Raw genomic sequence first — 72,089 nt, forward strand, 5'->3', positions numbered from 1 at the left:
ACCCCACACTTTTTTTTATAAAAAAGCATTTTTATTGTGTGATAGCAGCAACACCTAAAAACACTATATAAATCTGGCATCTCTGTAATCGCACCGACCCGAAGAATAAATCCGCCTCATCACTTAGGGTATGTGCAAACATTGCGGATTTGCTGCGGATCCGCAGCGTTTTTGAGGTGCAGAAACGCTGCAGATCCGCAATTGATTTACAGTACAATGTACCGTATTTTCCGGCGTATAAGACGACTGGGCGTATAAGACGACCCCCCAACTTTACCAGTTAAAATATAAAATCTTCTTAAAAGTCGGGGGTCTTCTTATACACCCTATGTCGTCTTATAGGGCCGGTGAATATGTGCCTTTTGGGGGGGGGGGGGGGAGTGATCCTGATGACGAGGGGGCGTCTCACAGGAAAGTGAGTATCCCCCATTACCTTATCGTAGCGGTGCAGCGTGGGGGTCTCAGTGCTGGGAGTGGCGGCGGCGGCTGCTGTGCTCTGGTGCGGCGGCTGCTGTGCTCTGGTGCGGCGGCTGCTGTGCTCTGGTGCGGCGGCTCCTCTTCTGTGTGGGGCCTCTGTGCTGTGCGGTGGCGGTGGCGGTGGCGGCGGCATATCTTTATCCAGTTGGGGCTCCTCCGGCATCTCCTTAGCCCTGGAGGCCCCGCCGCAACTCCATGAGTGCAATGCAGCGGCCATTTTCCCGGAGGCAGCTCAATAGGTGCGATGCGGTGGCCTCCGGGAAAATGGCCGCTGCTCAGATTCAGATCTCGTCCCGAAATCTCGGGACACGAGATCTGAATCTGAGCAGCGGCCATTTTCCCGGAGGCCACCACATTGCACCGATGGAGTTGCGGCGGGGCCTCCAGGGCTAAGGAGATGCCGGAGGAGCCCCAACTGGATAAAGATACGCCGCTGCCGCCGCCACCTCACAGCACAGAGGCCCCACACAGAAGAGGAGCCGCCGCACCAGAACACAGCAGCCGCCGCCGCTCCCAGCACTGACACCCCCACGCTGCACCGCTAGGATAAGGTAATGGGGATTACTCACTTTCCTGTGAGACGCCCCCTCGTCATCAGGATCACTCCCCCTCCCCACCCACCATATACACCGGCGTACAAGTCGATTCCCGGCGTATAAGACGACCCCCGACTTTTAAGAAGATTTTCGGGGGTTAAAAAGTCGTCTTATACGCCAGAAAATACGGTAAATCAATGAGAAAAAAAAAAATGCTGTGCACACTTTGCGGAAAATCCGCTGCGGAAACGCTGCGGTTTAAAAGAAGTAGCATGTCACTTCTTGTTTGTGAATCTGCAGTGTTTTTGTACCCATTCCATTATAGAAAACCGCAGGGGTAAAAACCGCAGCAAATCCGCAAGAAAACCGCGGAGAGGCAGAATCCACACCAGAAATTCCTAAGCCTAATCCGCAACGTGTGCACATAGCCTTATACTTCAAGGTAAATAGTGCAAAAATAAGAACTATTCTTGTACTGCTGTCTGTTTATTCTACCTCCCAAAAATCAGAATAAGCCTCAGCTCATATGTATCCTGCACTCTCCTCTGATTGCTTACGTTGGGGTTTCCGTGTATGTTCCCCAAAACTGCGATTCAGACAAAACCTCGTACAGAACCACTCATTTATGAGGCAGATGGAGTCACTTTGGACTGGTCTCTGTTCCAGCAACCAAATAATATTATGTACCCCAAAATGTTACTAATAAAACCCCTAATTTAGCCCGCACAAATCCAGCCCCCACTCAGGTCCGTCATCTGTCACTGGAACTATAGGGGGTTCCCACGTTACAGGTAGAACAAAGACTCTGGAAACACGACATGGTTCCCGCCCCCTCAAATAAAATTCAGTGAATTCTGTGCCCCCAAATCCAAATTCTCCCAATTGCTCCACTCCACCTGAGCCCTCCTGTTCCTAAAGCACAGTAAGCAGCCACATGTTTGGCATTATTGTAATGGAGAGAAGGCACTTAATTTACAGGTGCATATCGCCAGAAGCACAAGCTGGGCACAATGTGGCACTACACTGTATGGGGGCACATTGTTGATTACTAGACTGGCAGATTTGCAATTCTCCAGACTATAGCATGGCGTTGATGTTACAAAATTGTCATTGCAGCCATAGATGAATTCATTGAGCGGTACAGTTTCTACAATGGGATTTCTTTTTGGGGGGTTTTCTGCTGCAAATACAAAAATTACATTTTTACCACTAAAATCTCATATTTCCACATCTCAATGTCATAAAATTTTGTGAGGCACCCATAGGTTCAAAATACTCATTAAACCCCCAAAATTAAATCCTTGAGGGGTCTAGTTTCCCAAATGGGGTCACTTTTGGGTGGTTTCTGCTCTTTTCACATGTCAGGGGCTCTTCAAATGTGACATAGAATAGGGGTATAGTCACATTCTGGACAAATTGCTCCACAAATTATGGGGTCCATTTTTTCTCCTTTCATCCATTATGAAAATTACAAATTTGGGGCTAAAACAACATTTTCGTGAAAAAAATTAATATTTTTTCAATATGACTTCCTAATATTATCAAATTCTGTGTAGTATCTGTAGGTTCAAAATGCTCACTGTACCAATGGATAAGATCCTTGAGGGGTGTAGTTTCCAAAATGGGGTCACTTGTGTTTTTTTTTTTTTACTGTTTAGGCACATCAGGGTCTCTCCAAATGCAACATGATGCCCATGACGCCCACAGTCTGCGTTCCAAAACATCACCTCTTCCAGTGGTTTTTCTACACATATGGGGTATTGAAGTACTCAGAAGAAATGTCACAACAACTTTTTTGGCCCAATTTCTCTTGTTTTCTCTTGTGAAAATACAAAATTTTGGGCTGAAAATATATTTTTGTGGGTAAAATGTGATTTTTTTATTTTTTATTTTTACAGCTGTATGTTATAAACGTTGGTGAAGCACCTGGGGGTTCCAGGTGCTCATGATACATCTAGATAAGTTCGCTACGGGGATTTTCCAAAATGTGGTCATTTGTGGGGGGTTTCCACTGTTTAGGCACATCAGGGACTCTCCAAACGCGACATGGCATCCGCTCTCGATTCCAGCCATTTTTCAGTTCAAAAGTAAAATGGTGCTCCTTCCCTTCCGAGCCCTGCCGTGCGCCCAGTTGATTTCCCCCACATATGGGTTATCTGCATACTCAAGGGAAATTGCACCACAAATTTTACGGTCCATTTTCTCCTGTTACTCTTGTGCAAATAACAATTTTGGAGCTAAAGTAAAAATTTTGTGAAAAAAACTTAAATGTTCATTTTTTTTCTTCCACACTGCTTTAACTCCTGTGAAGCACCGGAAGGGTTAATAAACTTCTTGAATGTTATTCTGAGTGCCTTGTGGGTGCAGTTTGTAGAATAGTGTCACTTTGGGGTATTTTCTGTCATATAGGCCCCCCAAAGTAACTTTAAATATGACGTGGTCCCTAAAAATTTAGAATGTAAGTCCGCAGAATGTAAGTCCGCAAGGACAGGGTCCTCTCCCCCCTCTGTATCAGTCTGTCATCGTAAATTTGTTTACTGTAAATGATATTTACAACCCTGTACGTAACCCCTTTCTCATGTACAGCACCATGGAATTAATGGTGCTATATAAATAATAATAATAATAAAAATTTGTTTTGAAAATTTTGTTGTAAAAATGAGAAATCACTGGTCAAATTTTAACCCTTATAACTGCCAAACAAAAAAATTATGTTTAAAAAAAAAAAAACGCAACTATCCGGATTGGTCATTGAGGAGAGGTAGTGAAATAGCCGTCACTAAAAATAGGGATAATTTCATAGAGCCTAAACAAGATGTAAAAAAGAATAGAGATACATTTGCATGCCTACAATATAGCAGACAATTTAAATAAATTAAATTAAAAATATCATTTACAAATGTATACCTTTACTGTATGAAGATGATACTCTAGCTAAAATTTTAGAATCAGGAGTCAATATTGTGTCTAGGCGGGTTCCAAATATTGGTATTAAAATATCTACTGGAGCTTTCATATCCAAATCACCAATGCAGAATTGGCTAAACTTCAAAGGCTTTTATAAATGCGGTAAAAATACATGCAAAATGTGTAAATTTGCTCAGCCCACAAGAACATTCAATAACTCAAATGATACACTTGTACATAACATCAACCAGTTTATTAATTGCAATTCGAACAATGTCATATACAAAATAGAATGCATCACATGTCATTTAATTTACATAGGCTGCACTACGAGGAAGCTTAAAACGCACTTTGGAGAACATCTCAGAGATATTAATTAAAATAATAGTACTAGTCGCAGTATTTCTATGGCTTCCACACACTTCATCTCCCAGGATAATTGTAACACCTCATCACTAGTGGTATCAGGAATAGAACAGTTAAAAAGTTGTAAGCGAGGTGGGGATACCAAAAGACGCCTTCTAACACAGGAGGCATTTATAACTTAGAGACTAGACATCCTGCAGGTCTTAATAAAAGAAACGGAATTATGTTCCATTATTAATGACCAGAGTACTGATGATGTTATTTTAAGTAAATATGTGGTAACATTTTTAATGTTAGAAAATGTTATTCTTGCAGCATATCGATATAATTAACAGACAGTGAATGTTTTTCATCTACAAGGACCTTTCGTTAACATCACATGACATGGGATACTCACATGATTGGTCTGCTTATCGTATTAAATGTATGCTGTTGTAAACAAAGATCCATATCAGGATCGAAACGCGTCGCTTGGCCGCCTGTGCCTGTCCATATACAGAGGATTCTGCTGTTTGCTATGTTTTATGACTTGGAAAAAGAATGGAATCGTTTTAAGGAGCTGGAACGTCCATTTTCATATATTGCAATTTCACGTCGGATCCATACGGAGTTTCATGCACCTGGGGCAGTCGGTAAGCCCAAACTTTCTCTTTTTTAGACTGTTGTAAAATAGTCGTGGGAAATATTATTTATTAACTATTTTGTGTGACATAACTCTCTGATTTAAGGGCATACGAATTCAAAGTTTGAAAATTGCTAAATTTTTTGTCAAATTTCTGATATTTTCACAAAAAAACGCAAGTCATACTGAAAATTTTTTGATACTGTCATGAAGTACAATAAGTAATGAAAAAACATTCTCAGAATCAGTGGGATCCGTTGAAGCGTTTCAGAGTTATAGCCACATAAAATGACACTGGTCAGAATTCAATAATTTGGCTTGGTCATTAAGGTTAAAATTGACTCGGTCAATAAGGGGTTAACTTGCCTGGGTCACTGTCTTAATAAATTCATTGGTGGAAATGCCGCTGCCGCATATATGGTGGAGAACACGGGAAGTGTAAATTGAGACATACCCCAAAGAAAACTGCATGTCGGTGATCAGGCCAGCTGACAAGATGGAGGAAATACTAAAACAGTTGTTCCTCTCCCAGGCACATCAGAAGACGTTGCGGGAGTTTCAGCAGCTACAGCAGCAGCATCAGACCAACAACCTAATTCTGTAACAGATGGCGGCCCTGTGAGAGACACCCCCACTGCCAACCCTGGTTCGTCCTCAGGTCCAGGACAAAGTCAGGTCAGCGCTAATGAAAAGGAGTTCTGAGGATGACATGAAAGCTTTCATCACGGTGTTTGAAAGCACAGCAGAGTGGGAGAGCTTGCCAACTTCCCAGTGGATTGAAGTGATGGCCTCATTCCTGATGGGAGACGCTCAAAAGGCATACTTTGACCTCAGCTGGAAGGATGCCAAGAAGTATGGGAAAATCAAAGGTGATATATTTTCCCAACTTGGGGTTAACACATATGCATGGGTTAATCATTTGCACCACTGGTCTTTTGTGGAGGCCTGCCCTGCTAGGTCTCATGCGTTTGACTTGTTGTCACTAATAAAAAAAAGGTTCCTGCCTGAATCTTTGAGCCCAGCCCTGATGGTACAAATGGTAGTACTCGACCGGTTGGGGTGAACTCTGCCAGTAGCCATACAGCGCTGGATGGAGCAAGTAGATCCGGGCAACTTAGATCAGCTGGTTAGCTAGATGAAGTGACATGTGGCCAAGTATAACACCGGGCTGTTACAATCTGTTTAGTTTATGACTATCCGCCATTTTCTTGTGGAGTTCTGGTGGCTGGTCTTATTCCTCTGATGCTGGGTTTGTCTTGGGTCAGGTGTTTGTTTCACGCTTTATTAACCAGCACCTGCCTCCCAGTCCTTGCTGGACAATAATGTTTATCTGTTTGTGCTCTAGCTTGGTGCTTTGCTTTATCTTCTGTGTGTGTTATTTGTGCAGTGCTGGTTCTGCTAGGCTTAGATTGTTTTCTATTGGTTTCTGCAGCCTTCTCTTTGTTTTCTATTAGGAGGTGACCCATTTTTGTACCCAGTCCTTAGTTCTTTTAGGGAACCCCTTCCCCTTATCTATAGGTCTTCGCTTGAGATTAACCTAGGATCGTCGGTGGGTCTATTCGCAAGGAATGGGTCACCCACTTCATCGTAGGGTTTCAGCCTAGTCATAGTGCAGTGTCAGTTTTCCCCCTTCTACCTTAGTCCTGTGTTGCAGATCCGTAACACGAGCCCTACAAACCCAAGAGCCTAGGAAAGAGATACGGCCCTCTGGTGGGGTTAGCTGTGCTACAACTGAGGGGAGGAGCCCAATATCCCCTAAACCACTTGCAGACCAGAGTAGACACCCCTACTGGATGTTGGCGGTGCCAAGGGCCAGGAAATGTTGCTGCAAACTGCCCCCTGATGACTGAGCCTATGGACTGTGAGTTTATTTGATGGGTATCTATGTATGCCCAGACTGCTTGCACCACAGATACAGATGCCATAAGAATTGAACCCCATTTGTGCCAGGTACACGTCAACGGCTACCAGACAGAGGCTCTCTTGGACTCAGGAAGTCTAGTGACACTTATCCATGGGTTCATTGATTGCCGGGAAAAACCCCAGTGGTCAGAAAATTGGGGTCATTTGCATACACAGGGACCTCCGGGAGTGTCCGTAGGCAGTTACACCGCATTATGCCGCGGTGTAATGTAGTCCGTCTAACGGATGCCAATAACGCAGTGTGAACCCAGCCTTAAACATACAGTGGGAGTGGTAAAGAACCTTCCATATGGAACTGTTTTGGGAAGAAACCTGCCCATTTTCTGATCCTTATGGGAGGTCAAAACTAACCCTCCGAAGGTAAATGGCACTGAACCAGAAGATCCCGAGTCAGAAATACCTGTTGTAGGGGTCACCATAATAGGGACAGAGTGTAATCCTGATAGGTTTCCCCTCGAGGTCTTGGCAGGAGATGTCGAGGAGACCACATCCATTCTCGAGCTGGAGGTATCTCTGGGTATTTTTGGGACAGTTCAGCTCTAGGATCCTACACTAGCCCGGGCACGGGAATGGGTGATATTGATAAATGGGGTGGCAAATCAACCTGATGCAGAGGCGGTGTTTCCTTGTATGGCAGTCAAGAGTAGGGTTGAGCGACTTTCATTTTTTTAAGATCGAGTCGGGTTTTGTGAAACCCGACTTTGTCCAGAGTCGAGTCGAGTGCAGTCGGCCGATTATCGCTAAAAGTCGGGGATCGACCGAAACACGAAACCCAATGCAAGTCAATGGGGAAGCATAGTCGGCAGTGAGTGGAGGCCAGGAAAACACCTACAGTGCCCATTTTAATGCCAAAAACATCCATTCTTGTTTCTGAAGCTTGTCAATCTTAATTAACTTTATAATAATAGTTGTTCAATGGAACTTGGGGGTCATTTGGCAAATTTGTGGGGGGTAGGGCTGGTTCAAGGTTTTAGTGGGCCCAGGAATCGTGGACTACGTCACGGCGGTGGAGCAGGGAGAGGAAAGTATTTCAACGTTGCAAGTGCTGTGATCCTGAGCAAGCAGGGGGGCACACTTGTTCGCATTGGCACTGGCACAGGGCCCCTCAAAGTACAGCGGTGTGTTTGCACGGCGGGGGCGCCTCCCACCAGCAGCGACACTTTTGCGTACTCTGAGGGGCCCTGTGCCAGTGACGTCGCCAACGAGTATGCCCCCCCCACCTGATGAAGGAACCTGCACTTTCATCTGCACCTTCCTCTTTGTCCCTGTGTAAGGTGGTATAACATGCGGGAAGGGGAAACTTACTTTCAGCAGGGTCAGATTCTGGCTGTGTAGAGTGCAAGGGGAATGTAGTGGTCTAGGTCAATGTACCAGCAGACTCATCTAGCAGTGGCTGGGCAATGGGCAGGATGACGAGGAAACAGATATAGGGCCAAAGAATAAAGTAGGCTAAATGCAGTTCAAAATTGGTAACAGGACAGGACTAAACAGGCGGCATTGCTTTGTTCAGTGGAGTAGCAAACCCAGGAGCAGCAGACACTGTTTTAAGGGCCCAACCACACTAGTAGGCCAAATGCAGTTTAATATCTGATACTATAGGCCGAAAGCCAGAAGGTTGAAGCTCAGCTTTATTCAGTTGAGGAAAAACACCAGGGAGGGGCAGACACCGTTAGTAGGCCCTAACCACCAATTTTTAAAATAACAGCACTTAATGAGAGCCAGAAGGTTGAAGCTCAGCTTTATTCAGTTGAGGAAAAACACCAGGGAGGGGCAGACACCGTTAGTAGGCCCTAACCACCAATTTTTAAAATAACAGCACTTAATGAGAGCCAGAAGGTTGAAGCTCAGCTTTATTCAGTTGAGGAAAAACACCAGGGAGGGGCAGACACCGTTAGTAGGCCCTAACCACCAATTTTTAAAATAACAGCACTTAATGAGAGCCAGAAGGTTGAAGCTCAGCTTTATTCAGTTGAGGAAAAACACCAGGGAGGGGCAGACACCGTTAGTAGGCCCTAACCACCAATTTTTAAAATAACAGCACTTAATGAGAGCCAGAAGGTTGAAGCTCAGCTTTATTCAGTTGAGGGCAAACACCAGGGAGGGGCAGACACCGTTAGTAGGCCGTAACCAAAGTTGAAGGCCAAATGCAGTTTCATATCTGATACTATAGGCCGAAAGCCAGAAGGTTGAAGCTCAGCTTTATTCAGTTGAGGAAAAACACCAGGGAGGGGCAGACACCGTTAGTAGGCCCTAACCACCAATTTTTAAAATAACAGCACTTAATGAGAGCCAGAAGGTTGAAGCTCAGCTTTATTCAGTTGAGGGCAAACACCAGGGAGGGGCAGACACCGTTAGTAGGCCGTAACCAAAGTTGAAGGCCAAATGCAGTTTCATATCTGATACTATAGGCCGAAAGCCAGAAGGTTGAAGCTCAGCTTTATTTAGTTGAGGAAAAACACCAGGGAGGGGCAGACACCGTTAGTAGGCCCTAACCACCAATTTTTAAAATAACAGCACTTAATGAGAGCCAGAAGGTTGAAGCTCAGCTTTATTCAGTTGAGGGCAAACACCAGGGAGGGGCAGACACCGTTAGTAGGCCGTAACCAAAGTTGAAGGCCAAATGCAGTTTCATATCTGATACTATAGGCCGAAAGCCAGAAGGTTGAAGCTCAGCTTTATTCAGTTGAGGAAAAACACCAGGGAGGGGCAGACACCGTTAGTAGGCCCTAACCACCAATTTTTAAAATAACAGCACTTAATGAGAGCCAGAAAGTTGAAGCTCAGCTTTATTCAGTTGAGGGCAAACACCAGGCAGGGGCAGACACCATTAGTAGGCCGTAACCAAAGTTGAAGGCCAAATGCAGTTTCATATCTGATACTATAGGCCGAAAGCCAGAAGGTGGAAGCTCCGATTTAGACAGTGGAGGACAATTTGAATTAGGGACTGCAGACAGACTTAGTAGGCTGTCCCCTGTGGACCATGCATCCAACACATTAACCCATTGCGCCGTAATGGACACGTAATCTTCCGTGGCCATGCCTACAGGTCCATGCGTCTGTTGTCAGGTGCACCTTTGTACTCACAGATTGCCAGAGTGCATGGTCAATGCGGTCTTCTACATGCTGGTGGAGGGTTGGGATGGCTTTTCTCGCAAAAGAAGTGTCGACTGGTTAGCTTGTAGCGTGGTACAGCGTAGTCCATCATGGCCTTATTAATAGTAAATAAAATATATAACTAGGCTCTATGAACTTTTAAATAGGTTCCAGGGGTACACGGGCAGCATTGGTTTGGTCAGTGGAGGAGTATTGCAAGTAGGGGCCGCAGACAGGCTCACAAAGGCCTAAAATAACAAACAATAGGCTCATGGCAGTTTTATATCGGTTACATGGATACACGGGCAGGCAGCATTGTGGTCAGTGGAGGAGTATTGCAAGTAGGGGCCGCAGACAGGCTCACAAAGGCCTAAAATAACAAACAGTAGGCAGTCATGGCAGTTTTACATCGGTTACATGGATACACAGGCAGGCACTGCAGGCAGCATTGTGGTCAGTGGAGGAGTATTGCAAGTAGGGGCCGCAGACAGGCTCACAAAGGCCTAAAATAACAAACAGTAGGTAGTCATGGCAGTTTTACATCGGTTACAAGGATACACAGGCAGGCACTCCAGGCAGCATTGTGGTCAGTGGAGGAGTATTGCAAGTAGGGGCCGCAGACAGGCTCACAAAGGCCAAAAATAACAAACAATAGGCTCATGGCAGTTTTATATCGGTTACATGGATACACGGGCAGGCAGCATTGTGGTCAGTGGAGGAGTATTGCAAGTAGGGGCCGCAGACAGGCTCACAAAGGCCTAAAATAACAAACAGTAGGCAGTCATGGCAGTTTTACATCGGTTACATGGATACACAGGCAGGCACTCCAGGCAGCATTGTGGTCAGTGGAGGAGTATTGCAAGTAGGGGCCGCAGACAGGCTCACAAAGGCCTAAAATAACAAACAGTAGGCAGTCATGGCAGTTTTACATTGGTTACATGGATACACAGGCAGGCACTCCAGGCAGCATTGTGGTCAGTGGAGGAGTATTGCAAGTAGGGGCCGCAGACAGGCTCACAAAGGCCTAAAATAACAAACAGTAGGCAGTCATGGCAGTTTTACATCGGTTACATGGATACACGGGCAGGCACTCCAGGCAGCATTGTGGTCAGTGGAGGAGTATTGCAAGTAGGGGCCGCAGACAGGCTCACAAAGGCCTAAAATAACAAACAATAGGCTCATGGCAGTTTTATATCGGTTACATGGATACACGGGCAGGTAGCATTGTGGTCAGTGGAGGAGTATTGCAAGTAGGGGCCGCAGACAGGCTCACAAAGGCCTAAAATAACAAACAGTAGGCAGTCATGGCAGTTTTACATCGGTTACATGGATACACAGGCAGGCACTCCAGGCAGCATTGTGGTCAGTGGAGGAGTATTGCAAGTAGGGGCCGCAGACAGGCTCACAAAGGCCTAAAATAACAAACAGTAGGCAGTCATGGCAGTTTTACATCGGTTACATGGATACACAGGCAGGCACTCCAGGCAGCATTGTGGTCAGTGGAGGAGTATTGCAAGTAGGGGCCACAGACAGGCTCACAAAGGCCTAAAATAACAAACAGTAGGCAGTCATGGCAGTTTTACATCGGTTACATGGATACACAGGCAGGCACTGCAGGCAGCATTGTGGTCAGTGGAGGAATATTGCAAGTAGGGGCCGCAGACAGGCTCACAAAGGCCTAAAATAACAAACAGTAGGCAGTCATGGCAGTTTTACATCGGTTACATGGATACACAGGCAGGCACTGCAGGCAGCATTGTGGTCAGTGGAGGAATATTGCAAGTAGGGGCCGCAGACAGGCTCACAAAGGCCTAAAATAACAAACAATAGGCTCATGGCAGTTTTATATCGGTTACATGGATACACGGGCAGGCAGCATTGTGGTCAGTGGAGGAGTATTGCAAGGAGTGTCTGACACAGTTAGTACTCCAAAAAAACAAATAGATGTTAATGTCTCACAAAACAACTATAAGTAAAAAAGGGTGGCATGCTTAGGTACAGGGGTGGGCTCATCTGCAGAGTTTATGACAAAGTAATTTGGCAGTAAATTAGTATTTACTGGTGTCAATATAGGACACTGACCCAGACTACTTTAACTAGCATCATAGATGCAAACAAATTGGTATTTTTTGTCAGTGCCAGGCATTGAATGATGTCAGTGCATAGACTACACATTGGTGGAGCTGTGCGAGATAATTTTGCACGTGGTACAGCACAGTTTGAGTTGGGGGGGGAACTCTCTTGTGGCCGGCGGTACCGCCCCAGGGCCCCTCATGTTACAACGGCATGTCTGACGTTGGGTGCGCACCACCACCGCCAGAGACACTACATTGTACTATGAGGGACCCAGTGGCAATGTCGTCGACCAAAAGCGGGCACACCCGCCTCTTCAGACAATCAGCACTGTAACGGGTGCTTGCGCCAAGTGGCGAGACAACGGCCCCGTGGGGGTATTTTTCCCATTGGGGGAGGTGTAAACATGTCGTATGCTGGACAAACAGCTGCTGCAAATTAACAGATTGGAACACTCAGTAAGACCAGTCCACAAGCAAGACCTTTTTATAGGAAAGCTAGGTGTCAGCCGGGAAAGGTGGGGCAAAATAATTTGAAATCCAGGAGTGGTTCATTTTAATGAAGGTGAGATCATCCACATTTTGGGTAGCCAGACGAGTCCTTTTTTCGGTTAATATTGAACCAGCAGCACTGAATACTCTTTCTGATAGCACACTAGCTGCTGGGCAAGCAAGCTCCTGCAACGCATATTCTGCCAATTCAGGCCAGGTGTCTAATTTTGATGCCCAGTAATCAAATGGGAATGACGGTTGAGGGAGAACATCGATAAGGGAAGAAAAATAGTTAGTAACCATACTGGACAAATGTAGTCTCCTGTCACTTTGAATAGATGTTGCAGTACCTGTCCTGTCTGCGGTCATTGCGAAATCACTCCACAACCTGGTCAGAAAACCCCTCTGTCCAACGCCACTTCTGATCTGTGCACCCCTAACACCTCTGCCATGTAGCCCCCTGCAGCTTGTGTGAGAACCATCACCGGCGCTGTGTTCTGGGAATGCCTGAATCAAACGGTCTACAAGAGTAGCTTGTTTGGTTGCTAAGATTTGTTCGAGGTTCTCATGTGGCATAATATTTTGCAATTTGCCTTTATAGCGAGGGTCAAGGATGCAGGCCAACCAGTAATCGTCATCGCTCATCATTTTAATAATGCGTGGGTCCTTTTTGAGGATACATAAGGCATAATCCGCCATGTGGGCCAAAGTTCCTGTTGGCAAATCTGCGGTTGTGCTGGTTTGAGGGGCAGTTACAGGCAAATCTACGTCACTTGTCTCCCTTAAAAAAACAGAACCCGGCCTTGCAACGCCACTAATTTCTGTTGGCCCAGGAGAAGCTTCCTCATTAAAAAAGTACTCATCCCCATCATCCTCCTCGTCCTCCTCCTCCTCTTTGCCCGCTACCGCGTCCTCTACACGGCCCTGACCAGACAATGGCTGACTGTCATCAAGGCTTTCCTCTTCCAAGGTTGCAGACGCCTGCTCCTTTATGTGCGTCAAACTTTGCATCAGCAGACGCATTAGGGGGATGCTCATGCTTATTATGGCGTTGTCTGCACTAACCAGCCGTGTGCATTCCTCAAAACACTGAAGGACTTGGCACAGGTCTTGTAGCTTCGACCACTGCACACCTGACAACTCCATGTCTGCCATCCAACTGCCTGCCTGTGTATGTGTATCCTCCCACAAAAACATAACAGCACGCCTCTGTTCGCACAGTCTCTGAAGCATGTGCAGTGTGGAGTTCCACCTTGTTGAAATGTCGATGATTAGGCGATGCTGGGGAAGGTTCAAAGACCGCTGATAATTCTGCATACGGCTGGAGTGTACGGGCGAACGGCGGATATGCGAGCAAAGTCTGCGCACTTTGAGGAGCAGGTCGGGTAACCCCGGATAACTTTTCAGGAAGCACTGCACCACCAGGTTTAAGGTGTGAGCCAGGCAAGGAATGTGTTTCAGTTGGGAAAGGGCTATGGCAGCCATGAAATTCCTTCCGTTATCACTCACAACCTTGCCTGCCTCAAGATGTACAGTGCCCAGCCATGACTGAGTTTCATTCTGCAAGAACTCGGACAGAACTTCCGCGGTGTGTCTGTTGTCGCCCAAACACTTCATTGCCAATACAGCCTGCTGACGCTTGCCACTAGCTGTCCCATAATGGCACACTTGGTGTGCAACAGTGGCAGCTGCGGATGGAGTGGATGTGCGACTGGGGTGTGTGGACGAGCTCTCGCTTTTGCATGAGGAAGAGGAGGAGGGGGGGCGAACGCCTACAGCCAACTCTTTCCTTGCCCGTGGACTAGGCAAAACTGTCCCAATATTGCTGTCCCCTGTGGACCCTGCATCCACCACATTCACCCAGTGTGCCGTGATGGACACGTAACGTCCCTGGCCATGCCTACTGGTCCATGCATCTGTTGTCAGGTGCACCTTTGTAGTCACAGACTGCCTGAGTGCATGGACGATGCGGTCTTTAACATGCTGTTGAAGGGCTGGGATGGCTTTTCTAGAAAAGAAGTGCCGACTGGGTAGCTCGTAGCGTGGTACAGCGTAGTCCATCAGCGCTTTGAAAGCTTCGCTTTCAACTAACCGGTAGGGCATCATCTCTAATGAGATTAGTCTAGCAATGTGGGCGTTCAAACCCTGTGTACGCGGATGCGAGGATGAGTACTTCCTTTTCCTAACAAGAGTCTCATGTAGGGTGAGCTGGACTGGAGAGCTGGAGATCGTGGAACTAGCGGTGGTGCCGGTGGACATGGGTGACTGAGAGAGGGTTGGAGATGGTATTCTTGCCGGGGCCCTACATGCAGTGTTTCCTACTACTAACCTGGTGATTCCCTGACTGCTTTGGCCTGGCGACGAAAGCTGCACAGATACTGCAGGTGGTGTGGGAAATGGTCGGCTTACAGGGAGGGAAGGGATGTAGCGTTGCTGACTAGCTTCATTGGGCAAGGGTGCTGCAACCTTTAGGGACGTTTGGTAGTTAGTCCAGGCTTGCAAATGCATGGTGGATAAATGTCTATGCATGCAACTTGTATTTAGACTTTTAAGATTCTGACCTCTGCTTAAGGTTGTTGAACATTTTTGACAGATGACTTTGCGCTGATCATTTGGATGTTGTTTAAAAAAATGCCAGACTGCACTCTTTCTACTATCGGATACCTTTTCAGGCATTGCAGACTGAGCTTCTTTAACCGGATGGCCATGCTGTCCTCCAACTGGTTTTGGTTTTGCCACGCATGTTTGGCCAGATACGGGCCCGGTAGATGGAACCTGTTGTGATGTTGATGCCTGCTGCGGCTCCTCCTCCTCCGCTTCAGAACTACTGCCGCCTGCACCCTGTTCCCCCAATGGCTGCCAATCGGGGTCCACAACTGGGTCATCTATGACCTCCTCTTCTATGTCGTTTGCGATTTCGTCTGTGTCACCGTGTAAGCCGGTGGTATAGCGTCCGTGACGGGGCACCATAGTCTCCGCTGGGTTTGATTCTGCCTCAGTACACTGCGAGGGCACTGTTCTGGTCTGAGTCAAAGGAACAGCATAGTAATCTGGCTGTGGCTGTGCATCTGTGCACTCCATGTCCGATTCAACTTCTAATGGACATGGCCTGTTAACTGTTTCACTGTCTAACCCAGGAACGGTATGTGTAAAGAGCTCCATGGAGTAACCCGTTGTGTCTCCTGACGCATCCTTCTCTGTTGTTCTGGGTGAAGAAGACAAGGAAGCGACTTGTCCCTGACCGGGAGCATCCACTGACGATGCACTGCTCTGACATTTGGCACTTTCCGAGGAGGAGGCGAAAGAGCTAGAGGCAGAGTCAGCAATGAAAGCCAATACTTGTTCCTGCTGCTCCGGCTTCAAAAGTGGTTTTCCTACTCCCAGAAAAGAGAGCGTTCAAGGCCTTGTGTAGCCAGACAAGGAACCTGGCTCAACAACTCGAGACTTAGGTGCTGTACTGCTTTTTCCACGACCACCTGATGCTCCACCACCACTACCATCATTACCAGCTGACAATGACCGCCCACGGCCACGACCTCTTCCACTAGACTTCCTCATTGCTTGCAAAACGTAACCAAAGTAACACTATTTGTTACTGTAAAACAACTTATAAGGTGAACTCAAACTTCTGTAGGATTTATATATACCTTTATAGGTGCCTGACACTCAAAGGAAAATCAGGCCCAATGTTACACACTAGGTTTTCTGTGGCTCAATAATTTGAGACAGATGGCACACACAGGCCCAGCACTCAAGCAGAAATGCCAATCTTAATCTCCCACTATTTTTTTTTTTTTTTTCTGGGAGAATTTACCCCCCCCAAAAAAAGGCCAAGTATTACACAGTGTTTTCGGTGCCACACAATGAGAGAGAGATGCCACACACAGCAATGGCACGGAGTCAGACTTGACAATATTTATCTCCCACTAATTTTTTTTTGGAAAAGGGAGAATTTAGGAAAAAAAAAAAAAAGGGCCAAGTATTACACAGTGTTTTCGGTGCCACACAATGAGAGAGAGATGCCACACACAGCAATGGCACGGAGGCAGACTTGACAATATTTATCTCCCACTAATTTTTTTTTTGGAAAAGGGAGAATTTAGAAAAAAAAAAAAGGCCAAGTATTACACAGTGTTTTCGGTGCCACACAATGAGAGAGAGATGCCACACACAGCAATGGCACGGAGGCACACTTGACAATATTTAGCTCCCACTAATTTTTTTTTGGAAAAGGGAGAATTTAGAAAAAAAAAAAAAAAAAAGGATAAGTATTACACAGTGTTTTCGGTGCCACACAATGAGAGAGAGATGCCACACACAGCAATGGCACGGAGGCACACTTGACAATATTTATCTCCCACTAATTTTTTTTTGGAAAAGGTAGAATTTAGAAAAAAAAAAAAAAAAAGGACAAGTATTACACAGTGTTTTCGGTGCCACACAATGAGAGAGAGATGCCACACACAGCAATGGCACGGAGTCAGACTTGACAATATTTATCTCCCACTAATTTTTTTTTTGGAAAAGGGAGAATTTAGGAAAAAAAAAAAAAGGACAAGTATTACACAGTGTTTTCGGTGCCACACAATGAGAGAGAGATGCCACACACAGCAATGGCACGGAGTCAGACTTGACAATATTTATCTCCCACTAATTTTTTTTTTGGAAAAGGGAGAATTTAGGAAAAAAAAAAAAAAGGACAAGTATTACACAGTGTTTTCAGTGCCACACAATGAGAGAGAGATGCCACACACAGCAATGGCACAGAGGCAGACTTGACAATATTTATCTCCCACTAATTTTTTTTTTGGAAAAGGGAGAATTTAGGAAAAAAAAAAAAAAGGAAAGTATTACACAGTGTTTTCAGTGCCACACAATGAGAGAGAGATGCCACACACAGCAATGGCACGGAGTCAGACTTGACAATATTTATCTCCCACTAATTTTTTTTTTTGGAAAAGGGAGAATTTAGAAAAAAAAAAAAAAAAAAAGGCCAAGTATTACACAGTGTTTTCAGTGCCACACAATGAGAGAGAGATGCCACACACAGCAATGGCACGGAGGCAGACTTGACAATATTTATCTCCCACTAATTTTTTTTTTTGGAAAAGGGAGAATTTAGAAAAAAAAAAAAAAAAAGGACAAGTATTACACAGTCTTTTCGGTGCCACACAATGAGAGAGAGATGCCACACACAGCAATGGCACGGAGTCAGACTTGACAATATTTATCTCCCTGCAGTTATCTCAGAAAAGTATGGCAGGCAGCTGAAAAGGACTGCTGCACACAAAAGTGTGGACAAACACACAAGATAGCTGTGCAGAAAGGAAGGAAAAACAGGATTTGTGCTTTAAAAAAAGCAGTTGGTTTACACAGCGGCGTACACACAAAGCAACGCAGCTATCAGGGAGCCTTCTAGGGCAGCCCAATGAGCTACAGCGCTGAGGAAAAAAAAATGTAGCTTCCACTGTCCTGCAAACAAAAGGTGGTATTGGACAGTGGAAATCGCTACAGCACAAGTGGTTTGTGGCTTTATGTACCCTGCCTATCACTATCCCTGCTTCCGAAGAAGCTGCAGCAACCTCTCCCTACACTCAGATCAGCAGCAGTAAGATGGCGGTCGGCGGGAATGCCCCTTTATAGCCCCTGTGACGCCGCAGAAAGCAAACCAATCACTGCAATGCCCTTCTCTAAGATGGTGGGGACTGAGATCTATGTCATCACGCTGCCCACACTCTGCGTCCACCTTGATTGGCTGAGAAATGGCGCTTTTAGCGTCATTGAAACGAGACTTTGGCGCGAAAGTCGCGTACCGCATGGCAGACCCCACACAGGGATCGGCTCGGTTTCGTGAGACGCCGACTTTGCCAAAAGTCGGCGACTTATGAAAATGAACGATCCGTTTCGCTCAACCCTAGTCAAGAGTTGTTATGCCAGCTTCACAAAATCCATGATGAAATAATAGAACAGCTGATAGTGCCCCAATCATACTGCCAGGAGGTGCTTGAGATTGCCTACAAACACATACAGGGAGGTCATCTGGGAGCTAAGAAAGAAGGCAGGGTGTATTCTGCAGTGGTTCTTTTGGCCCAGGATTTATACTGAGGTTGAGGTTTTGTGAGACGGGCCCGGAATGTCAGCTGACCGCACCCACAGTAAACTTCCCTCTACCTGTTCTAGAGGTACCTTTTGAGCGGATTGCTATGGATTTGTTAGGGCCAATAGTGAAATCAGCCCGAGGCCGTCAACACATTTTGGTTGTAGTGGATTATGCAATTCGTTACCCGGGAGCGTTTCCTTTTCAACGTAGGTTTTGGCTAAATGCATTTCCCAGGAGCTGTTTGCCATGATCTGCCACCTTGGGCTGCCACAGGAGATCCTTATGGACTTAGGGATACCTTTTATGTCCAAGGTGACTTAAGAATTGTGTAAGCTGCTCTAGATCAAACAGTTGCACACGTCACTCTACCACCCACAGACCGATGGTCTAGTAGAAAGATTTAATAGATGGAAGTGACTGGGATATGTTGTTGCCTTATCTAATATTCACCATAAGGGAGGTGCCACAGTCTTCCATGGGATTCTCTCTGCTCAAACTTTTATATAGTAGACATCCCAGGGGCCTGCTGCATATTACCAAAGAGACATAGGAACAGGAGCCCACCCCGCAAGTGTTATATAGCACATTGTGGGTGTGCAGGACAGGATTACGTCCATAATACCTATCACAAATGAACATCTCCTAAATGCCAAGGCAGCTCAGAGCCGAGAATAAAATATAAAGGGACTTGGATGTTTCACCCCCCCAGCAGTTCGCCCCCAGCAGTTCATCCCCAGCATTTGGCCCCCAGAATGTTTCACCCCCGCAAAAATTTCTCCCCCAGCAGTTCACCTTCAGCAGTTCACCCCTGGGTACATTTTGCCTCCCCACATTTCATCCCCAGCATTTGGCCCCTGGATATTTTGCCCCAGGCAGTTCGCCCCTGGATGTTTCACACCCGGCAGTTCACCCCCGGATGTTTGTACCCTTGTTGTTCATGAATTCCCGTCCATCATCAATGCTTCCCCAACATTTGGCCCCCGGATGTTTCGCCCCTGGCAGTTCGCCCCTGGATGTTTGTACCCTGTTTTGCTTCCAAAATTTTATGTTTGGACTTTTCGCCAGTTTGTCCTTGTGGTTCCGTCAATCCACATGCCACAAAAGTACTGTACAGAGTGCTGCACTTTTGTGACATGATAAATCAACTTTCCATCTGTAAACCTCACAACTGATTGCATTATAGTGTCAGAGCATTTTGCCTGCAAGACATTTTCCAAAATTTTTCCAAAACGTTTTTGTGTTACAAAAACATAACTCGAAAAAATTAAGTGGATTAAAAAAATGTAGTGTGAATGAGGCCTGATTTAGGTGGGGAATGTAAACCACTCTAAAATCAAAACATTTTGTGAACTTTTATCTGACCCAGCACTGACCTGCTTGTTTGCAAGTTTTGTTGCAGATGTAACAATTTTCATGTCAGGTGTCCTGCAAGTTACATTAGACTAGCTCTTATTCCATCTTTACATCAGAATATAGCAGTGTCTAAAATCTTTGCAAAGAGAGAGGTGTAGTAGCACAAAAAAATCAGTCAGCTTCCACAGCACTTCACAAGTATGAATTCAGTTCTATCCAAACATGAGAAGAAGTTGGTCTAAGAGAATCGCATTTACGTATTTTCCAAACGAACGGCTGACAATATCCATTCCATCTGGGTGTGTGAAAAACGGTCGACTTGCAAGGGATGTGTTTGGACCAATGAAGCATCTGGTGAAGTGGTAAAAGTAACCAATCCCCACAACCACGCAGCACAAGCAGCAAGACCTGAAGCAATCCGACTTGTCAATGAGGCGGTCACCAGGGCAAGGACAACACAGGAGACGCCACAACAGATTCTCACAGAAGTCATTTCAGGAGCCCATTCTAATGTTTTAGCACTTCTCCAAAAGAAGGCATCATTGAAGAGAGCAATAAGATTATCAAGGCAACTTGGCAATATTCCAAGGTTGCCCCAAACCCTTGATCAACTTGTTATTCCTCAGGAGCTCAAGGGGATCTATATTGATGGCATCCAGCAGCAGTTCCATCTGCATGACTCTGGTAAGCATTTAACATTTCCATTATGCAGAATTATTGCAAAGTTTATGTTGCACAAATGTGAAAAATTATATATTACAAAGTGCTGATATAGAATACTATGTGATTTTTTTGCCTTAAAGGGAAACTTTGAGGATAGTATAATGTAGGATGAGGCCTACTGATTCCAACTATGCCTCACTTGTTTGGTTGCAGTCTAATTCTCTGCTCAGCTTCAAAGTAGAAGTCCTGCCTTTAAGATGCAGTGTTCTGCCATGTTCATAAGCAGAGAGGTAACCTTGCCCACCAACCATGATTTGCAGGTATCCAGCTATTGTCAATCACAGCCAGAGGACAAGGTTGTCGCATCAAACCCGCATCACTAGATGTTAATTTTAGTGTAGAATTTTCTGCTATAAATTAGCTGCAGATTGTCTGCTGCGACTACTTAGTGAATGTGAATGGACCTTAAGGATTCTACTCCTCTTTGGTCAGATCTCATCTGGAATATTGTGTGCAGTTTTGGGCATCACATTTTAAAAAAGACATCAACAAACTGAAGCAAGTTCAGAGAAGAGCGACCAGAATGGTGACTGGTCTGCAAACCATGTCCTATGAGGAACGTTTACAGGATTTAGGAATGTTTAGCTTGCAAAAAATAAGACTGAGAGGAGACTTAATAGCTGTCAACAGATATCTCAAGGGATGTCATATTGTATAAGGATCATCTTTATTCTCATTTGCACAAGGAAAGACTAGAAGCAATGGGATGAAACTGAATGGGAGGAGACACAGATTAGATATTAGAAAAAACTTTTTGACAGTAAGGGTGATCAATGAGTGGAACAGGCTGCCACAAGAGGTGGTGAATTCTCCTTCAATTGAAGTCTTCAGAGGCTGGACAGTCATCTGTCTGGGATGATTTAGTGAATCCTGCATTGAGCAGGGGGTTGGACCAGATGACCCAGGAGGTCCCTTCCAACTCTAATTTTCTATGATTCATTAACATGTCTCCTAACCTCTGTGGATTGTTCACAACTGTAGATCTACAGCTATTCTGGTGTAGATAATTCTACACCAAAATCTCTATTTAGCTCTATGAATTTACCGTATTTTTCGGACTATAAGACGCACCGTACTATAAGACGCACCCCAAATTTGGGGTGAAAATTGCAGAAAAAAAGATTTTTTCTAAGATGGGGGTCCGTCTTATTGTCCGAATTTAAGATCTCTTACCTGAGGGCAGGCAGCGGCAGAGCAGGGTCACAGGAGGCATGGTGGTGGCAGAGGTGAGGTGATGCTGAGGTGCGGTGGGCGGAACGGCGTGCACCTGAGCAGGGTCCCATCCTGCTTAGGTGGGCGACGCCATGGCCTGGTGTCCATGGGGAGGTTGCTGTGGCGGCGGCAGATGTGCGGTCACTTCCTCAGGTGGCGGCGGCCAGGGTCCCTTCCACATTTGAGGTGACGCCACAGCAGTAGTGAAGGAGAGCAGCAGAGCTGGGTGACTCACGGTTTTCCTGGTGGCGGCAGGCTTACCGGCATTGTGGCGGCGACAGAGGTGCGGGGATGATGTGGCGTGGTGAGCTGTATGGCGTGAGCAGGGTCCCGTCCATATTTGAGGTGAATCCGCGGCCCGGTATTGATGGAGAGCAGCAGAGCTGGGTGAGTTAAGGATTTTTCCGGTGGCGGCGGCCATCTTGCTGAGGCCGCGGGTGCGCAGATTCACTACTCTGCGTCCCAGGGCTTCAGGAAAATGGCCGCGGGAGGCCGCGCGTGCGCAGATGGAGATCGCGGCGGCCATTTTCCTGAAGCCGAGATCTCAATCTGCGAACTCGGCTTCAGGAAAATGGCCGCCGCGATCTCCATCTGCGCACGCGCGGCCTCCCGCGGCCATTTTCCTGAAGCCCTGGGACGCAGAGTAGTGAATCTGCGCACGCGCGGCCTCAGCAAGATGGCCGCCGCCACCGGAAAATACCGTAACTCACCCTGCTCTGCTGCTCTCCATCAATACCGGGCCGCGGATTCACCTCAAATGTGGACGGGACCCTGCTCACGCCATACAGCTCACCGCGCCACATCATCCCCGCACCTCTGTCGCCGCCACAATACCGGTAAATCTGCATTCCAAATATAAGACGCACCCCCCATTTTCCTCACAATTTTTTTGGGGAAAAAGTGCGTCTTATAGTCGGAAAAATTCGGTAGGTGCAGGTTTTAGTGCAGGATTTTAGCCCCTTGTCTGAAAGGCTGGAATCTTCTTTGCATAATGGCAGCATACATTCACATGCAGGGACAAAAGTAGCTTGGCCCTGGCCCCATAGCAAAGTTTTGAAGGGGCCTTGGCCCCCCCTTCCTCCGCAATGCCCTACCCCTTTAGACATGCCCCCTGCCAGCAGCCTGAAATGAAGTTCCAATACTGAATTAGTGCTGGGAAGAGGGTGCACCATGCTCCGGTAGGTGCCTGTCACCTACTGGAGCATGGCAATGGTTTAAGTAATATTCACCATCTGCTGCCTCTCGCTGTGTTCCTTTGCTTTGATACAGGACCTGGAATGATGAATGCAATCATGTAATCGCTCACGTCTCAGGATCTGCATCAAAGCAGAGTGAGGAAAGCAGCGAAGCAGCAGGCGGTGAGTATTAATTTATCCTTACCATGCTCCATTAGCTGACAGGCACCTACCAGAGCATGGTAGATCCAGGGGGCCCACTGCTCATGAGCGCATTACACCCCTTGATGGCAGGCCCTCTGACAGCCTGGGGGCAGTGGTGTCCCCTGCCTACATGGTAGGTACGCCACTGCTGCACTGCACATCATTTTTTTTAACTGTGCATTTTTTCATCAGCATGTGGATGGGATTTAGATATTTATGCTGCATTAGACCCCGATCTAATAAACCATTGAGTTACTATGCTTTTTTTCACAAATACTTCTTACATGTTTGCTCATTTTTCCTGATGTAAACCTTTTCTTATCATGGAATTCTGCATTTTGCTAGTTTCTGCTGCGGTTAGGCTACGTTCACATTTGCGTTGTGCGCAGCAGCGTCGTCGCCGCAACGCACAACGCAAACAAAAACGCAGTCAAACGCATGCACAACGCTGCGTTTTGCGCCGCATGCGTACAACGCATGCGGCGCAAAAACGCTGCGTTTTTGAAAACGCAGTTGCGTTTGTAACAAAAAATGCAGCGTTTTGCGCCGCATGCGTTTTTTGGGCACTGAGTCATTCTTCTTTCCCCACCCCAAAAAAAAAATTTCTACACAATAGATAAGGACCACCAATGGCTAGAAGAGGGTTGGTGTTTATGTAATTGTCTATATATACCCTGGCAGACATGAATTCCTCCCATTTTGCTGGTATTCATGATGGAGCGTCCCATGGACAGTATCTACATGGATATGGAGATGGAATTTGCCTTGGCTCATGCCTATGCTGTCGCCTGTTCTCATCAAAGGGAAAGGGAAAAACGGAGATGGAGTCGTCGCCGCTTTTGGATACACCCTATTGTGGAAGTCCGGGAGAGCCGTGGAGCATACCATAGCTTGTTTGGCGAACTGAATGACAACCTGGAGAAATATTACGAATATACCAGGATGTCTCAGGACAGCTTCCGCTATCTTCTTCGTCGGGTGGAAGGAGACATTAGCAGGCAGGACACGCAGCTCCGGAGAGCTATTTCCGCAGAGGAGCGGCTTCTGGTGACTCTACGGTATGTAGCTGTTTGAATGACTGTGATATGTTCTTCCCTTTTATTTTTTTAATTTTTTATTTTTTTTGGGTTTGGTATGGTCAATGTACTTTTATAAATTACAATGTACTTTAATGTAATTTCTTTCTCTTCTTGGCAGTTTCCTGGCTACCGGAGAGACCTTGAGATCCCTTCAATTTCAGTTCCGGATTGGAGTCTCCACTCTCTCCGGAATTATTGCTGAGACATGCCGCGCTTTGTGGGATAATCTCCGGGAGGAATTTTTACCCGTCCCTACAAGCGAAATCTGGGAGTACAACGCACAGAAATTTGACCAAGTGTGTTCGTTTCCAAACTGTATTGGCGCGGTGGATGGCAAGCACATTCGGATTACCAAGCCAGGGAAAAGTGGATCCCTTTTCTACAACTATAAAAAATACTTTTCCACTGTGCTAATGGCAATTGCCGGTGCGGACTGCCGTTTTCTCGCAGTGGACATTGGTGCGTTTGGCCGTGCAAATGACTCGCGCACATTTAAAGAGTCGGATATGGGCCAAAAATTATATGGGAACAATTTTAATATCCCACAGCCACGACCTCTTCCCCACACCGAAGGCCCTGCGATGCCATTTGTTGTGGTTGGGGATGAGGCATTCCAAATGTCTGCCAACCTATTGAAACCCTACTCCAGTCGGGGCTTGGACCACACCAAAAGGGTTTTCAATTACAGACTGTCCAGGGCCAGAAGGACTGTGGAGTGCGCCTTTGGCATCCTTGTCTCCAAATGGCGGATATTAGGATCCGCCATTAATCTGAAAACTGAGACAGTGGATGAGGTGGTGAAGGCGTGTGTGGTTCTCCACAATTATATTCTGACCAAAGAGAGACTGAACGTGGAACTGGATGAACCCATAGCCAACCCATTGCCCGATTACCAGGATCATCCTCTGAGGACAAGTGTGGAAATTGCACAGATGAGGGATCGTTTTGCGGCCTATTTTGTGTCAGATGTTGGCCGTGTGTCATGGCAAGATACAATGGTGTAGTGTTTATGTTTTACTGTTGGACTTTATTCTGGATTTAACTACACCAATTAATCCCTGTATTGTGATTGTGCTCAAAATATAATATGGTAATAAACTAATTCTACATTATGTGCAATATCCGTTTTGGTCGGTTTGGTTATGTCAAATGTGGCATCTACCTATAGTTCACTAATGTAATGTGCCTTATCTAAAAATTTGTAACCCTTTCTTTTTAAAATGTTGTTTAATAAAAAAGTTTTCTAAGTTTTCTACCCTTTTTCAAAGAACAAATTTATGCCATAGCATATAACATATTTATTTGTTTGTCAGATCGCCGTTTATCGTTGTGTTTGACAGCAAAAACAACGATACCAGCGATGTTTTACAATGGTAACCAGGGTAAACATCGGGTTACCAAGCGCAGGGCCGCGCTTAGTAACCCGATGTTTACCATGGTTACCAGTGTTAAATGTAAAATTAAAAATAAAAATACATATACTCATCTTCGCGTCCCCCGGCGTCCGCTTCCTTCACTGACTGAGCGCCGGCCGTAAAGTGAATGCACAGCACAGCGTTGATGTGACCGCTTTGCTGTGAGGGACGTCACTCAGTCATGTGCAGGGAAGCTGACGCCGGGGGATGCGATTGTGAGTATATGTTTTTTTTTTTTCCTTTAACACTGGTAACCAGGGTAAACATCGGAAGTGCGCCCTGCGCTTAGCAACCCGATGTTTACCATGGTTACCCGGGGACCTCGGCATCGTTGGTTGCTGGAGAGCTGTCACACAGACAGCTCTCCACCGACCAAATAGCGATGCTGCAGTGAATTGCATCGTTGTCTGTTTTGCTGCAGCATTGTTAAGTGTGAAGGTAACTTTACCGTTTGTGTCCACGTTCAGGATTGCATCCGGATTTGCTCAGGTTTTTTCATCAGTATTTGTAAGCCAAAACCAGGAGTGGAACAATTAGAGGAAAAGTATAATAGAAACATATGCTCCACTTCTGTATTTATCACCCACGCCTGGTTTTGGCTACAAATATTGATTTAAAATCCTGACCAAATCCGGATGCAATCCTGAGCGTGGACACATACCCTTTGTGTTTGAAAACAGCTCATACACTTTACTGTTTGGAAACACCTCATACAGCAATGAGAGACATCCAAAAAAATGTAAAAGTAAAAAATCCAAAAATACTGTCTGTCATTGCATATATGAGGTGTTTGAAGCACAAATAAACGGCGCACGGAGTGAATTGCCGAGAAGTGTACTTGAAAATAAGAACAAATATTGTATTCAAACTAATAATTTTTATTGGGGGGTAACAGAAAAAAAGGGAAAATAAACTTAGGGGGGATCAACATCCGCTACCAGCGGCGAATGGTATGTGTTTGTTTTTGAACGGGGACGGGGACAGGAAGAGGAGGAGGAGGAGGAACCATAGTCAAGGAGGCTGGAAGGCAAGTCCAACCCCCCCGCAGGGTATTCTGGGGAAAACGGCTCATCTGTAGGGGAGGGAGGAGGCAACACAAGCCTTTGGTATTTTTTACTTGGTTGGCCCTGGCTGCTCCTGCTGTGGCTAGAGCCACGGCGAGATGTTGGTGTCTGTACTGGAGCAGCCAGAACCTCACTTTGTGCCTCTGTGTGTCTCCTCTTTTGTTTTTTTGTTTTTCCTCCCCCTGCGGCATCTCCCCCAGAAACACTCCTACGGGATGATGAGGGCCTGGCAGGAGCAGGAGTGGGCGGCACAGTGGTATGGTGCCTGTGGTGGCGTCTCTCGGCACTTGGACCAGGGTGGGGTGGCTGGAGTGGCTCTGCAGCAGGAGTCGGAGTCATGCTAGCCAGCGACGGCACTACGGGCATTGTCGCTGACTGCATGACCCGAGCCTGCTGCAGAGCCCTCACGTAGGAAGTGTTGCAGTCCTGCATCACCGAAATCTGGAGTTCCGGCGTAAGGTTTTCCACCATGCCTTTTGCAATTGAACTTAAAAAATGTTTTGCCGGATTCGAGAGCTCGGCTTCCATATTTTCAAGGCGCTTTTCGATACTGGCCAGACGACTGTCCATTTTATCGTTAAACGCCTTGAAACAGTTCTGGAAAACCGTGCTCAAGTGCATAAATTCGGGCATGGCTGGCCTGTCCGAGGCCCGCTGGCGCTGTCGGGAATTCCCGAACGAAGGTGCGCCAGAGGCCTCGGGCAGGGGAAAACCTGATGGCCCGGCTGCCGGTTCTCCAGATGATGGTGGTGCAAGCCTGCTGTCGCTGTGGGAGGGCTGTGACGGGTCAGATGGCGATCCATGAAGTTCCGCTTCACAGGGGGGAACTCGCTGGAGGGTGCTGCTGTGTGTCCTGTGAAAAGATAAGGGAAAAATTAGTCTTCAATTAATAACCTATCACATACGCCAACTCCTGTAAAAAAATTTACATTACATGACACATCAATACATTACAATCCCCTGTCTCTCAGTCTGTGTGGCCTATTATAAATTGCTGATTGTTATCGCCAGCTGACCATTAGGGCTCACGATAACAATCATGGACATACCGACGGCAGAAAATGACTGTTCATTTCCGCTGCCAAAGGCAATGAATACCCCTGTCATTGTTTTAAAAAATTTTTGGTCAAAAAAAAATTTCAAGATGCCGCCTATGTCGCAAAAATAGTCTAAAATTTAAGGTCAAGAAAAATTTTTTAAAAAAACCCCTGATTTATCTGATCTGATCGCAGGAATGGCCATGACGTTAGGATCATGTGATCCAGACGTCATCATTATTCCTGCGATCAGAACTACACTGAACTCAGAACGTAACCTGTCATGGACTACAAGGACTTACGCTTAACCAAATAAATTATGGGCTATATACCATTCCACTAGGGAAAAAGGATGGCCAATATGCTACGCTGACTGCATGGATGGGCAATACACTATGTTCCTGGGAAATATACTATGTGGATACGTGGCATGTGTACTATGTGGCTGCGATATAGTGGCCTGCCAATATACTATGTGTATGCGCAATGTACGTGGCTGGGCAATGTACAATGTGGCTGTGCAATATGGTATGTGGACAAAATACTTACTGTCGGCGGCTAAGGACCGGTCTTAAGAACTGCAGTGCCCTGCTGTACTTGTATGGCACCGACTTAGCCGCAGCAGCACCACTCCGCGATTGCTCCTCCTCTGTACGGAGCCCCTTATTGAAACGGTCCTTCATGGATCGCCATCTGGTCCTCAACTTTTTAACTGTGAATTTAAAAAAAAAATAAAAGTTTACATATTTAGCATTTTAAAAGGATAAAACAACCGTCTGCGATGCAAAGTTTAGGCGTTGATCGCATCACACAAGGTTGTGTTTATCCTGGCAAGATGGGTCATAACAGCGTCTCAGCAATACTCACTAAAAGTGCCTTTGTCCTTCGCTGAGGCACTGTCAAAGCCATCCCACAGCGACTTTGCCACCTCTGCCCACAAACGCCTCGACACCACCTGGTCCATGTGCCGGGGGTCACGGCTGTCCCACAACGGGCCACGCTCCTGGATGCTGGAGATCAGTAGGTCCACATCAATACTCTCCATGTGGTCCCGTTTTGAAACCTAGAAAAATTAGAAAACAAAAAGGTTACAAATATGCAAATATTAACAACCACCAGCACCTGGCATGATTTGTACCTTTGCCCTATCCTTGGACATTTGATGTATGTATATTTATGTTTTCTACACCTGGATTTTGGAATGTTTGTGTGCAGGGAGTTCAACTTTATGTAAAGCCCCCGTCTCACATAGCGAGATCGCTAGCGATATCGCTGCTGAGTCACAAGTTTTGTGACGCAACAGCGACCTCAGTAGCGATCTCCCTATGTGTGACACGTACCAGCGACCAGGCCCCTGCTGCGAGATCGCTGGTCGTGTCGGAATGGCCTGGACCTTTTTTTGATCGTTGACGTCCCGCTGACATCGCTGAATCGGTGTGTGTGACACCGATCCAGCGATGTCTTCACTGGTAACCAGGGTAAACATCAGGTAAGCGCAGGGCCTTAGTAACCCGATGTTTACCCTGGTTACCAGCGTAAATGTAAAAAAACAAACACTACATACTCACCATCTGATGTCCGTCAGGTCCCTTGCCGTCTGCTTCCTGCTCTGACAGTGCCGCCGTACAGTGAGAGCACAGCACAGCAGTGACGTCACCGCTGCGCTCTGCTCTCACTGTACGGCGGCACTCAGTCAGAGCAGGAAGCAGACGGCAAGGGACCTGACGGACATCAGATGGTGAGTATGTAGTGTTTGTTTTTTTACATTTACGCTGGTAACCAGGGTAAACATCGGGTTACTAAGGCCCTGCGCTTAGTAACCCGATGTTTACCCTGGTTACCCGGGTGCTGCAGGGGGACTTCGGCATCGTTGAAGACAGTTTCAGTTCAGTTCAGTTGTTAAATAGCTATGTGAGACGGGGCCTTTACCTTCCCCCAATACTTGCTGCCCTGAAAAGCTATAATGTAATTAAACTTAGTAAACATCCCTAGTGAAAACAGGATGCTCCTCAAATGTAATGTGCCTCACAGCAGGATGCTACTCAAAAAAAAAGATAAAAAAAAAAAAAATACTCACTTGCTGGCGTGACGCAACACCTTGGCCCCGACCTCGCTGCTCCCGCTGACTGCCTTCCCCCTCCTCACTTGAAGAAGCCTGTAAAAATTGTATACAAAAATTATTGTCAATGGTACAAATGGCAGCGAATAGTAAGCAACTGAACATAATTACTCACCGCACTCCCCCGCGCCGATTGGCCAGATTCACATGGACTCGCCATTCTTGCAAGTTTGTTCTGCAATGAAAAAATGAGCAAAAAATCACATCCAAAGCTATAATAAAATTGGCATAAAAAATTAAAAAAAGCACAATTGACTGTTGACTGATAGGACAATCCAAACTGAAAAAGCGACACCACAACGCCATACATTGCAAGAGAATACATTAGAAGAAACAATACAAGAATAGACACAAACAAAATTTTTTCAACAACAGACACCAATGTCCAAATTTTTAAATATAAAAAAAATGTACAGGGAAATAAAAAGGCACAATGAAATAGCAAACTGCACGCCATACTTTACAATAGCAACAAGACATGATCCAAAACAACACCATCTGGTGACATCTACCACAGAAATACATCTGGAAAAGGAGAAAAATACCATTCTAGATAATAAGCAATAAACATTACGGGACAACCGCTGTTAAAAATACAGCAACCCAAAATATAAACCATAAAATAGAAAAGAAGACACATGAAATTTTACATAGAAAAATGGCCACACCAAAAAAAAAAAAAAAAAAGAAAAATATACTACACACTTGGCAATGCAAACAGGCAAGGAAGGAGATATATGCCATACAGAAAAAGAACCATCAGAGATACCAAAAAAAAAAAAAAAAAAAAAGGGAAAATAAAATTGAAAATAGCATGGCATATAGCCGCACGGAACAATGCAATACAAATGAAACATCATACATGTAGCCCCCCCACCAGCAAGAAAAGACACTCAAGAAAAGAAAAAAAAATGCCTGCCAACAGCATAATAAAACACAGCAAGACATGAGCCAAGAAAACGCCATACGGTTGCCCCCAACAATAGAAACCATAAAAAGACATGCACCAGAAATTTAACAATAAAAAATCTGCAAAAAAAAATACATTGAACAACCGCATGACACCAGAACAACCAAAAATCCATTAAAAAGAATCCAAAACCAAGCAAGGCCGAAGCCAATAAACGCCAGCATATAACGCCAGAAGTACATCAAAACCAGATAAAAAAACACAATTTTTCAATAACAACCCACAGTGCCATAACCGTACAATAGCACAGACCAAACATTGCACAAATTAAATAAAAATCAAAAAATAAAACACAGAATAAAAAATATTCAAGAGAAATATATACTTACAGGTTTAAAGCAGATTCTCCTCTCTGTGTCTTTTCTCCTCACAGTCTGGTCAGCACTGAATAGCCTTGTGAAAGACAATGCCAAACCCCTTTTTTTTTATATATATAGTGCTTTTTTTAAGTGTCTAGACAAAGTCTAGACAATGTTTTACATTTTTAATTGGAAAACGCATGCGTCGTACAACGCACCACGACGCAAGTACTTACGTCGTCTGCGTTGTCAATGCAAGTCACTGGGGAAAAAGGCGCATCGACGACGCAAACACGACGCAAACACGACGCATGCGTTTTTGAAAAAGTCTGCGCCGCCCAAAAAATGCAACATGTTGCGTTTGCCGCGCCCTGACAACGCACCAAAACGCATGACAACGCATGTACATGCGGCGCCATGCGGCCCCAATGTTAAAGATAGGGCCGCACGACGCATGCGTTTTGTTGCGGCGACGACGCTGCGGTGCACAACGCAAATGTGAACGTAGCCTTAATCCTTTCACGACTTTGAAAATGTGACATTTTTGAAGCTTGGAAGCATTTTTAAACAGGAATATATCCTTTTCCACTGGGACAATACATGTCGTAGAAACAAATATTGCTTAGCCCCTTCACACCAGATTTTGCTTCAGTTTTACACTGAAAATGTAAAGCAAAATGCAAGTTTTTAATGTGAGATATGAACAACGGATGCTTCTGATTTGGAAAATTTATTGTTAATTCATCCCGAAATTCTCTGTCTGCTACTTGTTACTTTTTATTTTGTCTCTCATTATTTCCTATACTAATTCTTTCACTTTTAATTAGGAAGTGAACACAGGCGTATCTTGATATTTGGAACAAGAGACAATCTCCATCTACTGGCTCAAAGTAAAGAGTAGTTTGCTGATGGCATTTTTTCCACTATACAATCCATGTAGTCCACAGTGGCCTTGTTGTTCCTGTAGTGCACGCATTGCTGACGGACAAGAGCCATTCAACATACCAGAGATTGCTACAAGAGCTGAAGAGCATGCCATCTGGACTGCAGCTACACAACCTGATGTTGGATGTTGAACTAGCTGCAATCCAGGCATTTGAGAATGAATTCCCCAACCTCAAGATGACCGTTTGCTTCTTCCACCTATCACAGTCAGTTTGGTGTAAAGTTCAAAATGAAGGACTCGGTGCAATATCAAGGTGACCATGAATTTGCTCATTAGACACGCATGATACCTGCCTTTGCCTTTCTACCAACACCAAATGTTGTGCCTTCATTTGAAGAGTTAAGGGCTCCTTTTCACTTGCAAGAAATACGTCCACGTCTCGCAGGTTAAAACCCTCCTCTGGCGCCGGCACTCCAGAGTGGAGCGTGCGGCCGCACAGCAAAACATGGAGCTGCACGCTCCGCTCCCAAGTGCCGGCGTCAGAAGAGGGTTTTAACCTGCGAGACTCGGACGTATTTCTTGCAAGTGAAAAGGAGCCCTTAGTGGAAAATCCTGACTTTCCACAAGAAGCCATACCCATTGCCAACTATTTTAAAGATACCTATATTGGTCAAATGACTCGCGGATGATGTCAGGTACTTTTGTTTCCAGTTCAACTTTGGAATATGTATGAACGAACATTAAATGATCAACAGCGAACAAATAATGATGTTGAAGGATGGCACCGTAGCTTTTAAGAAACATGTGGAACTCTTTTCCCAAATATATACCGGTTCATTAACTGTCTGAAACATCAGCAAGAGCTCCACAGTTTAGAGATTATTCCGATAATAGCAGGAAATCCCACCACTGCAAGAAACAAAAAATACGCTGCAATTTCAGCAAGGGTTAAACGTATTGTGCAAGATTTCAACTATAGAAGCTTGATAGATTATCTGAGAGGCAGGGCCTACAGCTTTGAATTTTAGTTGATGGTCACATATTTAGCTGAAATATAATTCAAACATTAACACTTGCAATTTTTCTTTTCTTTCCTTTTTCTCTAACCCTTCCCCCTCTATACCCTTTGTTTCCTGTTTAACAGTTTTAATTTATACAGTTAAAGCGTGACTCTAAAAAAAAAAAACAATTTTTGCTATGTTATAGTACCTGTGGCACTGATCTTTTCCAATGGAGAACCCCTTCCAGCAACTTCACTTCTGTGTGAAAAGTCCCATCCAACTTCCAGCAGCAGGCTCCATGTGATGCAGGATTTCAGTGGCTAATAAGGAGGTCGTTTTTCCTTAGTAGCAGAACTTGTGGATGGACTCTAGGGGGCATGGCTACACAGAATGTGCAACTGTCTGGCCTCTTTCAGAGTACCGGTTTTGCCGGCGATCATCGCAGCAGTTTAAAACCATGGTGGTAAGCACCGGCAAAACCACTACATAGCACTCGATTTGCCCAATGCAAGTCAATGGGCTCAAATCGTGGGAAAACTGTGCAGCAGAAAGCCGCACGGTTTTCCATTTTAAAACATGTTCTATCTTCCTGGCGATTACCGCCATGGTATTAAACTGCCGCGGTAATCGCCAGGAAAACAGCAAGTCTGAAAGGTTTTTGCGGTGCAGAAACGCTGCAAATCCGCAATTGATTTACAGTACAATGTAAGTCAATGAGAAAAAAAAAAAAGCTGTGCACATGTTGCGGAAAGTCCGGTGCTTAAACGCTGCAGGTTAAAAGAAGTAGCATGTCACTTATTTTTTGCAGATCTGCAGCGTTTTTGTACCCATTCCAATATAGAAATCCGCAGGGGTAAAAAACGCAGCAAATCTGCAAAAAATTTGAAGCAAAACCGCACAAAAAACGCTGCGGATCCGCACAAACAACGCAACAAATCCGTAGCTGCGTTTTCTGCCAGGAGAGGCAAAATCCGAACCAGAAATTCCTAAGGCTAATCTGCAACATGTGCACATAGCCTAATGGTTGGGCCATTTGTTACTGAAAGACCGGATGCACACAACAGAGTCCCGTCCAGAACATGTATTTCTCTGCACAGAGCAGTGCATAAGTCATGTTACGGTGGATCAGCTCTTTATCAGGTGTTGTCACATCTTCCCTGGATCTCACTGAAATCATGGAGAGCTATTGCTGCAGCTTCCAGTCAATTGTCATTGTCGTTGGTGCTGAAAGTTGCTGATAAACAGCTGGTTCAATGCAGAATACAACTGGACCCTATTCTTGGCCTAATCTGAGGAATGGGCATGAACAGAAAAAGGGATCCTGAAGTGAGAATACCACTTTTATCTCCTGCTCCATTCTTTGGTATACTGGCAGAGTGTTCTGTGAGGGCTAATCCCAAAACCCCCCTTCTGAAGACCCGATAAAGAGGTTCTGTAGAAGCTGGTTAACCACCACTTTAGTTCAGCAAAGCCAATATCTCAGTTCTGCAGAGATGGTTGGTGGGATTAACCCTGTAGAGGCGTCAACATTCCTCCTGCTTCCATACATAGCCTGCATTAAAGGGGTATTCTCATGCTGAAAATAAGGCAGCATGCTTTCAGCAATCATGTCGCGGTAATCATGCTGCCGATCTTCCCCTCCTGGTACTTAACTAGAGGTCTTCTGCTCATCTTTGCCTGATCTTCTCCTGGCTGTGTGGGCTGGCGATCACCATGCTCAATCCGCAGGCCACCACAAATCCTCTCCTTCCCAGCTTCCTCTTCTGCCTGATCTCATCGTGGCACTGCGCATGCGCAGCAGTGTCTTGGTGACAGGAGAGGCATCCTGCCCCCTGGATTGACTGATGAATGGGGCAGAAGTGACGTCATGTCAGTGAGCGGCCTGGAGACATTCAGCCTCACTTCTGCAGCATTCATCATGTTTCATGGATCAGTGATCCAGGGAAAATGAAAAAAGACAGCCAGAAGCAGGAGAAGACATCACGGGAAACCGTTAGACTGCACTCCGTGACCCAAGGAGCTGTAGCTGCGACAGGTAAGTATGTCAGCTTTTTTGTTCTAGGGTGATAATACTCCTTTAAGGCCAGCCAGAAAAGACACTGGGTGAGCTGCTGAAAAGGCAGCCACAGGAATCCCCAGCAATTGGGGTCCTGTATATTTTACCCCAGGTATGTTCAGCCCTAGATGTTTCGATCTCTGCATGTTGACCCCAAAAGTTGAGGGTGAAACATCTGGGGTCAAAATGTTAGGTGCAAAACATCAGATGGTGACACATCCAGGGACAAAATGCAGTAGGAGAAACATTCGGGTACGAAACATCCGGGGGCAAACTGCTTTGGGTGAAACATTGATGATGGACAGGAATTCATGAATTACAAGGGTACAAACATCCGGGGGCAAACTGCCGAGGGCAAACTGCTGGGGGTGAAACATCCGGGGGCCAAATGCTGGGGATGAAATGTGCGGAGGCGAAATATACCCAGGGGCGAACTGCTGGGGGCGAAATGTGCAGGGGTGAAATGTGCGGGAGCGAAACACCCTGGGGGCCAAATGCTGGGGATAAAATGTGCGGGGGCAAAATGTAGAATGCTGGTTTTGGCACCCAGTGTAGAAAGTATTGTATTTTGTGGTTTATAAGACGGACCAAAAATTTTGAGGAGAAAAATAGGAAAAAATAACTTTTTTTAAAAAAAAATAATATGGTGGTGCTTCTTAGAGTATGTTTCCACGTTCAGGAGACGCTGCGTAGAGCCGCAGCATCAAACACGCAGCGTCCAGATGTTACAGCATAGTGGAGGGGATTTCATGAAATCCCGTCTCCACTATGCGGTAAAACATGCAGGCGGCAGACCCGCGTAAACGGACATGCGGCGCGTCTTTTCAGAACGCAGCATGTCTGTTTACAATGCGCTGACTCTCCGTCGCCATGCCGTAAATGTACCATAGACTATCATTAGATGCGATAAAATTGCATCTGATGATTAGTCACATTTGTAGAAACTGCGTAAATGCAGCTTACTATGCATGTCTGCCAGCTCACCTGTCCCGTCGCCGGAAGTCCCTCATACACTGCAGTTCTTATAACTTATGTTATCGCGAGAACTGCCGTGCACGTGACCGGGATTTATCTCCGGTCACTAGTCTGGTTCTCGCAAACAGCTGATCAGCTGTTTGCAAGAATGCTGTAGTGTAGGTGATCGCTGGAGAGTTATCTCCGGCGATCATCTACCGCCTCTGCTACATCCAGATGTCAGGCATCCAGATGTAGCAGAGCCGGACTTGTCTACACTGTGTGCACATACACCACACAATATATGCAGCGCCCCAGGGTCCTGGTCATTGCAGTAATGTCATTCTTCCACCAGGGGGAGTGATGTTACGTCTGAAGGCAATAAAGGAAATCTCTTTACCAGGTATCACAAACCATGCAACACACTTCACACACTCCAGTCCACCAGGGGGAGCTATGCTCCTATTTATTAGGGCACTCTTCACAATTAGGTAAAACAGGTGGTCTGGATAGGAAGTTAGGCTGTCATGGTTCCCAATGGCAAGGGAACGTCAGAGAACTTAAACAACAGACTAGCTCTTGGGTGATGGAATCTCGAGCTGACCGTGAGCTAAACCTACCACACAACTAACAGTGGCCGGGTGGCGTACCTACGTTTTATCCCTAGACGCCTAGCGCCAGCCGGAGGACTAACTAACCCTAATAGAGGAAAAGACAGACCTGGCTTACCTCTAGGGAAATTCCCCCAAAAAGGAGACAGAAGCCCCCCACATATATTGACGGTGAGTTCAGAGGAAAAGACATACGCAGTATGAAGGTAGGTTCAGCAAAGCGAGGTCCGCTTACTAGATAGCAAGAAGATACAATAGGGAACTTCACGGTCAGCTGAAAACCCTATTAAAATACCATCCCGAAATTACTTTAAGACTCATGTGTCAACTCATGACACCGGAGTGGCAATTTCGGCCCACAAGAGCTTCCAGCTACAGAAAAATAACATAACTGTGAACTGGAACAAAAATGCAAAACAAACTTAGGACTAAGAGTCCAACTTAGCTGATAGTAGTCTAGAAGCAGGAACATGCAACAGAAAGGCTCTGGTTACATTGATGGCCGGCACTAGAATAACTGAGCAGCAAGGCTAAATAGGATACACCCATATCCTGATGGAAACAGGTGAACAGAGAAAGTGAAGCACACAAGTCCAGTACCACCAGTGACCACCGGGGGAGCCCAAAAACCAAATTCACAACAGTACCCCCCCCCCCCCTCAAGGAGGGGGCACCGAACCCTCACAAGAACCACCAGGGCGATCAGGATGAGCCCTATGAAAGGCTCGGACCAAATCAGAGGCATGATCAGAGGCTGTCACCCAAGAATTATCCTCTTGACCGTAGCCCTTCCACTTGACCAGATACTGAAGTTTCCGTCTGGAAACACGGGAGTCCAAGATCTTCTCCACAACGTACTCCAATTCACCCTCAACCAACACCGGAGCGGGAGGCTCAACGGAAGGCACAACCGGTACCTCATACCTGCGCAATAATGACCGATGGAAGACATTATGGATAGAAAAAGATGCTGGGAGGTACAATCGAAAGGACACGGGGTTAAGAATCTCCAAAATCTTATACGGGCCGATGAACCGAGGCTTAAACTTAGGAGAAGAAACCCTCATAGGGACAAAACGAGAAGACAACCACACCAAGTCCCCAACACGAAGACGAGGACCAACACGACGACGGCGGTTAGCAAAATGCCGAGTCTTCTCCTGGGACAACTCCAAATTGTCCACCACCTGTCCCCAAATCCGATGCAACCTATCCACCACAGTATCCACTCCAGGACAATCCAAAGACTCCACCTGACCAGAAGAAAAATGAGGATGAAACCCCGAATTGCAAAAGAAAGGAGAAACCAAAGTGGCAGAACTAGCCCGATTATTGAGGGCAAACTCCGCCAACGGCAAAAAGGCAACCCAGTCATCCTGATCCGCAGACACAAAACACCTCAAATAAGTCTCCAAGGTCTGATTAGTACGCTCAGTCTGGCCATTAGTCTGAGGATGGAACGCAGACGAAAAAGACAAATCAATGCCCATCCTAGCACAGAACGCCCGCCAAAATCTAGACACGAACTGGGTCCCCCTGTCAGAAACGATATTCTCCGGAATACCATGCAAGCGAACCACATTTTGAAAAAACAGAGGAACCAACTCGGATGAGGAAGGCAACTTAGGCAAGGGCACCAAATGGACCATCTTTGAAAAACGGTCACACACCACCCAGATGACAGACATTTTCTGAGAAACAGGGAGATCAGAAATAAAATCCATAGAGATGTGAGTCCAAGGCCTCTTCGGAATAGGCAAAGATAACAACAATCCGCTGGCCCGAGAACAACAAGGTTTGGCCCGGGCACAAACATCACAAGACTGCACAAAAACTCGTACATCTCGAGACAGGGAAGGCCACCAGAAGGACCTAGCCACCAAATCCCTGGTACCAAAGATCCCGGGATGACCTGCCAACACAGAAGAATTAACCTCCGAGATGACTCTACTGGTCCAATCATCAGGAACAAACAGTCTACCAGGCGGGCAACGATCAGGTCTATCCGCCTGAAACTCCTGCAAAGCCCGTCGCAGGTCTGGGGAAACAGCAGATAATATCACCCCATCCTTAAGGATACCTGTAGGTTCAGAATCACCAGGGGAATCAGGCTCAAAACTCCTAGAAAGGGCATCCGCCTTCACATTTTTAGAACCTGGTAAGTATGAGACCACAAAATTAAACCGAGAGAAAAACAACGACCAGCGCGCCTGTCTAGGATTCAGGCGCCTGGCAGACTCAAGATAAATCAAATTCTTGTGATCGGTCAATACCACCACCTGATGTCTAGCCCCCTCAAGCCAATGACGCCACTCCTCAAAAGCCCACTTCATAGCCAAAAGCTCCCGATTACCAATATCATAATTTCGCTCGGCGGGCGAAAATTTTCGTGAAAAGAACGCACAAGGTCTCATCACGGAGCAGTCGGAACTTTTCTGCGACAAGACCGCCCCAGCTCCGATCTCGGAAGCATCAACCTCAAGCTGAAAAGGAAGAGTAACATCAGGCTGACGCAACACAGGGGCGGAAGAAAAGCGGCGCTTAAGCTCCCGAAAGGCCTCCACAGCAGCAGGGGACCAATCAGCAACATCAGCACCCTTTTTGGTCAAATCAGTCAAAGGTTTAGCAACATCAGAAAAACCAGTTATAAATTGACTATAAAAATTAGCAAAGCCCAAAAATTTCTGAAGGCTCTTAAGAGAAGAAGGTTGCGTCCAATCACAAATAGCCCGAACCTTGACAGGATCCATCTCAATGGAAGAGGGGGAAAAAATGTACCCCAAAAAAGAAATCTTTTGAACCCCAAAAATACACTTAGAACCCTTCACACACAAGGAATTAGCCCGCAAAACCTGAAAAACCCTCCTGACCTGTTGGACATGAGAATCCCAGTCATCCGAAAAAATCAAAATATCATCCAGATACACGATCATAAATTTATCCAAATATTCACGGAAAATGTCATGCATAAAGGACTGAAAGACTGAAGGGGCATTTGAAAGACCAAAAGGCATTACTAAATACTCAAAATGGCCCTCGGGCGTATTAAATGCGGTTTTCCACTCATCCCCCTGCTTAATTCGCACCAAATTATACGCCCCACGGAGATCAATCTTAGAGAACCACTTAGCCCCCTTTATTCGAGCAAACAAATCAGTCAGCAGTGGCAGAGGATACTGATATTTGACTGTAATTTTATTCAAGAGTCGATAATCAATACACGGCCTCAAAGAGCCATCTTTTTTAGATACAAAGAAAAAACCAGCTCCCAAGGGAGATGAAGAAGGATGAATATGTCCCTTTTCCAGGGACTCCTTAATATATTCTCGCATAGCAGCATGTTCAGGTACAGATAGATTAAATAAACGACCCTTTGGAAATTTACTGCCCGGAATCAGATCTATGGTACAATCGCAATCTCTGTGAGGAGGTAGTGAATCAAGCTTAGGCTCCTCAAAAACATCACGATAATCAGACAAAAATTCCGGAATCTCAGAGGGAATAGATGACGAAATGGAAACCAAAGGTACGTCCCCATGAGCCCCTTGACATCCCCAGCTTAACACAGACATAGCTTTCCAGTCAAGGACTGGGTTATGAGATTGTAACCATGGTAATCCGAGCACCAAAACGTCATGTAGATTGTACAACACAAGGAAGCGAATCATCTCCTGATGGTCTGGATTCATACGCATAGTCACTTGTGTCCAGTATTGTGGTTTATTACTAGCCAATGGTGTAGAGTCAATACCCTTCAGAGGTATAGGAACTTCCAGAGGCTCTAGATCAAACCCACAGCGCCTGGCAAAGGACCAATCCATTAGACTCAAAGCGGCGCCAGAGTCGACATAGGCATCCGCGGTAATTGACGATAATGAACAAATCAAGGTCACAGACAGAATAAACTTAGACTGTAAAGTGCCAATTGAAATAGACTTATCAACCTTTTTTGTACGTTTAGAGCATGCTGATATAACATGAGTTGAATCACCACAATAGAAGCACAACCCATTTTTTCGCCTAAAATTCTGCCGTTCGCTTCTGGACAGAATTCTATCACATTGCATATTTTCTGGAGCCTTCTCAGAAGACACCGCCAAATGGTGCACAGGTTTGCGCTCCCGCAAACGCCGATCAATCTGAATAGCCATTGTCATGGACTCATTCAGACCTGTAGGTGCAGGGAACCCCACCATAACATCTTTAATGGCATCAGAGAGACCCTCTCTGAAATTCGCCGCCAGGGCGCACTCATTCCACTGAGTAAGCACAGACCATTTACGAAATTTTTGGCAGTATATTTCAGCTTCATCTTGCCCTTGAAATAGGGCCATCAAGGCTTTTTCAGCCTGAATCTCTAAGTTAGGTTCCTCATAAAGCAACCCCAAAGCCAGAAAAAACGCATCCACATTGAGCAACGCAGGATCCCCGGGTGCCAATGCAAATGCCCAGTTTTGAGGGTCACCCCGCAGCAAGGAAATTACTATCTTAACCTGCTGTGCGGGATCTCCAGCGGAGCGAGATCTCAGGGAAAGAAATAATTTACAATTATTTTTGAAATTCAAGAAACGAGATCTATCCCCAGAGAAAAATTCTGGTATAGGAATTCTAGGTTCAGATATAGGAGCATGAATAACAAAATCCTGTAAATTTTGAACCTTCGTAGCAAGATTATTCAAACCTGTAACCAAACTCTGAGGATCCATTTTAATCAGGTGAGATCAGAGCCATTCAAGGATTAGAAGGAGAGAGAGAGACAAAGGCTGCAATTAGAGCAGAAATGCAACTGAGTCAACTAAAAAGCAAACTCAGAAGGAAAAAAAAAAAAAATCTGCAGACTTCTTTTTCTCTCCTTTCTTCTGCCAACGGTTTTAACCCTTGGCCGGCCATACTGTCATGGTTCCCAATGGCAAGGGAACGTCAGAGAACTTAAACAACAGACTAGCTCTTGGGTGATGGAATCTCGAGCTGACCGTGAGCTAAACCTACCACACAACTAACAGTGGCCGGGTGGCGTACCTACGTTTTATCCCTAGACGCCTAGCGCCAGCCGGAGGACTAACTAACCCTAATAGAGGAAAAGACAGACCTGGCTTACCTCTAGGGAAATTCCCCCAAAAAGGAGACAGAAGCCCCCCACATATATTGACGGTGAGTTCAGAGGAAAAGACATACGCAGTATGAAGGTAGGTTCAGCAAAGCGAGGTCCGCTTACTAGATAGCAAGAAGATACAATAGGGAACTTCACGGTCAGCTGAAAACCCTATTAAAATACCATCCCGAAATTACTTTAAGACTCATGTGTCAACTCATGACACCGGAGTGGCAATTTCGGCCCACAAGAGCTTCCAGCTACAGAAAAATAACATAACTGTGAACTGGAACAAAAATGCAAAACAAACTTAGGACTAAGAGTCCAACTTAGCTGATAGTAGTCTAGAAGCAGGAACATGCAACAGAAAGGCTCTGGTTACATTGATGGCCGGCACTAGAATAACTGAGCAGCAAGGCTAAATAGGATACACCCATATCCTGATGGAAACAGGTGAACAGAGAAAGTGAAGCACACAAGTCCAGTACCACCAGTGACCACCGGGGGAGCCCAAAAACCAAATTCACAACATTAGGCATAAGCTGACTGGGCTTCACCCAGGCAGTACCTGTCAGGCAGACAGAGGGAAAGGAGGAACATCTAATAGCTGCTAACAGGGTGGTCCCTGACAGGGGTGGGATCCTGTCAGAGGCCTAGACAGAAGGCCATGGAGCTGCGCCTGCCCAACGTGCGGCAGCATCCTAAGAAACGGACACGAACAGCGAATTGTAGAGGGTGAGAAACGAAGTCATAGCAAATGGAGAGGAAACCAGAAGGAGTTCTGCTCTGCAAAAGGCTGCCTCCTTTCTGAGGTGCAGGATCCTGTAGCCGGAACACCGAGGGAGCAACCGTCTCCATGCCTTGCTCCAGAGACTGGCAGGTCAGCTAATTCCAAGTTACTGATCTGCCCTATACCCAGGAGGCACGGTGGCAACTTGTGGGGGCCGGGGCATGCTAGAGTCCTTGTAAAAAGCCTCACGCCATCAGTCATACGGGTTTGTTCCTATCCATCTGGGGGACAGAGACATAACATCTACAACAGTTGTGAGGACCTTTTGAGAGGCTCAGCAGTAAGGTACTACAACACCCATCCACTAGAGGAAGGCTACTGATTTCCACCTGGATAAGGGGACTCTGGATTTGCCTTCAAACTGGCCAGACTCTGCCTGCCCTGTGATCTGGTGCTCTGGACTGTGGATGCTGAAGCCTTCAGTAAAAAGGTAAAGAGACCGCAACTTTGTGTCCTCGTTCTCCACTGCGCCTCACACCATCCACCATCTACTCACTGGGAAGCCCTGGGGACATACTTCACCTGTAGGAAGGTATACCATCTAGCTGTTATAACATCACCCCAGCGGACCCCTAAGCAGCGTCGGTCACCGTGACCGAATACCACAGGTGGCGTCATGAACATTTCCCCTTTAAAGACCTTCCCCCCTTTTACACAGACGTCCCTAGGGCTACGGACCAGGTCAGCCACCATGACATCCCCCTTGAGAACCGAAGGGCCTGGTACCGAGTACCCCACAGCCCTACGGGGGCGTTCCAAACTTTTGGCGTCACGAACAGGATCTACTTAAGCCTGTAAATCAGGTCATGTGTGCCTAAGAACTGTGCCAGAATTGTGCTTGACCTGTTTGTGCTAAAAGACTGTATTGCAAAAGACCGCCAAAATTACCGCCAAAACTGCTGCCATTACAGCGCCACGAGGTGCGCAGGAGAAGAAGGGCGTGCCAGCATAGGAGGAGACTACCAAAGTGGCACCAAAAGTGACGACCGCCCCCTCCGACTACTGCTACGAGATGAAGACATGCCCAGCACCCACGGAGCTCCTCCCCCAGAAAATGGAGGAGCAGCATACATGTGCGGCCGCAGACCCCGTAGCAGAGATGGCGACCAGCGGGTACCTGAACGATGACGAAGTGACCCAGGGCCACCCCAGGCGACTGGAGGCGAACCCGCAGGTGCTGGAGGATCCGGACCTCTCGGAGTCGTGGGTGGAGGAGCCGAGCTGTCAACTCCCGAACGCAGAGCCGACAGCATTGAAGAAATGAAGTCAGAGCTGTGCAGGAAAATCGCTCTGGAAGAACCGCGGTCCGAGCAGCAGCAGACTCCAGCGTCCTCATCAGTGAAGCGGATCGACATCGGTGGAATCACATCAGACACAGGTACAGAAAGCCTGCCCTACCGACCGCTCCTGCTCCAGTGACCGCTCCCCACCCAGACCGTGACCAGCCGCCGCTCCAGTCCCAGCGACTCCCCACACCACTGACGAGACACCATTCCCACGCCTAGTGACTGAGGGTATACCGGTGGACGTGAGCCCTGAGGGGGTGATCTTCCACTGGGACGCCCCAAGAGATGGAGCGAACGGGTCCTATATCGTAATCCTTACCTGGGAGGAGTATAAACAATGCTTGCTCTCACACTGGAAAAACCGAAAGGAGAAGGGACAGAGCGCCCAATGTAAAACACCGACTGGTAGGGCCAAACACTAAACCGCGTCCCACGATGCGGGGGACAGTACTATCCTTTCACCCGAAAAGAGGTTGGGGCTTCATCCAGGAATTGGGACTGCCAACCGAAGTCTTTATTACCAGCTATAACGTGGAGGCCCAATTCCAGGGCAGTCACCCTAACAGAATCTTGTGTAGAGGGGATAATGTGACCTATACCCGCCACTGGAGTGAGCAAGGTTGGTACGCCAAGAACGTTAAACGATGTGCACCTGTGGTAGCGCCACCTGCTGCCACAACTAAGACTAATGACATTACCCCTCTAGTCTCTGAACTAGCGGTTCATCAAACCAATACCACTACTACTGTGTGCATCATTTCTACTACTGAACCTGCCACTGTGGCAAATGCTACAGCTGACACCCGTACTCAGGCAGACAACGACTTGACCGCACCTGAGAGACAAACCACTGACATTGATACAGCATCAGATGAAAACTCGGATACAAGCCTTCCCCGGCCAGGAAGTGTTCGTTACCGACTGATGCCATGCAACCTAATCAAAGTAAACGTTGACTGAAGAATGTAAATAGTTTCAAAAACTTTCCTTTTTCCACTTTAAACACGTCCAGGGTTAACTCATCAAGGGGTCCCATGCTTAAGGGGATTCTTAGTTTTTGCACAAGTTACTTTATTTCCACGAACTGCAGAATCATGAACTGTGCATGATCACAAACTGTCCTTTGTAAATAGTTTGCACCGTCTTAAAGGTGCTTCCTACTAGTTTTACAAACGAGGCTTTTACAGAGACTGCCTCTAACAAACTGCTGTTAATCTTGCTGTAAAAATTACTTTGCTTTGCAGACCTGAAGAAAAACCTGTTGGTGTGGCAGAATTCCGGGTCAGGATACACGTCTTGTAGCCCACCCAAGTCCAACGTTGGGGGTTCGTCACAGGTCCCTCACATCACGTCACCTTTAAACTGACTTGAATACTGATGATGTGATTGATATGTTGCACTACCTCAGAAAAGACTTGAATGTTATTTGCTCTTAAAGGGAATGTTAAATTGTTGCACTTTGATAAAAAGTTAATATATTATAGGGTAATATAGCAGATAAAGTTAGAAATTTAGACTTAGATGGTAATAATGTTTATATAGTTGATAGTATGTAGCCAGAAGCCAAGAGAATGATAATTAAATTGAGGTTGAGTTAGATGATAGAAAATAATTGATAATGTACTTTAAATAATAATAATAATAATTTCTTTATTTATATAGCGCCAACATATTCCGCAGCGCTTTACAACTTATAGAGGGGACTTGTACAGACAATAGACATTACAGCATAACAGAAATCACAGTTCAAAACATACCAGGAGGAATGAGGGCCCTGCTCGCAAGCTTACAAACTATGAGGAAAAGGGGAGTCACGAGAGGTGGATGGTAACAATTGCTTTAGTTATTTGGACCAGCCATAGTGTAAGGCTTGGGTGTTCATGTATAGCTGCATGAACCAGTTAACTGCCTAAGTATGTAGCAGTACAGACACAGAGTGCTATTAACTGCATAAAGTGTATGGGAACATGATGCAAGGAACCTGATTATGTGTTTTTTTTTGGGGGGGGGGGTTTAATAGGCCACACAGGGATAGTTAGGTTAATGCGTTGAGGTGGTAGGCCAGTCTGAACAAATGAGTTTTTAGGGCACGCTTAAAACTGGGGATTGGGGATTAATCGTATTAACCTAGGTAGTGCATTACAAAGAATCAGCGCAGCACGTGTAAAGTCTTGGAAACGGGAGTGGGAGGTTCTGATTATTGAGGATGCTAACCTTAGGTCATTAGGGGAGCGGAGAGCACTGGTGGGTTGGTAGACTGAGACCAGAGAGGAGATGTAGGGTGGTGCTGAGCCATGGAGTGCTTTGTGGATGGGGGTAGTAGTTTTGTACTGGATTCTGGAGTGGATGGGAAGCCAGTGTAATGAATGGCACAAGGTAGAGGCATCGGTGTAACGGTTGGTGAGGAATATGATCCTGGCAGCAGCATTCAGGACAGATTGGAGCGGGGAGAGTTTGGTAAGAGGGAGGCCGATTAGTAGAGAGTTACAATAGTCCAGACGAGAATGAATAAGTGAGACAGTAAGAGTTTTTGCAGAGTCGAAAGTAAGAAAAGGGCGAATTCTAGAAATGTTTTTGAGATGCAGATAAGAAGAGCGAGCCAGTGATCGAATGTGGGGGGTGAATGAAAGCTCGGAATCAAGGATGACCCCAAGGCAGCGGGCATGTTGCTTTGGAGTAATGATGGAACTGCACACGGAGATGGCAATGTCAGGCAAAGATAGGTTAGTAGAGGGAGAGAACACGAGGAGTTCAGTTTTTGACAGGTTCAGTTTCAGATAGAGGGAGGACATAATGTTAGAGACAGCGGTAAGACAATCACTGGTGTTTTCTAAAAAGGTCGGTGTGATAACAGGAGCAGAAGTGTATAATTGGGTGTCGTCAGCATAGAGATGGTACTGGAAACCAAATCTACTGATTGTTTGACCAATAGGGGCGGTATACAAAGAGAAGAGGAGGAGGCCTATGACTGATCCTTGAGGAACTCCAACAGTAAGGGGAAGGTGAGAGGAGGAGGAACCAGCAAAACATACAGTGAAGGATTGGTCAGAGAGATAGGAGGAGAACCAAGAGAGAACGGTGTCCTTGAGGCTGATGGAGCAGAGCATAGTGAGGAGGAGCTGATGATCCACAGTATCGAATGCTGCAGAGAGATCCAAGAGAATTAGCATGGAGTAGTGACCATTAGATTTAGCTGTTAGTAGGTCATTAGAGACTTTAGTGAGGACAGTTTCAGTAGAGTGTAAAGAGCGGAAACCAGATTGAAGAGGGTCGAGAAGAGAGTTATCTAAGAGATCGCGGGTAAGACGGGAGTGGACCAGGCGTTCGAGGAGTTTAGAGATGAAGGGAAGATTAGAGACAGGTCTATAATTAGCGGCATAGTTTTGATTGAGGGATGGTTTTTTAAGTAATGGATGTATGATGGCATTCTTAAAGGGACACTGTCACCCCCTCCAGCCGTTATAAACTAAAAGCCATCTTGTGCAGCAGTAATGCTGCATTCTAACAAGGTGGCTCATTTAGTTTTTGTTGCTGTTATTCTCAAAATAAAGCGTTTTATAATTTTGCCCAAATACCTATCTTTATACCTGGAGGCAGGTCTTTGAAACACCCAACTGCTGTCAGTCATCTCTTCTGCGGCGCTGGTCGCCGCCCCCTCAGCGATGTTTTCCTCTGAAATCCGACGCCTGCGCTGTGCTCTTCTGCCTGGGGCAGGCGCATTGAGCATTGGCCGTCATAGCTCAGATGCTGGGTTCCGGACTGCGCCTGTGCCGTGCCTAGGAATCCCAGCCCCGCACTGTGCATAATGCATAACACACTGCGGGGTGGGGATTCAGTAGCAGGGTGGCCGCACTGCCCGCACAGGCGTAGTCCGGAACCCGGCATCTGAGCTATGACGGCCAATGCTCAATGCGCCTGCCCCAGGCAGAAGAGCACAGCGCAGGTGCCGGATTTCAGAGGAAAACATCGCTGAGGGGGCGGCGACCAGCGCCGCAGAAGAGATGACTGACGGCAGTTGGGCGCTTCAAAGACCTGCCTCCAGGTATAAACATAGGTATTTGGGCAAAATTATAAAACGCTTTATTTTGAGAATAACAGCAACAAAAACTAAAAGAGCCACCTTGTTAGAATGCAGCATTACTGCTGCACAAGGTGGCTCTTTTAGTTTATAACGGCTGGAGGGGGTGACAGTGTCCCTTTAAATAAGGAGGGGAAAATACCGGAAGTGAGGGAAAGGTTGAATATTTTTGTTAGGTGAGAGGTGACAGCCGGGGAAAGGGACTGGGGGAGATGTGACGGAATGGGGTCACTGGTGCAAGTGGTCAGGCGAGAAGATGCAAGGAGCCTGCTTACTTCTTCTGTAACTGGTTCAAAGTCAGAGAGTGAACTAGATGCAGTGGGGGAGGGAGGACAGTGCATGGTATGAAGAGATTGGGAGATGATTTCCTGTCGAATGTGGTCAATTTTTTCTTTGAAGTAATTGGCCAGATCGTCAGCGCGGAGATCTGTGGTTGGGGCCTGCTCTCTTGGGTTGAGTAGGGACTGGAAAGTGTCAAAGAGACGTTTAGGGTTATTTGACAGTGAGGTGATGAGGGTGTTGAAATAGGTTTGTTTGGAGAGGTGAAGGGCAGAGTTGTATGCTTTTAGCATGAACTTATAATGGATGAAATCTTCGGGTAGATTAGATTTTCTCCACAGACGTTCGGCGCACCTGGAGCACCGCTGCAGGAAACGTGTTTGCAGCATGTGCCACGGTTGTCGCCATCTGTGCCGAGTTGTTCTATGTATAGGAGGTGCAGCTTCGTCCAGGGCACTTTGCAGGGTTTCATTGTAATGCTTCAGAGCAGAATCAGGACATGAGATGGAGAAGATTGGGGACAATGAGGACTGCAAGTTCTTCATATGTTTCTGGGTGTTAATGGCCTGTATGTTTCTATAAGTGTGGAAAGTGGGGGTGACCTGAGCGGGATGGCAGTTCTTGATAGAGAATGAAAGAAGGTTGTGGTCAGAGAGCGGGAGAGGGGATTTTGTGAAATCATCCACTGAGCAAAGCCGGGAGAAGACCAAGTCAAGGGAGTTTCCATCTTCATGCGTTGGAGAGTTAGTATGCTGCGAGAAGCCGAAAGAGGAGGTTAGAGATAAAAGGTGAGAAGCAGATGGGGAGAGGGGAGAAGCAATGGGAATGTTAAAATCACCCATGATAAGGGTGGGGGTGTCACAGGAGAGAAAGTGTGGAAGCCAGGTGGCAAAGTGATCCAGGAACTGATGAGAGGGGCCGGGAGGACGATACACCACCGCCACTCGCATGGAGAAGGGGACGTAGAGTCTGACAGCATGGACTTCAAAGGAAGGGAATACAAGTGAGGGTACTTGGGGGATAACTTGGAAGGTACATTTGGGTTAAAGGAGCAGACCAACGCCTCCACCTGCTCTGTTGTCTGATCTTGGGGTATGAGAAAAGTGTAGTCCACCATATGAAAGGGTGGCAGCAGCGGTGGTGTCTGACTGCTGGATTCAGGTTTCAGTAAGAGCCAGGAGATTAAGAGAATTAGAAAGGAAGAAGTCATGGATGAAGGAGAGTTTATTACTAGTGTTGAGCATTCCGATACCGCAAGTATCGGGTATCGGCCGATACTTGCGGTATCGGAATTCCGATACCGAGATCCGATACTTTTGTGGTATCGGAATCGGAAGTTCCCAGTGTATGGTTCCCAGGGTCTGAAGGAGAGGAAACTCTCCTTCAGGCCCTGGGATCCATATCCATGTAAAAAATATAGAATTAAAATAAAAAATAGGGATATACTCACCCTCTGACGCGCCCTGGTAGTAACCGGCAGCCAGCTTTGCTTAAAACGAGCGCGTTCAGCACCTTCCATAACGTCACGGCTTCTGATTGGTCGTGTGCCGCTCATGTGACCGCCACGCGACCAATCACAAGCCGTGACGTCATTCTCAGGTCCTAAATTCCTAGAATTCGGAATTTAGAACCTGAGAATGACGTCACGGCTTGTGATTGGTCGCGTGGCGGTCACATGAGCGGCACGCAACCAATCAGAAGCCGTGACGTCATGGAAGGCCCTAAACGCGCTCATTTTAAGCAACGGAAGCTGCCGGTTAACAGCGGTAAGGTGCAGGGGCCTCCGGACAGGTGAGTATATAAATATTTTTTATTTTAATTCTTTATTTTACACATTCATATGGATCCCAGGGCCTGAAGGAGAGTTTCCTCTCCTTCAGACCCTGGGAACCATAGGGGATACCTTCCGATACTTGAGTCCCATTGACTTGTATTGGTATCAGGTATCGGTATCGGCGAGATCCGATACTTTTCGGGTATCGGCCGATACTATCCGATACCGATACTTTCAAGTATCAGACGGTATCGCTCAACTCTATTTATTACACACGGAGCGAGAATTCCAAAGGGCACAATTTAAAGAGACAGAAGGCATGCATGGAATATTAATAAGGTTAGAGGGGTTTCTGGGTGTAGCAATTGGGAGGTTTGACTGGCTATAACATGGGGGGCCGGGGTTGAGAGAGATGTCTCCAGCGACGAGGAGGATAGAAAGAGTGAGCAGATGGTTAAGTGATTTGTGAGAGCGTCTCTTGTGTTGGATGGTGGGACTGAATGGATCTGCGCTGTTAAGCAATGTGAACAGAGCATGAGTGCTATACATAGGAGAGGCAAGGACAGAGGGGCCGATATGGATGGAGTGTAAAGAGTTTATGCAAGGGCGGTGAATGTGAGTGAATGCAGCAGCCAGGATATAGATTATACAAATACATATGGTGAGTAACATAGTAACATAGTTAGTAAGGCCGAAAAAAGACATTTGTCCATCCAGTTCAGCCTATATTCCATCATAATAAATCCCCAGATCTACGACCTTCTACAGAACCTAATAATTGTATGATACAATATTGTTCTGCTCCAGGAAGACATCCAGGCCTCTCTTGAACCCCTCAACTGAGTTCGCCATCACCACCTCCTCAGGCAAGCAATTCCAGATTCTCACTGCCCTAACAGTAAAGAATCCTCTTCTATGTTGGTGGAAAAATCTCTCCTCCAGACGCAAAGAATGCCCCCTTGTGCCCGTCACCTTCCTTGGTATAAACAGATCCTCAGCGAGATATTTGTATTGTCCCCTTATATACTTATACATGGTTATTAGATCGTCCCTCAGTCGTCTTTTTTCTAGAGTAAATAATCCTAATTTCGCTAATCTATCTGGGTATTGTAGTTCTCCCATCTTCTTTATTAATTTATTTATTTTATTCAAGTGAATAGGGAATAGATTTAGATTGTCTTACCTGTCTCCTGCCCTGTCTAACTGCCATGTTATAACTGCCGAATACTTAGAAAAAAAGTACTTTGAATAAATGTACACGAATAATAGTGCACGAATGCACCCCTGCACGAATGCATCCCCAAGCTATGTCTTTATTCATAGAAGGCTAACTCTTAGATCTCACTTTTTTTTTTTCTCTCCCCCTCTCGATACCAATCAATCTAACTCAGCTGAGACAGCAGGACACAATAAATGTAGTGATCAGATAAACAAATGTCCAGGTCTACAAGGATCATAAACCCCTTTGAAACAAAATAAATAAACTGAAGGAAATGCAGTGCGTCTGTGGGGGTTAATAGACTTATCTGCAGTAGAATAAAGTGAACCCGTGTGGGTTAGTTAGAAAGTTTGCACTTAGAGAGGAATACTGTTTTGCACTTAAATAAAATAAAATGTTTACCTTTGCACTTGATAGATAGTATACCTGTATGGGTAATTATATTTCATAGTTAGTACATCTGTTATTGGTCAGCAATGTAAATATGTTCTTGTTTGTAACGTTCAAGTGTCCTCACCTCCCATAAAGGGAAGCATAGTTTAATTTGTTTTATAGCATTTTAAAAATTGCACGTCTTTTGCTAATGTATTGTTTTCTTTTCCCAGTCCTGGAGTACTGAATTTAACAGGGGGAGTGCAGCGCCCCAGGGTCCTGGTCGTTGCAGTAATGTCATTCTTTCACCAGGGGGAGTTATGTTACGTTTGAAGGCAATAAAGCAAATCTCTTTACCAGGTATCACAAACCATGCAACACACTTCACACTCCAGTCCACCAGGGGGAGCTATGCTCCTATTTATTAGGGCACTCTTCACAATTAGGTAAAACTGGTGGTCTGGATACCCAGGCAGTACCTGTAAGGCAGAGTGAAAGGAGGAACATCTAATAGCTGCTGACAGGGTGGTCCCTGATGGGTGGGATCCTGTCAGTGACCTAGACAGAAGGCCACGGAGCTGCGCCTGCCCGACGTGCGGCAGCATCCTAAGAAAGAGACACGAACAGCAAATTGTATTGTAGTGGGTGAGAAACGAAGTCATCGCAAAAGGAGAGGGAAAACAAGGAGTTCTGCCCTGCAAAAGGCTGCTTCCTTTCTAAGGCACAGGATCCAGTAGCCGGAACACCGAGGAAGCAACCGTCTCCATGCCTTGCTCCAGAGACCGGCAGGACAGCTAATTCCAAGTTACTGTTCCGCCCTATACCCAGGAGGCACGTGGCGTGCTAGAGTCCCTGTAAAAACCCTCAGGCCATCAGTCATACGGGTTTGTTCCTGTCCATTTAGGGGACAGAGAGAGACATAACATCTAGAACATCTACAACAGTTGTGAGGACCTTATGAAAGGCTCAGCAGTAAGGTACTACAACACCCAGGTGCTAGAGGAAGGCTATTGATTTCCACCTGGATAAGGGGACTCTGGATTTGCCTTTAGACCGGCCGGACTCTGCCTGCCCTGTGATCTGGTGCTCTGGACTGTGGATGCTGAAGCCTTCAGTAAAAAGGTAAAGAGACTGCAACCTTGTGTCCTCGTTCTTCACTGCGCCTCACACCATCCACATCTACTCACTGGGAAGCCCTGGGAACATACTTCACCTGTGGGAAAGTATACCATCTAGCTGCCATAACTTCACCCCAGCAGACCCCTAAGCAGCGTCGGTCACCCTTACCGAATACCGTAGGTGGCGTCACGAACATTTCCCCTTTAAATACCTTCCCCCTTTTACACAGACGTCCCTAGGGCCACGGACCGGGTCAGCCACCGTGACATCCCCCTTGAGAACCGAAGGGCCCAGTATCGAGTACACCACAGTCCTACATACAACAGGCAACGACATGCGATAATATGCTACATGCTGCAACATGCGACAACATGTGACATGCAACATGCCACGACATGCAACATGACACATGCATCAACATGCGACAAGCTGCAATAACATGCGACATTCTACATGTGGCATGCAACAACATATGACATGCATCGTGCGACACGCATCGTACAACATGCGACAGCATGCGGCAACATGTGACATGCAACAACATGAAACAGCATGCGACAATATGCAACATGTGACATGCAACAACATGCAACATACGACATGCACCATACAACATGCAACATACACCATACAACACATACATGCAGTTCATTCATATAGACATATAGTACATTAAACATAGATTACATACTCACCATCACTTGTCCCTTTGATCCCCGAAGCCAGTGTCACCTGTAAAAAAATATTAAAATAATAAACAAACATTATACTCCCTGATCCGCAGAAATCCAATTAAAACGAGTGTCCCATGACGATCTCCCATGGAGAGCAAGAGCATCAGCTGATGCGACCGCTTTCCAGGGGCTCCAGGAATACAATGAAGGAAGGTATCCTTCCACACTGTATTCCTCCGCCACTGTAAAAAAAAATAGTCCCTAGTCTAACTTGTGGCACTGCTGTGTGAGAAAGTTCCCATGCAGCTTTTGCCATAAAGTGAGACCAGTGAACTACAGTAACCTCTCAGTGATACACTGCAGGAGCCATTGTCTCCTGTCAGTGTGTCACTGGAGGTCCTATAGAGCAGTGACATCACCCGATGTCACTGTTCTATAGGGGAGATTGTTGTAGGACACTTGTTATTAATTGGACTGCGTCAGACAGGGAGTATACAGTTTATTTTACGTTTTTGGCAGGTGCTGAAGTATGGTAAGTATGGTTAAATTAATAATAAAATACTTTTTTTCTGGCTGTGTCTTTATTTTATTTTTTAATTCTTTCACTACTCTAGGATTAATAATGGATAGGCATCTTATTGATGCCTCTCCATTATTAACACGGCTTAATGTCACCTTACAATAGCAAGGTGACATTAACCCCTTATTACCCAATATCCCACCGCTACACGGGAGTGGGAAGAGAGGGGCTAAGTGCCGGAATTGGCACATCTTATAGATGCATGATTTTTGGGGTGGCTGGGGGCTGGTATTTGTAGCCAGGGGGGGCAATATCCATGGCCCCTCTCTAGGCTATGAATATCAGCCCGCAGCTGTCTGCGTAGCCTTCCTGGCTATTACATGTAGGGGGACCCCACGTCTTTTTTTTTGGGGTGAGTCCCCCTATCTTTATAGCCAGTAAAGGCTACGCAGATAGCTGCGGGCTGATATTCATAGACTAGAGAGGGGCCATGGGTATTACCCCCTTCCCAGGCTACAAATATTGGCCCCCCGGCTTTCCCCCTCTGGCGCAGAAAATTGCGCAGGAGCCCACGCCGTTTTTTTTTCCTATTTTTTTTTTAAATTAAATGTTCATTCATAGACATTGGCCTTGCTATTACATATCTACTGGATGGTGGCCCGATTTTTAACGCATCGGGTATTCTAGAGTATGTATGTATGTATGTCGCGCTATGAGTGGGGGTTAAATTCCGTGCCAATATCGCTGATTGGTCGCGGCCAGTGGCATAGTGTATATCACAGCCACATAGTGTATAGCACAGCCTACATAGTATATAACACAGCCACGTAGTATATAGCGCAGCCACATAGTATATAGCGCAGCCACATAGTATATAGCACAGCCACGTAGTATATAGCACAGCAATATAGTATATAACACAGCCCACGTAGTATATAGCAACATGTATATAGCACAGCCACGTAGTATATAACAGCCCACGTAGTAGATAGCACAGCCACATAGTAGATAACACAGCCACGTAGTATATAGCACAGCCACGTAGTATATAGCACAGCGATGTAGTATATAACATAGCCCGTGTAGTATATAGCACAGCCCATGCAGTAGATAGCACAGCCACGTAGTATATAGCACAGCCCACGTAATATATAACACAGCCACGTAGTACATAGAACAGCCAATGCAGTAGATAGCACAGCCACGTAGTATATAGCAGCCATGTAGTAAATAACACAGCCCACAAAAAGAATGGAAATAAAAAATAGTTATATACTCACCTTCCGTCGTCCACCGAAGCTGTCCTGCTCCTCGCAATGCAGCCGGCAGCTTCCATTCCCAGAGATGCATTGCAAAATTACCCAGATGACTTAGCGGTCTTTGCCAGAGACCGCTAAGTCATCTGTGTAATTTTGCAATGCATCTCTGGGAACGGAAGCTGCCAAGAGCATCGGGAGGAGCGGGAAAGCGGCGGTGGTGACGGAAGGTCAGAATAGCATGATTTTTTATTTGTTTTATTACTTTTACCATTATATCTTTTCACTATTGATGCTGCATAGCCAGCATCAATAGTAAAATAGTTGGTCGGGGAGTAGGGAGGGGCCAATTCACGGCCGGACTGCTGGCCGCGACCAATCAGCGACTCGGGATTTCTGTTTCAGACAGAAAGACAGACAGACAAACAGACGGAAGTACCCCTTAGATGATTATATAGATAGATGGATAATCTATCTATAGATATATTTATAGATAGATATATTGATAGATACATAGATATACTAATCATCGGGCTTGGTATTGTCTATCACCAATATATTATCTATCGATATATCTAGCTATCTATAGATATATAGATGGCGTCCTCCATGAATAACGTGTTTTACAGGGTGAGTGTAAACAAAACAATAGAAATAACCGATCTGCGGTGCAGCATAGGATACAATCTGAAATAAGCAATAAGTAATATAATATGTTTTAGGTGATATTAAGCACATTTGCACTTATGCACTTTGATTCAAATATGTAATGATGCACTTTTAACAATATGTAATGCACTATTATAATGTATATTATAATCAGCTATAATTTACCCCTTTACTCCCAAGGGTGGTTTGCACGTTAATGACCGGGCCAATTTTTACAATTCTGACCACTGTCCCTTTATGAGATTATAACTCTGGAACGCTTCAGCGGATCCCGGTGATTCTGACAATGTTTTCTCGTGACATATTGTACTTCATGATAGTGGTAAAATTTCTTTGGTATTACCTGCGTTTATTTGTGAAAAAAGCGGAAATTTGGCTAAAATTTTGAAAATTTCGCAATTTTCCAACTTTGAATTTTTATACAATTAAATCATAGATATGTCACACAAAATACTTAATAAGTAACATTTCCCACATGTCTACTTTACATCAGCACAATTTTGGAACCAAAATTTTTTTTGTTAGGGAGTTATAAGGGTTAAAAGTTGACCAGCAATTTCTCATTTTTACAACACCATTTTTTTTTTAGGGACCACATCTCATTTGAAGTCATTTTGAGGGGTCTATATGATAGAAAATACCCAAGTGTGACACCATTCTAAAACCTGCACCCCTCAAGGTGCACAAAACCACATTCAAGAAGTTTATTAACCCTTCAGGTGTTTCACAGGAATTTTGGGAATGTTTAAATAAAAATGAACATTTAACTTTTTTTACACAAAAAATTTACTTCAGCTTCAATTTGTTTTATTTTACCTACGGTAACAGGAGAAAATGGACCCCCAAAAGTTGTTGTACAATTTGTCCTGAGAATGCCGATACCCCATATGTGGGGATAAACCACTGTTTGGGCGCATGGCAGAGCTCGGAAGCGAAGGAGCGCCATTTGACTTTTCAATGCATAATTGACTGGAATAGAGATGGGACGCCATGTTGCGTTTGGAGAGCCCCTGATGTGCCTAAACATTGAAACCCTCCACAAGTGACACCATTTTGGAAAGTAGACCCCCTAAGGAACTCATCTAGATGTGTTGTGAGAGCTTTGAACCCCCAAGTGTTTCACTACAGTTTATAACGCAGAGCCGTGAAAATAAAAATTCTTTTTTTTCCCACAAAAATTATTTTTTAGCCCCCAGTTTTGTATTTTCCCAAGGGTAACAGGAGAAATTGGACCCCAAAAGTTGTTGTCCAATTTGTTCTGAGTACGCTGATACCCCATATGTTGGGGTAAACCCGTTTGGGCGCACGGAAGAGCTCGGAAGGGAAGGAGCACTGTTTTACTTTTTCAACGCAGAATTGGCTGGAATTGAGATCGGACGCCATGTCGCGTTTGGAGAGCCTCTGATGTGCCTAAATAGTGGAACCCCCCCAATTATAACTGAAACCCTAATCCAAACACACCCCTAACACTAATCCCAACGGTAACCCTAACCACACGCCTAACCCAGACACACCCCTAACCCTTATCCCAACCCTATTCCCAACCGTAAATGTAATCCAAACCCTAACTTTAGCCCCAACCCTAACTTTAGCCCCAACCCTATCCCTAATGGGAAAATGGAAATAAATACATTTTTTTAATTTTTCCCTAACTAAGGGGGTGATGAAGGGGGGTTTGATTTACTATTTATAGCGGGTTTTCTAGCGGATTTTTGATTGGAAGCCATCACACAATAAAAGATGCTTTTTATTGCAAAAAATGTTTTTCCATATTTTTGTCCACAAAGTCATGTGAGGTCTTGTTTTTTGCGGGACGAGTTGACGTTTTTATTGGTAGCATTTTCGGGCACATGACTTTTTTGATCGCTTTTTATTCCGATTTTTGTGAGGCAGAATGACAAAAAAACAGCTATTCTTGAATTTCTTTTGGGGGGGGGGCGTTTCTACCGTTCCGCGTTTGGTAAAATGGATAAAGCCGTTTTATTCTTTCGGTCAGTACGATTACAGTGATACCTCATTTATATCATTTTTTTTATGTTTTGGCGCTTTTATACGATAAAAACTATTTTATAGAAAAAATATTTATTTTTGCATCGCTTTTTTCTGAGGACTATAACTTTTTTATTTTTTCACTGCTGATGCTATATTGTGGCTCGTTTTTTGCGGGACAAGATGACGTTTTCAGCGGTATCACGGTTATTTATTTCTGTCTTTTTGATCGCGTGCTATTCTACTTTTTGTTCGGCGGTATGATAAAGCGTTGTTTTTTGCCTCGTTTTCTTTTTTTTTTTTTTTACGGTGTTCAATGAAGGGGTTTACTAGTGGGACATTTTTATATGTCGTGTCGTTTATGGACGCGGCAATACGAAATATGTGTACTTTTATTGTTTTTTTTTTATTTAGATAAAGGAATGTATTTATTGGAACAATATTTTTTTATTATTATTTATTTAGGAATTTTTTTTTTCTTACACATGTAATTTTTTTTTTTACTTTTTTACTTTGCCCCGGGGGGGGGGCATCACAGTAAAGTGACAGATCGCTGATCTGACACTTTGCTGTGCACTGTGTCAGATCGGCGATCTGACATTCACAGCAGGGAGGCTTCCCGGCGCCTGCTCTGAGCAGGCGCTGTGAAGCCACCTCCCTGCAGGACCCGGATGCAGCCCCGTGGCCATTTTGGATCCGGGGCCTGCAGGGAGGATACGCTCGGTACAAGGTGAGCACATCGCCTTGTACCGATCGTCTCTGGGAAGCACGCAGGGAGCCCCCTCTCTGCGCGATGCTTCCCTGTACCGCCGGAACACTGCGATCATGTTTGATCGCAGTGTGCCGGGGGTGGTCTGTGACCGCTCCTGGCACATAGTGCCGGATGTCAGCTGCGATAGTCAGCTGACACTCGGCCGCGCTCCCCCCGTGAGCGCGGCTGATCGCGCTGGACGTACTATTCCGTCCTTGGGAAGTAGGGCCCACCCTACATGGATGGAATAGTACATCCAATGGCAGAAAGGGGTTAAGAATGGTTAAGATACCTATAAATGCACATTATGTAGATACACCCACTGCTTGAGAAAGGCTCATTTGTAGCTGAAACGTCGCCCAGATATGTGGATTGATTAAAATCCTGCACATTTTTCCACTGAAACAATGGAGTGCTGCCTCTTTCTTGGAATTCTATGAAGTTTGGATAATCATTGGACAGATTGTCTGGGGGCCCTGCACCCGAAGATAAGTATTTATACTGTGCTGTTCCTTTCTTTGTTTCTTTATCTATCGATAGATATATTTATGGATAGATAATAGATACGATAGATAGATATGATGGATACGATAGATCTATCTATTATCTATCTATCCCACATCTATTATCTATCGATCTATCTGTTATCTATCATCTGTCTGTGTGGAAACATTATTCTTCAATGGAGTATGTAAATGAAGAGGCTGGACAAGAAATGACATCACTAGTGTTGAGCATTCTGATACCGCAAGTATCGGGTATCGGACGATATTTGCGGTATCGGAATTCCGATACCGAGTTCCGATACTTTTGGTATGTTGGATACCGGAATCGGAAGTTCCCATAATTCAAAGAGCCAGAATTCATCCAATGAGGACTAATTAGAAGTGTGGTCACATCCTGTTCTGCATGGTAGGCATGTAACTACTATCAAGGCTGTGATTGGCTGCTGAAATGATGTCATGATGCAGTATAAAAGTCACCGCCGCCATTTTGGGTTCACTCTGCTGAGAATTCAGTTAGGGACAGGACACTGTGTTCTGACTGAGGGCCAGTTTAGAGATAGCGATTTGCTTCATTGTGCTTTACCCAGGCTAATATAGCAACCGCTGTGAGAACCTTTTTTTTGCCTTGCAGCACCATTCACGGCTGTCTGCAAGGTGTCTGTGTGAGTGCAGCTCACTCTGTAGTCTGGTCTGCAGCCACCGCTGGTTGTAGTCAGCTCAGGGTGCGTCACTGCCTCATACCGTTCCATTGTCCGTTTTTCAAATAGTGCAGCCTGCTGCACATTTTTTTCAAATTTATCCTATTAGTGGCTTTCCATCCGTATCCTGCTAGATTGTGGAAAAACACTATATAGGATTACATAGAGGAGGTTTTTTTGGCCTTGCAGCGCCGCTCACGGCTGTCTGCATGGTCTCTGTGTGAGTGCAGCTCCCTCTGTAGTCTGTTCTGCCTCCACAGCCGGTTGTAGTCAGCTCAGGGTGCGTCACTGCCTCATACCGTTACATTGTCCGTTTTTCAAATAGTGCAGCCTGCTGCACATTTTTTCAAATGTATCCTATTAGTGGCTTTCCATCCGTATCCTGCTAGATTGTGGAAAAACACTATATAGGATTACATAGAGGAGTTTTTTTTGGCATTGCAGCGCCGTTCACGGCTGTCTGCACGGTCTCCGTGTGAGTGCAGCTCACTCTGTAGTCTGTTCAACTGCCACAGCCGGTTGTAGTCAGCTCAGGGTGCGTCACTGCCTCATACCGTTCCATTGTCCTTTTTCAATTAGTGCAGCCTGCTGCACATTTTTTCAAATTTATCCTATTAGTGGCTTTCCATCCGTATCCTGCTAGATTGTGGAAAAACACTATAGGATTACATAGAGGAGCTTTTTTTGGCCTTGCAGTGCCGTTCACGGCTGTCTGCACGGTCTCTGTGTGAGTGCAGCTCACTCTGTAGTCTGTTCTGCGGAAAAAACAAACAGTTTATAAAGTTCACCAAACACTCCACTTTAGAGTAGTTGAGCGACTTTTACTTTTTCGTATCGAGTCGGGTTTCGCGAAACCCGACTTTGTCAAAAGTCGGGTCGGGTGAAATCGGCCGATTATTACGAAAAGTCGGGGACCGACTGAAACACGAAACCCAATGCAAGTCAATGGGGAATCAAAGTCGGCAGTGAGTGGAGGACTGGAAAACACCTACAGTGCCCATTTTAATGCCAAAAACATCAATTCTTATTACTGAAGCTTGTCAATCTTAATTTACTTTATAATAATAGGCATTGAAAACTGGGGGTCATTTGGCTAAAGTTGTGGGGGGGTAGGGCTGGCTCAAGATTTTCGTGGGCCCAGGAAACACGGAATACGTCACGGCGGTGGAGCAGGGAGAGGTAAGTATTTCAACTTTGCAAGTGCTGTGATCCTGAGCAAGCAGTGGGGGCCCACTCATTGGCACTGGCACAGGGCCCCTCATAGTACGGCGGTGTGTTTGACGGCGGGTGGCGCCTCCCACCGGCAGAGACACTTGCGTTCTATGAGGGGCCCTGTGCCAGTGACGTCACCAACGAGTATGCCCCCCCACCTGATGAAGGAACCTGCACTTTCATCTGCACCTTCCTCTTTGTCCCCGTGTAAGGTAGTATAGTATGCGGGAAGGGGAACCTGACTTTCAGCAGGGTCGGATTCTGGCTGTGTAGAGTGCAAGGGGAATAGTTGTCTGGGTCAATGTACCAGCAGACTCATCTAGCAGTGGCTGGGCAATGGGCAGGATGAGGAGGAAACACAGATATAGGCCCAAATAATAAAGTGGGCTAAATGCAGTTCAAAATTGGTAACAGGACTAATCAGGTGGCATTGCTTTTCAGTGGAGGACAACTGTAATGAGCGGCAGACACAGTTAGTAGGCCCAAATAATAAAGTGGGTTAAATGCAGTTCAAAATTGGTAACAGGAATATCCAGGCAGCATTGCTTGGTTCAGCGGAGGACAATTGTAAGGAGTGGCTGACACAGTGAGTACGCCCAAATAAGTAAGTGGGCTAAATGCAGTTCAAAATTGGTAACAGGAATAACCAGGCGGCATTGCTTGGTTCAGTGGAGGACAATTGTAAGGAGTGGCTGACACAGTGAGTAGGCCCAAATAAGTAAGTGGGCTAAATGCAGTTCATAATTGGTAACAGGAATAACCAGGCGGCATTGCTTGGTTCAGCGGAGGACAATTGTAAGGAGTGGCTGATACAGTGAGTAGGCCCAAATAAGTAAGTAGGCTAAATGCAGTTCAAAATTGGTAACAGGCGGCATTGCTTGGTTCAGTGGAGGACAATTGTAAGGAGTGGCTGACACAGCGAGTAGGCCCCAAAAAGTAAGTAGGCTAAATGTCTGCCAAAATTTTTTTCAGAAATAACCAGGTGGCATAGCTAGGTACAGGGGTGGGCCCCTCTGATGAGTAGCAGACAGTGGTAGTAGGCGCAACATATTAACTGGTCTAAATGGAGGCCAGGTCATCTATCATTTCAACAAATTTGTATTGGCAGTGCCATTGAAGGATTTAACAGCACAGACTACACAGTGGTGGAGCAGGGAGAGGTAAGTATTGCAAGTGGTAGAGCACTGTTCGAGCCGGGGGGGAACACTCTCGTGGGCTGCGGTACTGGCACAGGGCCCCTCATATTACGACGGTGTGTCTGACGGTTGTGCACCACCACCGTCAGAAACACTTCATTGTACTATGAGGGACTCTGTGCCAGTGCCGTCGCCCAAGAGTGGGCACACCCACCTGTCCAGGCAAACGGCACTTGCACGGGTGCTTGCGCCAGGTGGTGACCACGGCCCTGTGGGGGGAGTCAGCCCAGTTAGGGAGGTATAAAAATGGCCTATGGTGGATATTCAGCAGCTGCAAATGGAGGAATTGGAGAAGTCAGTAAGAGGAGGCCAAAAGCAAGACATTTTTCAGGCAAGTTACATGTCAGCAGGGGAAGGTGGGGCCAAATAATTTGAAATCCATGATTGGTTCATTTTAATGAATGTTAGATCATCAACATTTCGGGTAGCCAGACGTGTCCTTTTTTCAGTCAGTATTGAACCAGTAGCACTGAATACTCTTTCTGATAGCACACTAGCAGCAGGGCATGCGAGCTCCTGTAATGCATATTCTGCCAATTCAGGCCAGGTGTCTATTTTAGATGCCCAGTAATCAAAGGGGAATGACCTGTGAGGGAGAACATCGATAAGGGCGGAAAAGTAGTTTGTAACCATACTGGAAAAATGCTGTCTCCTGTCACTTTGAATCGATGCAGCAGTACCTGTCGTGTCAGCGGTCGTTGCAAAATCACTCCACAACCTGGTCATAAAACCCCTCTGTCCAACGCCACTTTGGATTTGTGCACCTCTAACACCTCTGCCATGTTGCCCACTATGGCTCGTGTGAGAACCATCACCGCCTCTGTGTGCTGGGAATGCCTGAACCAAACTGTAGCCAATATTTGCTCAAGGTTCTCATGTGGCATGATATTTTGTAATTTTCCTTTTATATCGTGGATCCAGGAGGCAGGCCAACCAATAATCGTCATCGGTCATCATTTTGATAATGCGGGGGTCCCTTTTTAGGATATGCAAGGCATACTCAGCCATGTGGGCCAATGTTCCAGGTGTCAATTCGCTGCTTGTGCTGGGTTGAGGAGCACTTTCTTGCAGGTCAACATTACTTGTGTCCTGCAAAAACCCTGAACCTGACCTTGCAACGCCACCAGTTTCTATTGCCCCCTGAGAAGCATCCTCCCATAAATATTCATCCCCATCATCCTCCTCTTCGTCTGCCACCTCGTCCAGGAGAGTTCTCTGAGAAGACAGTCGCATTAGTGGGATGCTTATGATGGCGTCGTCCACACTTACCAGCCATGTGCATTCCTCAGAACACTGAAGGACTTGACAGAGGTCTTGTAGCTTCGACCACTGCACACCAGTCAACTCCTACTGCCTGCCCGTGTATGTGTATCCTCCCACAAATAAATTACAGCACGCCTCTGTTCGCACAGCCTCTGAAGCATGTGCAGTGTGGAGTTCCACCTTGTTGCAACGTCGATTATTAGGCGGTGCTGGGGAAGATTCAGCGATCGCTGATGGTTCAGCATACGGCTGGAGTGTACGGGCGACCGGCAGATGTGCGAGCAAAGTCTTTGCACCTTCAGGTGCAGTGCTGGTAACCCCGCATAATTTTTCAGGAAGCACTGCACCGCCAGGTTCAAGGTGTGAGCCAGGCAAGGTATGTGTTTCAGTTCTGAAAGGGCTATGGCAGCCATAAAATTCCTTCCGTTATCACTGACTACCTTGCCTGCCTCAAGATGTACACTGCCCAGCCATGACTGAGTTTCTTGCTGCAAGTACTCGGCCAGTACTTCCGCGGTGTGTCTGTTGTTGCCCAAACACTTCATTTGTAACACAGCCTGCTGACGCTTACCACTAGCTGTTCGATAATGGGACACCTCGTGTGCAACACTGGCAGCTGCAGATGGAGTGGTCATGTGACTGCGCTCTGTGGACTAGCTTTCACTTATGGAGGAGGGTTGGCGAACGCCTACAGCCAATTGTTTCCTAGACAGTGGGCTAGGCAGAACTGTCCCACTATGGCTGTCCCCAGTGGACCCTACATCCACCACATTAACCCAGTGCGCCGTGATGGACATGTAACGTCCCTGGCCATGACTACTGGTCCATGCATCTGTTGTGAGGTGCACCTTTCCACTGACTGATTGCCTCAGTGCATGGACAATGCGGTCTTTGACATGCTGGTGGAGGGCTGGGATGGCTTTTCTTGCAAAGAAGTGCCGACTGGGTAGGTCATGGAGTGTTACTGCGTAGGCTATCAGGTCTTTGAAAGCTTCGCTTTCAACCAACCGGTAGGGCATCATCTTTAACGAGATTAGTCTAGCAATGTGGGCATTCAAACCCTGTGTACACGGATGAGAGGATGAGTACTTTCTTTTCCTATCGAGAGTCTCTTGTAGGGTGAGCTGGACTGGAGAGCTGCATATGGTGGAACTAGCGGTGGTGATGGTGGATATGGCAGATTGAGAGAGGGTTGGTGATGGTATTCTTAATGTTGGCCTACAAACAGTGTTTCCTACCAATAACCTTGTGATTCCCTGACTGCTTTGGCCTTGCGACGATACCTCCACATTTGCTGCTGGTGGTGTCTTAACCGGTGGGCTTACAGTGAGGGAAGCAATGTAGCGTTGCTGACTACCTTCATTCTGAGCAGGTGCACCAATGGTATGTGACGTTTGGTAGTTAGTCACGGCTTGCAAGTGCATGCTAGTTAAATGTCTACGCATGCACGTTGTATTTAAATTTTGAAGATTCTTCCCTCTGCTAAAGGTTGAGCATTTCTTACAGATAACTTTGCACTGATCATTCGGATCTTGGTTAAAAAATTACCACACTGCACTCTTCCAACTATCGAATACCTTTTCAGGCATTGCACGCTGTGCTACTTTCACCGGATGGCCATGCTGTCCTAAAACTGTTTTTGTTTTTGACACGTTTTTTGCCTGATACGGGCCTGCCAGATGACAGCTGTTGCGATGTAGATGGCTGCTGCGGATCATCCTCCGCTTCTGAGCTACTGGAAGCGGCGCCCTCTTCCCCCAATGGCTGCCAATCTGGGTCAACAACTGGGTCATCTATCACCTCTTCAATGTCATGTGCACCTTCCTCTGTGTCACCGTGTAAAATGCTATAGCGTTCGGGACGGGCACCAGAGTCTCATCAGGGTCAGCTTCTGGCTCAGTACACTGCGAGGGCAATGTAGTGACCTGAGTCAATGGAACAGCATAATAATCTAGCTGTGGCTGTGCATCAGTGCACTCCATGTCCGATTCATCTTGTAATGGGCAGTTAACAATTTCCCTTTCTAACCCAGGCACGGTATGTGTAAAGAGCTCCATGGAGTAACCTGTAGTGTCGCCTGACGCATCCTTCACTTTTGGTTTGGGTGAAGGACACAAGGAAACATCTTGTTCCTGACCGGGAGCATCCACTGATGACTCGCTGCTTTTATATTTGGAACTTTCTGAAGAGGAGGCGAAAGAGCTAGAGGCTGAGTCAGCAATGAAAGCCAAAACTTTTTCCAGCTGCTACGGCTTTAAAACTTGTTCTCCTACTCCCAGATAAGGGAGCCTTCGAGGCCTTGTGTAGCCAGACGATGACGCTGGCTTAACACCTCCAGCCTTAGGTGATATTTTGCTTTTCCCACTACCACCAGATGCTCCACCACCACCATCAGTACCAGCTAGCAACGACCACCCACGGCCTCTTCCACCAGACTTCCTCATTTTTGGGAAAATGAAACCAGAATAACAACCGTTATATGGTACTGTAAAACAAGGTAGAAGGTGTATATAAACTTGTTGAGAATTTAAATCTCCCTTTTTATTTTGGCTGAACCCAAACTCAGGCCCGGAGTATAAAACAACGCAATGTGAGTGGCAGCAAGTGGCTGGCTGATATATGACAAACTAAGAGGACTGAGGTATATCCACTTTGTGAGAATTTCAATCTCACTTTTTTTGGGGGGAGACTGAACCCAAACTCTGGCCCAGTGTATAAAACAATGCAATGTGAGTGGCAGAAAGTGGCTGGCTGATATACAGTTGTGGCCAAAAGTATTGACACCCCTGCAATTCAGTCAGATAATACTCAGTTTCTTCCTGAAAATGATTGCAAACACAAATTCTTTGGTATTATTATCTTCATTTAATTTGTCTTAAATGAAAAAACACAAAAGAGAATGAAGCAAAAAGCAAAACATTGATCATTTCACACAAAACTCCAAAAATGGGCCAGACAAAAGTATTGGCACCCTCAGCCTAATACTTGGTTGCACAACAGTTAGCCAAAATAACTGCGACTAACCACTTCCGCTAACCATCAATGAGTTTCTTACAATGCTCTGCTGGAATTTTAGACCATTCTTCTTTGGCAAACTGCTCCAGGTCCCTGATATTTGAAGGGTGCCTTCTCTAAACTGCCATTTTTAGATCTCTCCACAGGTGTTCTATGGAATTCAGGTCTGGACTCATTGCTGGCCACCTTAGAAATCTCCAGTGCTTTCTCTCAAACCATTTTCTAGTGCTTTTTGAAGTGTGTTTTGGGTTATTGTCCTACTGGAAGACCCATGACCTCTGAGGGAGACCCAGCTTTCTCACACTGGGCCCTACATTATGCTGCAAAATTTGTTGGTAGTCTTCAGACTTCATAATGCCATGCACACGGTCAAGCAGTCCAGAGGCAGCAAAGCAACCCCAAAACATCAGGGAACCTACGCCATGTTTGACTGTAGGGACCGTGTTCTTTGAATGCCTCTTTTTTTTCTCCTGTAAACTCTATGTTGATGCCTTTGCCCAAAAAGCTCTACTTTTGTCTCATCTGACCAGAGAACATTCTTCCAAAACTTTTTAGGCTTTTTCAGGTAAGTTTTGGCAAACTCCAGCCTGGCTTTTTTATGTCTCGGGGTAAGAAGTGGGGTATTCCTGGGTCTCCTACCATACGGTCCCTTTTCATTCAGACGCCGACGGATAGTACGGGTTTACACTGTTGTACCCTCGGACTGCAGGGCAGCTTGAATTTGTTTGGATATTAGTCCAGGTTCTTTATCCAACATCCGCACAATCTTGCGTTGAAATCTATTGTCAATTTTTCTTTTCCGTACACATCTAGGGAGGTTAGCCACAGTGCCATGGGCTTTAAACTTCTTGATGACACTGCGCACGGTAGACACAGGAACATTCAGGTCTTTAGAGATGGACTTGTAGCCTTGAGATTGCTCATGCTTCCGCTCAATTTGTTTTCTCAAGTCCTCAGACAGTTCTTTGGTCTTCTTTCTTTTCTGTATGCTCAATGTGGTACACACAAGGACACAGGACAGAGGTTGAGTCAACTTTAATCCATGTCAACTGGCTGCAAGTGTAATTTAGTTATTGCCAACACCTGTTAGGTGCCACAGGTAAGTTACAAGTGCTGTTAATTACACAAATTAGAGAAACATCACATGATTTTTCTAACAGTGCCAATACTTTTGTCCACCCCCTTTTTTATGTTTGGTGTGGAATTATATCCAATTTGGCTTTAGGACAATTCTTTTTGCATTTTTTTCATTTAAGAGTCTAAGACAAATTAAATGAAGATAATAATAACAAAGAATTTGTGTTTGCAATCATTTTCAGGAAGAAACTGAGTATTATCTGACAGAATTGCAGGGGTGTCAATACTTTTGGCCACAACTGTACGACAATCTAAGAGGACTGAGGTATATCCACTTTGTGAGAATTTGAATCTCACTTTTTTTGGGGGGGAGACTGAACCCAAACTCAGGCACAGTGTATAAAACAACGCAATGTGAGTGGCAGCAAATGGCTGGGAGATATATGAAAAAATACAAGGACTGTAGTACAATTTCAATCTCCCTACAATGATCTCAGGACAAGTATGGCAGCAATAAAAAGGACTGCTGCACACAAAAGTGTGGACAAATAAGATAACTGCAGAAAGTAGCAACAGGATTTTTGCTTTTAAAAAAGCAGTTGGTTTGCACAGCAGAGGTGCAAACAGCAATGCAGCTATCAGTGAGCCTTATAAGGCAGCCTAATAAGCTACAGAGCTGATGCACAAAGATATAGGCTCCACTGTCCCTGCAAAAAAAGGTGGTGTTGGACAGTGGAAATAGCTACAGCACAAGCGGTTTGGGGGTTAATCTTCCCTCCCTAACTATGTCCCTTCTTCTGACGAAGCTGCACCAACCTCTCCCTATGCTAAGATCGGCAGAAGTAAGATGGTGGTCGGCATACACACCCCTTTATAGCCCCTGTGACGCCGCAGAAAGCAAGCCAATCACTGTCATGCCCTTCTCTAAGATGGTGGGGACCGAGACCTATGTCATCACGCTGCCCACACTCTGCATCCTCATTCATTGGCTGAGAAATGGCGCTGAACGCGTCATACGAAACGCGACTTTGGCGCGAAGATCGCCGACAGCATTGCTGATCCCACACTAGGGTCGGGTTTCATGAAACCCGACTTTGCTGAAAGTCGGCGATTTTTGAATTTGTCCGATCCGTTTCGCTCAACCCTACTTTAGAGTTGTGTAGGCCACATTAGCTAATATTAAAGTCTAGTCCACACTTGATATAATTAGTTTTCCTTATACCTGTTAGCAGCTGTTTAGGAATAAGCACACTAAGCCCTTAGTACTTTTCTGCCTATCTTTATCAGTCTACCAAGATGAAGAAGGCAGGAAGTAAGGCACGTGGAGCAGGGAGAGGATGTGGGGATTCTGTGCCTGCTGCGGGCTCCGGTCACTTATCATCCCCCAGTTTTAGCAGGGAATAGTCCTTCATGCGCAGCTTTGTAGGAGCTCGCCTTGCCCCGCTGCTGCGGGACGAACAAATTGAATCCGTTGTCGGATGGATGGCAGCTAATGCATCGACTTCAATTAGTGCCACATCCTCTCAGGCACAGAGCACTGAAGAGCACCCATCTGTCTTCACCTGCCAAATTGCCCAGGCAGTCAGAGAGCCCATGACAGGAGCCATCTCTACTTCTGTTCTCTGAATCTCTTGGCTTGGAAAGAGGGGGCCAGCCAAGCAGCATTGGAGAAATGGGAGAAGAGGCAGTATGCAGTGATGCCCAACAGCTTTTTCTCTCTGACTCTGAAGAGACGGGTGGGCCAGTGCTTCCAGTCAGCACACCTCAGTACTCATCTGATGATGAGACTCAGGTGCCACTTTCTGTTGCGTACTGTGCTGCCAAGAATTCCCAGGAGAAGCAGTTGGTGGAAGAGGGTAGTGTAGATGATGAGGTCCTTGACCCATCATGGCGTGAGGTACAAGAAGGTGGTGGGTGCAGCTCTGAGGAAGAGATTCCCTGAACGGCCCAAAGAGGGAGAGGGAGGAGGAAGACTGCGGTGCCTGTAGCCTCCACTTTGGCACCCATTAGGAGCATGCCTCTTCCAAAAGCCTAAATGGGCGCTCCCAAGACTTGCAGTGCCTGGTCCTTTTTTGACACAGTTGCAGATGACATTTGCTTTGTCAAATGTAAGGTGTGTCATCAGTAAGTCAAGAGGGAAAAGTGTCAGTAACCTCAATACCACAAATATGTGGAAACATGTGCGGACCAAGCACGCGGTGGAGTTACAAAAACACACTGAAGACCTAGGCCAACCTACAGCGGCACCTGCCACCTCTTCAGCTCATGTTGTTGCCTCTTCCTCCAGCTCACACGCAGCTGGTTCGGCTTCCTCCCAGGATCGCCGTGGAAGAACCTCTGGCCCTGTTGTCCAGAGACCCAGTGTAATTCCACCCACAGCACCAAGTTCCCAGTCATCTTCACACTCCCAGCCCAGTCTATAGCCATCGGTAGCACAGGCATGGGAGAAAAGGCGGCCATTCTCGGCAAACCACCTCCGAGCACAGGCTCTGAATGCTGGCATTGCAAATCTACTGTCCCTTGAAATGCTGTCATTCAGGCTGGTGGAGACTGACACATTCCGTAACTTGATGGCATTGGCAGTCCCACAATACAATGTGCCCAGCCGCTTTTATTTCAGCAGGCAAGCCGTCCCTGCCCTGCAGAGGGAAACATTAACCCCTTTCTGACATTAGACGTACTTTCCCATCGAGGTGGGGTGGGCCCGTATGACCACCGACGGGATAGTATGTCATATGCGATGGGCCGCGCTCACGGGGGGAGCGCGGCCGATTGCGGCCGGGTGTCAGCTGACTATCGCAGCTGACATCCGGCACTATGTGCCAGGAGCAGTCATGGACTGCCCCCGGCACATTAACCCCTGGCACACTGCGATCAAACATGATCGCAGTGTTCCGGTGGTATAGGGAAGCATCGCGCAGGGAGGGGGCTCCCTGCGTGCTTCCCTGAGACCCCCGGAGCAACGCAATGTGATTGCGTTGCTCTGAGGGTCTCTTACCTCCTCACTGCAGCAGGCCCGGATCCAAAATGGCCACGGCATCCGGGTCCTGCAGGGAGGTGGCTTCACAGCGCCTGCTCAGAGCAGGCGCCGGGAAGCCTCCAGGAGCTGTGCACGTCAGATCACCGATCTGACACAGTGCACAGCAAAGTGTCAGATCGGTGATCTTACACTATAACATGATGCCCCCCCTGGGGCAATGTTTTGGTGTAAAAAAAAATATTCACATGTGTAAAAAAAAATTAAAAAAAATCCCCCCCCCCAAAAAAAAAAATATATATTGTTCCTATAAATAAATTTCTTTATCTAAATAATTAAAAACAATAAAAGTACACATATATAGTATCGCCGCGTCCGTAACGACCCAGCCTATAAAACTTTCCCAATAGTTAACCCCTTCAGTGAACACCGTAAAAAAAAAAATGAGGCAAAGAACAACGCTTTATTATTATACCGCCAAACAAAAAGTGGAATAGCACGCGATCAAAAAGACGGATTTAAATAACCATGGTACCGCTGAAAACGTCATCTTGTCCTGCAAAAATTGAGCCACAATAGAGCATCAGCAAAGAAAAAATTAAAAAGTTATAGTCCTCAGAATAAAGCGATGCAAAAATAATTATTTTTTCTATAAAATAGTTTTTATCGTATAAAAGCGCCAAAACACAAAAAATGATATAAATGAGGTATCACTGTAATCATACTGAACCGAAGAATAAAACTGCTTTATCCATTTTACCAAACGCGGAACGGTATAAATGCCTCCCCCAAAAGAAATTCATGAATAGCTGGTTTTTGGTCATTCTGCCTCACAAAAATCAGAATAAAAAGCGATCAAAAAATGTGACGTGCCTGAAAAAGTCACCAATAAAACCAACAACTCGTCCCGCAAAAAACAAGACCTCACATGACTCTGTGGACCAAAATATGGAAAAATTATAGCTCTCAAAATTTGGTAACGCAAAAAATATTTTTTGCAATAAAAAGCGTCTTTCAGTGTGTGACCGTTGCCAATCATAAAAATCCGCTAAAAAAACCCGCTATAAAAGTAAATCAAACCCCCCTTCATCACCCCCTTAGTTAGCGAAAAATTAAAAAAAATGTATTTATTTCCATTTTTCCATTAGGGTTAGGGCAAGGGTTAGGGTTAGGGCTAGGGTTAAGGCTACAGTTAGGGTTGGGGCTAAAGTTAGGGTTAAGGTTTGGATTACATTTACGGTTGGGAATAGGGTTGGGATTAGGGTTAGGGGTGCGTCAGGGTTAGGGGTGTGGTTAGGGTTACCATTGGGATTAGGGTTAGGGATGTGTTTGGATTAGGGTTTCAGTTATAATTGGGGGGTTTCCACTGTTTAGGCACATCAGGGGCTCTCCAAACGCGACATGGCGTCCGATCTCAATTCCAGCCAATTCTGCGTTGAAAAAGTAAAACAGTGCTCATTCCCTTTCGAGCTCTCCCGTGTGCCCAAACAGGGGTTTACCCCAACATATGGGGTATCAGCGTACTCAGGAC

General features: G+C 45.9%; 1 long non-coding RNA gene across 1 annotated transcript; it reads left to right on the forward strand.

Annotated features, from left to right (window-relative positions):
- Positions 1-4,636: 4,636 nt before the first annotated feature.
- LOC143766534 (uncharacterized) lies at positions 4,637-32,563 on the forward strand. Its single transcript, XR_013213580.1, has 3 exons — positions 4,637-4,918; positions 5,441-5,777; positions 32,066-32,563. It is a non-coding gene; the product is annotated as an uncharacterized LOC143766534 (long non-coding RNA).
- The last annotated feature ends 39,526 nt before the right edge of the window (positions 32,564-72,089 follow it).

Source organism: Ranitomeya variabilis, chromosome 1 (assembly GCF_051348905.1).
Source record: "Ranitomeya variabilis isolate aRanVar5 chromosome 1, aRanVar5.hap1, whole genome shotgun sequence".
Classification (NCBI taxonomy): domain Eukaryota; kingdom Metazoa; phylum Chordata; class Amphibia; order Anura; family Dendrobatidae; genus Ranitomeya; species Ranitomeya variabilis.